This window comes from Triticum urartu, chromosome 2A (assembly GCF_056163025.1).
Source record: "Triticum urartu cultivar PI428250 chromosome 2A, HENAU_Tu73, whole genome shotgun sequence".
NCBI lineage: Eukaryota > Viridiplantae > Streptophyta > Magnoliopsida > Poales > Poaceae > Triticum > Triticum urartu.
Genome location: NC_141874.1, coordinates 658,077,698 through 658,148,662, shown reverse-complemented (window position 1 = coordinate 658,148,662; position 70,965 = coordinate 658,077,698). Strand labels below are relative to the sequence as shown.

At 47.1% G+C, this 70,965-nt stretch overlaps 7 protein-coding genes and 2 pseudogenes across 7 annotated transcripts in view; 5 read left to right on the top strand and 4 right to left on the bottom strand.

Moving 5' to 3' along the window:
* LOC125539515 (oxygen-dependent coproporphyrinogen-III oxidase, chloroplastic) overlaps window positions 1-3,516 on the top strand; it is a 4,122-nt gene extending 606 nt beyond the window's left edge. Inside the window, exons 1-8 of the mRNA XM_048702990.2 lie at window positions 1-111; window positions 816-891; window positions 1,277-1,371; window positions 1,936-2,019; window positions 2,319-2,406; window positions 2,665-2,789; window positions 2,876-2,974; window positions 3,234-3,516. The exon at window positions 1-111 is cut by the window's left edge and continues 606 nt beyond it. Of these exons, the coding sequence (XP_048558947.1) occupies window positions 1-111; window positions 816-891; window positions 1,277-1,371; window positions 1,936-2,019; window positions 2,319-2,406; window positions 2,665-2,789; window positions 2,876-2,974; window positions 3,234-3,302 (747 nt within the window). The 3' untranslated portion in view covers window positions 3,303-3,516. The remainder of the gene's footprint in view (window positions 112-815; window positions 892-1,276; window positions 1,372-1,935; window positions 2,020-2,318; window positions 2,407-2,664; window positions 2,790-2,875; window positions 2,975-3,233) is intronic.
* Window positions 3,517-9,702: 6,186 nt separating this feature from the next.
* Window positions 9,703-10,252, top strand: LOC125533919 (uncharacterized). Its single transcript, XM_048697245.2, has one exon. It carries the CDS (start codon window positions 9,795-9,797, stop codon window positions 10,002-10,004), a length of 210 nt encoding a protein of 69 aa, XP_048553202.1. The 5' UTR covers window positions 9,703-9,794; the 3' UTR covers window positions 10,005-10,252.
* A 2,773-nt stretch (window positions 10,253-13,025) lies between these two features.
* LOC125533920 (uncharacterized) lies at window positions 13,026-13,498 on the top strand. Its single transcript, XM_048697246.2, has one exon. The coding sequence runs from the start codon at window positions 13,131-13,133 to the stop codon at window positions 13,338-13,340; it is 210 nt and encodes a 69-aa protein (XP_048553203.1). The 5' UTR covers window positions 13,026-13,130; the 3' UTR covers window positions 13,341-13,498.
* Window positions 13,499-17,814: 4,316 nt separating this feature from the next.
* Window positions 17,815-19,601, top strand: LOC125533922 (UPF0481 protein At3g47200). Its single transcript, XM_048697247.2, has one exon. The coding sequence runs from the start codon at window positions 17,952-17,954 to the stop codon at window positions 19,437-19,439; it is 1,488 nt and encodes a 495-aa protein (XP_048553204.2). The 5' UTR covers window positions 17,815-17,951; the 3' UTR covers window positions 19,440-19,601.
* Window positions 19,602-23,589: 3,988 nt separating this feature from the next.
* Window positions 23,590-25,448, top strand: LOC125537715 (cytosolic sulfotransferase 8-like). Its single transcript, XM_048701038.2, has 2 exons — window positions 23,590-24,131; window positions 24,730-25,448. The coding sequence occupies exons 1-2, from the start codon at window positions 23,590-23,592 to the stop codon at window positions 25,247-25,249; spliced, it is 1,062 nt and encodes a 353-aa protein (XP_048556995.1). The 3' UTR covers window positions 25,250-25,448.
* Window positions 25,449-29,353: 3,905 nt separating this feature from the next.
* LOC125533923 (UPF0481 protein At3g47200-like) lies at window positions 29,354-31,158 on the bottom strand. Its single transcript, XM_048697248.2, has one exon. The coding sequence runs from the start codon at window positions 30,975-30,977 to the stop codon at window positions 29,484-29,486; it is 1,494 nt and encodes a 497-aa protein (XP_048553205.1). The 5' UTR covers window positions 30,978-31,158; the 3' UTR covers window positions 29,354-29,483.
* Window positions 31,159-34,716: 3,558 nt separating this feature from the next.
* LOC147986489 (UPF0481 protein At3g47200-like) lies at window positions 34,717-39,503 on the bottom strand (annotated as a pseudogene).
* Window positions 39,504-59,368: 19,865 nt separating this feature from the next.
* Window positions 59,369-61,174, bottom strand: LOC125533924 (UPF0481 protein At3g47200). The gene has a single exon (XM_048697249.2). It carries the CDS (start codon window positions 60,978-60,980, stop codon window positions 59,487-59,489), a length of 1,494 nt encoding a protein of 497 aa, XP_048553206.1. The 5' UTR covers window positions 60,981-61,174; the 3' UTR covers window positions 59,369-59,486.
* Window positions 61,175-68,010: 6,836 nt separating this feature from the next.
* On the bottom strand, window positions 68,011-69,739 carry LOC147986488 (F-box/LRR-repeat protein At3g26922-like; annotated as a pseudogene).
* Between the last annotated feature and the right edge of the window lie 1,226 nt (window positions 69,740-70,965).

Here is a 70,965-nt window from a genome sequence, read left to right as displayed (position 1 = left end):
GGGGTCATGCCCCCGGACGCCTACCGCGCGGCCAAGGGTGCCGCGAAGAACGGGGCGGCCGATGGGCACAAGGCTGGGCCTGTGCCCTTCTTTGCCGCTGGCATCAGCTCGGTAAGAGCTTGTTTCCTTGTGCATTGACATGAAAAGTTGGATCTGCTTTCAATTAGGATGCAATGTCCCAATTTTGGACATTGTGATGCCTTGCAGTTTTTAGGATGTGTAACCAGAAGTGTGTTTATGTGTGGTACATTGTAGTTGCATGTAACTTATTTGGCCTTTAGACAATAGGGTGTGTGCAAACTGTCAGCAGATCATCGAAGCCTGTTCTCTGCAGCTTGACAACAAGAGTCTAGATTCTTCACATTTCTGATGCCATGAACCTATTTTATCTTCATGGTCTCCATAGCACTCAAATATTTCATCTAATCTACAGAGTTAATCTTGTGTGCGGTGAGTGAACTGCAGTTATGGGGCTGATCTATTTGCTGCTACTGCTTTAAAAACATAATTCCAGAACAGTATTTGCTTCCCAGAGATGATTCTTGTTGATATCAAATGGATCTGATCATTTTAGAGGTTTAGTGGTAACTGTTGCATTAAGGCAGTGGTACCCTGAAACCTGAATTAGGGGTGTGTTTTCTCCATTTTATCATTTTTGTATTCCAAGCACTGGTCCGTTAATCATTTACTTTTGTTATACTGCTTATTTTTATCTCCTATCAATTTCTTTTACTAAGATTGTCTGTTAGTTCAACACTTTTTAGTGTTATACCATATTTGGGGGTGTATTAATGGTTGCTTGTTTATACTTTCAGGTTCTTCATCCCAAGAACCCATTTGCTCCAACATTGCATTTCAACTATCGTTATTTTGAAACAGATGCACCAAAAGGTATTTCTGCTAGCAAATTTCGAAATATCATTTTGTAATTTATGTAGCGTCATTTCATCCTATATTTTTAATCATTATCCAAGGTCATTATCTAATTTTCTGCCTGCAATTTTTGATATGTACACCAGTTCATGTATAAAGGCCCATAATACACAGCAATTACACTCTTTTCCTTTTCCTTTATGATAATGTACAAGATTTGACTCCCCAAATACCTCTATTGGAACTCAGCAAAATTACTAATGTCTAAATTCAAATTTTAAGCATGGCCATTGCTGTTAATATTTTTTGAATTAATTGGCAATTAGTTTAAGTCACTCAAATGTTCTTCATTGTTAGGAACTGTGATCTTTAATACTCAATAGGCTATAATTTCCAACTGTAGATGTACCTGGTGCACCAAGGTCATGGTGGTTTGGAGGTGGTACTGATTTGACTCCTTCCTATCTCATTGAAGAGGATGTGAAGCATTTTCATTCTGTATGTTAGCGCTTCCTACGTCTTTCAAATCTATGCTTCATACTCACAGGCACCCACCCACTTTCTGATAATATCAGTAGTATCATGCTATCTGGGTTCCTTCCTAGTTATTATTCTAATGCTATACTTATTTCTGAAATTTTGCTATTTTTTTCTATCTCTATTCCTGTATTACACATGCTTAATAAATCAAATGGGATGTTGTTGACTTCTATAGCATAATTTGTTTTCATCACACAAAGGGAAACACCTTACAGTCCTGTAGTTTGCACTTTGACAGTCCAACCCATTTGACATAAGACATATGACCTTCACCTTCACCTTCTTGAACCCATATTTGTGCAATTGTACATCTGGTTGCTGGGTTACAAAGAGTGACGCTTTAATGAGCAAGACTCTTTTATGATGTTGTTAACCTTGGGAAGAATTAGAACAGCAGAAACTGAAGAGCGTGTGCCTGCTAATTAATGTTGATTAATGGGTAGTCTTGACAGTCGAACACTTTAGATGGTGATCCTGTGTGTGGAATATAACTCATTTTGATGTTTTTTTGTCTGATTTCAGGTTCAAAAACAAGCTTGTGATAAGTTCGATCCAAGTTTTTACCCAAGATTCAAAAAATGGTGCGATGATTATTTCTATATTAAGGTATGATGATTTTTTCACTGTGTACTACTCAGTTGTACTATATAGAGAATTTGTTCTATGTTCCTTTTGCAATTGCATGACTTGTCAAGTTTACAAAAGTATGTGTTGATTGATGACTTGGTACGAACACCTACAGTTTTCCGACAAAATAATCTTGATAATGTTGCTGTGTAATTGTACTGGGTAGTTGGTAATCCTGGAAATGAGATATTGTTTGTTCTTGGCTAGGTAGACTCTTGGTAAACTATCAGTGGTTACATGTAAACGTTCCAGCGCTCATAGTTTGTCTTTCGATGCAGCATCGTAATGAGAGACGTGGGCTTGGCGGAATATTTTTTGATGATCTTAATGATTATGACCAAGACATGCTTCTGAACTTTGCTACAGGTAAATCTCCTAAGTCCTTGCATGATGAGCAAAAAATGGAGTGAATTGAATTCAAGTAGCTTGGTACACTGATTCCTGTATCAGTCTCTACTTGGGATATATTGAACTTGCAGGGCTCCATATATTTGGACCTTCTTCCTCCCTTTTTTTAGTTTAACCCGGTGAATCTATGAAATCCTACTAGACAAATTGCTCTGAATTGCAGAACTATAGCTATAAGCTATGATAACAAGACTTACTTGCCTTTCCTTTCTGCAGAGTGTGCCAGTTCTGTAATTCCTGCATACATACCCATCATAGAACGTCGCAAAGACACTCCATTCAATGAGGAGCAGAAGGCATGGCAGCAAGTGCGGAGAGGTCGCTATGTGGAGTTCAACCTTGTAAGCAAGCTTACTTGAACACAATCACAAGTGATATTCTTGCTTCAGTGTCTTTGTTTGGTTTTAATGTATGCTTTCCTTTGAAGGTCTACGATCGTGGCACCACATTTGGACTCAAGACCGGGGGAAGGATCGAAAGTATACTTGTCTCCTTACCACTCACTGCACGATGGGAGTATGACCATGTAAGCTAAATGTTCCCTTTTACCCTCCTTACAAGCTCAATAAGTAGCATGGGAAGTGTCATGTTTTCTTGCTTTAGAACCGTATAACTTTTGATATTGTACTGTCTGAATTGTTGAATTTTCAATGAGGGTCCCGTATAGGGTTCTTATGTATGTTAAATGGACCATTTTAGATTGAGTCCATGCAACTGATCTTGTAACATTCGTAGCATCCTCAAGGCCCTGCAAGTTGGCTAACATATGACCTTTTCGTTTGCAGAAACCTGAGGAAGGGAGCGAAGAGTGGAAGCTTCTCGACGCGTGCATAAATCCAAAGGAGTGGCTCTGATTAGCTGAGGTTGTTTGTTCTTTCAGTCTTTTTGTTAGTGTTCCTCACTCTGTGTAGCCTTGAGATCCCCAGCCATGTGTAGTTCCTTTTTTGCTCTGTAGAGTTTTTGATAAGCACATGAAGGTGTAACGGTTTAGTTCCATCAAGCTTTGTACCTGCTGTACCTGTTTCCTTCCGAGATGAATGAAGGATAAACTGTGCGGTTGGAATTGTCCTTGCCTCCTTGGTACTCTTTGTACTGAAATTTTGGCTCTCCAACATGCCTCTATTAGTGATATTACTAGAGCCATTCATCAATCTTGTGTCCAAACCGAGGAGCCATTCTTCAATTTGGGCATTCTGGTGCTACTATCCAACATTCATTTTTCCTGATGGATAATCTGGAGAGCTCGCAAGGATCAATTGTCCAACAGGAAGAGCAGCTCTCCCCTAGAGGTTTGACATGCCGCCGGAGCTGTGACGAGCAGAGCAGAGCCGAGTGAAGATGCGCCACAAACGTGAAAGTCTTACAAGGTTCATCAGCATCGCTTCTGATCTTCTTTTGTAAGGAGACTGTTGGTTGGAGGACTCCTACTCATCCAGTAGATCAGTGTCCAGTCCTTCACCCAGCCAATCGGCCGCGAAAGCGGCCAATGGCGCGCTCAAGCTGTCTGATCTCCACTGCGTCAATCGACAACGCACAGCCGTTTGGAACATGAGCCGTGTTGCGACCCTCCAAAAAATGCAATCCCAACTCTCTGAATCCAAGTTTCTCTGAAACTGAACCCAACTCTCTCTGAATATGTGCAACTCTGCAACCCTCTCTGCAATCCGGCTACCCCCTTACCCACACACACTGATCGGTCGATCGACGCCGAGCACCTCCCAATAAATATCTCCGTGCTTCCAGGGAAGGGGAGGTGCGAAGAAAAGTTTGACATGAAAAATCACACTTTTGTTTAATTAATTTTACTACTGTTAAGAAAACGAAGACTTTGTCTCTGCCGACCAACACTGCTTCTAGGGTGACCACTCAAGCGTTCGCGCGCTCGTCATGGTTGCGTGCGACTTTGTCCTCCCTCCATGCCTCACGGTGCGTCTCCCCGACAACGACGTCGTTGTTGTCAAGCTGGAGAGCCGTGCGCTCTTCCGTCACGGCTCCGGGGCATCGCCCTTCAGCTCTGAGGACGGGGACGACGGCTCCCTATCCTCCCTCTCATCAAACCCTCGCCTCTCACCCTCCACCGTTACTCAAATCAGAAACATTGCCACGGCCATGTCACCATTTGCATGCACCCCGGAGTCGCCCTTGGGTCCTCCCCCATCTCCCACTGCTGACAGGCCGCTCGACGGCACCCCAATCCTCGCAGTCATGGCTGACGGCATGCCCGTTGCCATGCTTGTTCATGCCCCATGGTCCCCTCCCGCTCGCCCCCCCTCTCCACAGAAGCTGCACGCTCGCTCGCGCCATGCACGCCCCCTGCTTGCACTGCCAGCCCCAACATCTCCTCTTCCTCTGCCACCTACGCCGCCTCCTCCACCATCCACACCTGCCCTTCAGCCGCTCCCCCTTCCTGTGGATCTCTCCGTCCAGCCATTGGACCTGCCCCCGGAGCCTACGGACGAGTGCCTTGCCAGGCGCATCAGCAGGCGCGCCAAGATGGCTGTTGACTCCGGCATCAAGGCCAGACGCAGCGCTAGGCTGGCTGAAATAGAGCCGCCTATCTACTCTTCCATGACCTCCAAGGCCATGCGCTCCAAGGCAAAGAAGCTCGACCTATCTGCTGCTTCCAAAGATCTCTCCGACGCCCTGATCCACGCTCGGCTCTGCGACGACTCTGGGCTCATCGACGGCTCTGCTCACGGTCTTGCCTCGCCTGAGGACCTGGCCGCCGTTGCTGCTGCCTGCGGCGCCACGCCGGAGATGCTGGCGGACCTCGCTTCCAGTTCTGGTGGCCTGGGATCGCCATGATGTGCTCTCTTCTCCGCGGCCACGTGTGTGGCGGCCATGTCTGGCCATGTATCCGGGGCCTCGCTCCGACCCGTAGTCGCTGTGTTAGGTTTAATCTAGTTGTAATGCTGCTCATGCCTGCTTCTGTCAGTTTGTCGTACTGTACCTTGACCCGAAATGGTTGCTTGTCGGGTCAATACCCCTATGTAAGGTGCCAACTTAAGTTTCTATTATGAAAAACGCTACCTACTCTATCGTCTCCTGGAACGTTCGCGGTCTAGGAGACAATGATAAGTGCTTCAATGTGTTCTCTGAAATCAATCTCTTACGCCCATCCATTGCCCTTCTTCAAGAAACCAAACTACAAAAACCAGACACAAACAAACTACGATCGATCTTGCCACGCTTCCTAGACTCTAATAACCACCTCGACGCAATCGGAACGGCGGGAGGCATTCTCTCGGCTTCTAACTCACGTTGCTTCTCGCTTCTCAACTGCCAACACAGGCGTTTCACATCCACATTAACGCTATCATGTCTTGCATCACCACACAACATCTTCATCACTAATGTCTACGCCCCCTCGCAACGAGAGCTAAAGCTAGTTTTCCTTGACGAACTGAAACAGATCGAACCACCACCTCAATCTCCCTGGCTCCTAATAGGTGATTTCAACCTTACTTGATTCCCCAATGAACGCAACAACGACAACTTTAGACGATCGGAGGCAGACGCCTTTAACGACACCATCGACCAACTTGCACTCTTAGAGCTACCGCTCCTTGATAGACAATTTACCTGGTCAAATAAAAGACTATCCCCCACGCTGATTCGCCTAGATAGGGTTCCAATCAATCTATCTTGGGATGCTCTTTTCCCCAACTCACACCTCACCTCCCTCACTCGATTTGTCTCTGATCATGTTCCACTCCTCGTCACCGTATCCACATCCGTCCCATCTTCCCGCCTTTTTCAATTTGAACGATTCTGGACCTCCTTCCCAGCCTGTTCTAACATTGTGCGCGGCTGCTGGCAGCCCGGCCCACACCGCCACGGTGGGCTTTCCATTGATCCTGCTGCTTCTCTCGCTCAAAAAATTAAAGGTACAAGATCAGCCCTAAAGTCTTGGGCCAAGTCGCTACGGCCCATCAATCAACGGGAAACAAATTGCAAACTCGCTCTCCAGGCCCTTGACCTAAACGAGGAATTCGCTCCTCTCTTTCCGATCGAACAAAAACTAAGGCTCACGCTCTCCAATTTGCTACAACGTACCATCAAACAAAAAATCGCCTTCTGGAAACAGAGGGGAAAGATCAGGGTCGCCATTGACGGCGATGAAAACACTCGATTCTTCCACGCCTCGGCTACGCAGCGCTCTCGATCAAACAAGATTCCCATGCTTTTACACAACACTTCTAAAGTTTTTCTGCACGAACAAAAAGCTGACATCTTAAAAGACTTCTTCCAATAGCTCATCGGGACCACAAAAATGCAACATGGAACTTCAGCTTGCAACAACTGTACCCCTCACCCCTCCCCCAGCTCAGTGATCTTGCACAACCTTTCTCTCATGACGAAATATACCAAGCCTTCCTCTCTATGAACACCAATGCTAGCCCTGGACCAGATGGCTTTGGACCCATCTTCTACAGAAAATATTGGAATGATATCAAACAACCCATCCTAACCTTCTTCTCTACCTTCCATGATCAAACCGCTTCCTTAGAACGATTCAACCGGGCCTACATGGTTCTTCTTCCAAAATCTCAGGCACCAACAACCCCGGACGCGTTTCGACCCATATCTCTTCAAAACTGCATGCCAAAAGTAGTTGCCAAAGTCCTCACCAATAGAGTTAAACCTCTCATCCCACTGCTCATACATTATGACCAGACTGGCTTCCTTCATGGGCGTAATATTGCTGAAAATTTTATATACGCTGCCAATATCCTCAGTGCATGCCACTCCCGTAAAGCCCCGACCATGATTTTCAAGCTCGATTTCAGGAAAGCCTTTGACTCCATATGCTGGTCCTCCCTCATACTAATCTTACAAGCCTGCGGTTTTCCCTCTAACTTCTGTTCTTGGGTACAAAATATCCTTCTCACTGGGAAAACAGCTATCCTTTTAAATGGCATTCCAGGATCCTGGATTCAATGTAGATGTGGCCTCCGCCAAGGTGATCCCTTCTCGCCGTACTTATTCATCATCGTTGCCGACGCCCTTCAACGTCTAATCGCAAAAGCGTTCCAAACCAATGTTCTTTGTCACCCGTTACGGCCTAACGAACCACCTGTGACACTTCAATACGCTGATGATACCCTGATAATTGCTGTGGCTAGCGACGCCGCCACCATTATCCTCAAAAACACCCTTCATGACTTCGCCCTTGCAACGGGGCTAGTCATCAACTTCCAAAAAACGGCTCTTCTAACCATAGCCACCGACTCTTCCACGCAAAACAACATTGCCACAGCGATTGGTTGTTCCTTATCCTCCTTCCCGCTAGTGTATCTAGGTCTACCACTCTCCCCCACCAAACTGCCTCTCACAGCTTTCGACCCGATCATAGACAGCTTTCGAAAATTCCTCTTTGGTTGGGTGGCCCGCCTGCTCTCTCGGGGGGCACGTCTCACCCTGCTAACTGCGGTTCTTGACTCCTTAACAGTTTATTTTATGTCCGTCTTTCGCCTACCAAAATCGATCATAGCCAAACTAGACGCCATCCGGAGGGCGTTCTTCTGGTCTAACGAGCCAACTTGCACTGGGGCGAGCTGCCTGGTCGCGTGGAAAAACGTTTGCAAACCTAAAGATACTGGTGGTCTAGGCATTAAAAATCTGGAAGTTCAAAACCGCTGCTTGCTTATGAAATTCTCCTCCAAAATTCTACAACACCCAAACATCCCCTGGACCCAATGGTACCACCACCAATACCCTCTTGGCATTGCAGCAAAAACCTCAAAACCCTCCTTTCTCTGGAAGATCATCAACAACAACTTGCCACTGCTAATTGAGCACTCATTTGTGCTCACATACAATGGTCTATCCACTTTCTTTTGGCTTGATAAATGGTTATTGCAGTCTCCCCTCCAAAAAGTCTTCCCAAACCTCTTCTCACACTCCATTGATGACAAGGTTTTAGTGGCTACTGTTTGTCAAACCAGCTTGTTGGCGAACCTACGGAACCGTCTGTCTAATGCTGCGGCTCGCGAGTTTGATTGTGTGCTGTTGTTGTTGCAGGATTTCCAGCAAGCGGACCAACCTGACGAAAGGTCCCTCACCCACGGACTACCGTTCTCTGCCAAGAACACCTACTCCTCCATTATTGCTGAAGATGATACAGACCCTCACCATGACTTTGTCCGGGCTTCCAAAGTCCCGATCGAAGTCAAGATCTTCGTATGACTCCTCCTCCGTGACCGGCTCAACACGAAGGCAAACATGTTTCACAAACACATTGCCCAATCTGCCGCATGCCCGCGCTGTCAAGACCCTCATGAAGATGCAATCCACCTCATCTCCAACTGTTCTTACGCTACACAGGTTTGGTCCTCCTTGGGCCTGCCGGCCCCGACCTCCCTCGCTGCTCTGCTCCAACACCCAACGCTTCATGGCCTCAATCCCAATATCTGGCCATCGGTGGCTCTGACTATCTCTTGGAAGCTATGGGATTCCAGAAACGCGCTCGTCTTCAGGAACGAGGATCATACCCACAGAACCACGATACGGAACATTGTTGCTGATTTCTCTCTATGGGTTTTTCGGTTCAAAAAGGAAGAAGACAATATCTCCGCTAGACAATGGCTTCACTTCCTCTCTTCAGCTGTACCCGAATGATCATGTTGTAACCAAACTACTATTGTAATTCTCGACTCCTCTTTTTGAGTGGTAATATATTCAGATGGGGAAGCTCTCCCCCCCGGTGACCGTTCAAAAAAAAACTGTTAAGAAAACTGATCTTGTAGACTAGTGGTGCGCATGCCACTCAACATGCATGTCCAAACGTGAGGCCGAGTGTGCAAAGGCGTGAGTGCAGTATGGGTTCACAGTTACGAAAATGCATTCCTTGATGCAGAGTTTACATCAAAAAGAGAAGGCATGCACACCCCAGCATGGCAACATGCATAAAGCTTGTGATTTTTCTTGTCATATTAGAGTACATCAAAGGCCATACCGGCACAGCTTTGTTGGGAAGTTAAGATGAAAAACTACTAATTAACCATCCATTGCTGCACAACAAGTAGCAACATATCCGAGTACATATTAGTCACGATCACCAACTTTGTACATGAACGACAGGTAGCTAAACTTGGAACAAATCGCACAAACATGCGTGCGCTGGCAGCACATGTGTACCAGCACAGTCACACTCACATTAGAGGAAACCATCCACACCATCACATGACACGCACCAACGTCCCCAATTGCCTTGTGTCCAAGCCATTCCCTCTCCTATATACACCCACAGTGACACCCCCTTGTGGCCTCACACTCCTACCACTGCCACTCTCCACTGCTCATACGTAGGATCCCAGAGCAAGTGTGCCGGCCGGAGAGGAGACATGGCGGACTGGGCCCCGGTGTTCATCGCGCTGGTGCTCTTCGTGCTCCTCTCGCCGGGGCTGCTCTTCCAGGTCCCCGGCAAGAACAGGTTCCTGGAGTTCGGCAACAAGCAGACCAGCGGCGTCTCCGTGCTCTTCCACGCCGTCATCTACTTCGCCCTCATCTCCATCTTCACCCTCGCCGTCCGCGTCCACGTCATCCTTGGTTGACCAGCATGGCAGACGCCGGCCGGAAACTATAGCTTCAATTTTCATGTACACTACTACTACTTGTGATGATCCGCTGTGTGCGATCTTTGATGTCTCTTAACACGAGGTTTACTAGCAACTAGAGGAACAGGCGTGGCCCGGTCATAGCTTTGTTTGGCCTTTTCTTGTTGTGCAGCGGTATGTTGTCAAATGCAAGAAGCATCCTTGCTTGTAATGGCGTAATTGATATTGCAACATTGTTTGTGTTACTTGTGCCTAACTGATATTACAGTGTTGCAATCCGGAGCACCCACTCTCTGCATCTGCCATCGGCCACCCAGTCCGGTTCGACATTTCCGATTAAAAATAAATGAATCTGGTGTGGTATTGTATGGTATGCCATGTAGTTCAAACCTTGTAGACTCGTTGTTTCAGTTATTGATGATAGATTGGTGCGGAAGGCAAACGACAAGACAACATCAGGTAGTACAATACATAATGTGTTGAAATTTGGCAATTTCATGATTAATTGTACAATATAAATCATGATTAAAACAATTATTAGCATGCATAACTCTAGCATACCATATGAGCAGAACAACATGAGCAACAATATTGCATATGCAACAATAGATCACGACACACATACTGATCGGTTGCAAATGAAGTAGCGGTGGCTATGGCAGTGGCAATGTTGTCGACGAGGAAGTTGGCAAAGACCGGTCGAAGTAGATGCTGGTGATGACGGCGCACAAGAGTGCCTGACTTTGGAGGTAGACAACACGTGCAGAAGAACACGAGTAGTCGCGTGAAGCGCTTCACGAAAACCTAATTTGCCCTCTCATGGTGTAGGTTTACAAGGGTGAGAGGTTCCCGAGACCTGCTCTCCTGCTCGCCGGTGCACACCAGTGTTCATGATGCAAACATCAAGAGAAGGCAAAAACTCTAACTTGATTTCGCTGTGTATTTGGCGGTAGGGAGAACCCACCACATAAGGTGGTCTCACATCACCTTCACTAGTGGTATGAGACTAAAGATTTGCACCATATCTTGCCATTTATTCATTGGCCTTTGGGATTTACTTTGGATTTTCCGGAAATGCACATGGGCCAAGCCATTAATTCTAACACAATGGGCTAGGTGCAAACAGTGGACATCTTTAAAACTCATTAGCTAGTAAAATTTGCTCATTCCGATCCATATTACTTGTCGTTTAAACATATGTATTTAGGACTAAAATAAGTCTAGATACATCCGTTTGAGAGACAAACAATATGGATCGAACGAACTATATAATATTTCCTCAAATAAAGAAATAAAAATATGGGTTCCCATGTAGTTAGAACTTCTATTAGAATAAAAGATTAACAGACAACAATAGGAAAGAATATTGTAGTTTAGATAACAAATCTAAATAAAGGGACAAACATATATATCATCTCAATCACCTTGTTAACAGCTCTACCAAAGAGCATGTACAACCGGGCTCCTCAAACCCGCCTCAAACACCCGGGCAGACGTCCAGGTCACTGACCGGTCACAAAAAACCGACCCAGACAGGCGCCTCAAATCGGCCTCAAACGTCCGGGCTGACCGGCACCCTTATATCCAGTCCAAATATGGGGTGGCCCGGGCGCATTTGCGGTCCTACCTACAGCCACTGAAGCTCCTTCCTCTCTCATCGGTGCACCCAAATTTTTTAGTCCCACATCACCGTGCGAGGCAGACGCTGACCGGCTTAAATAGCCGCACCGGCAGATGGTGGCAAGCTTCTCTGTTGTTGCATAGGTCCTTACCACTAGATTGCATTTCATAAACTGATGATTATTCATCGAGTGTCAAGTTCGTCTCTTTCATATACGTTGATAGCCCTCCTACAATGACAGTAGTTTTTTATTTTATTCATCGAGTTTTATCGACACATTGCGATTAAAAAAAAGCAGTACTGACATTAGTGTTTCCATTGTCAAGGACATAGACTCTGACTATGAATCTTCTATGTGATAAGCATAGAAGATTCATAGTGACAGTCTATCTTTTTAACAAAGATGCAATGATGTCAGAAGCTTATCGCTTCTGGACGACCCGATTATTTAAGCCGGTCGACTAGCTCATCACGCGGCGAAGTGGGACTAATACGGATGTGAAAATTTTAAGTACGAGCAATTTTTGGTGTGTTTTGACAGCCTCGTCGGCCCAAGATGAACATGATGATCGACGCGCATGGCGCTACATGTAATAACTATTTTGGAAATAAGATATGTGGTTGCAAATGGTAGAATTTGAGGCCCGTCCGGTCACTGTCCGCGGGCACGTCCACAAACGTTTGAAGGCCCAAATTTGCAGGTTGCGGCTGTAGATACTCTAAGTTAGCCAGACCCAAAAAAACACATGCACATTCACTCACATCAGCTCTTTCAAAAGTAGGAGCTGATACATAAGATGATCTACATGCACGTTCGAATTATTAGTAAACAACCTATTGGTTTCAAAAAATTATTACTACGTCCGTCCAGAACTAACCGTCGCTAAAATAAGTGTATCTTAGCGATGGTTAACTCCGGACGGAGATCATATTTATAGGCACAAAAAGTTGCAACATGTCGCAACATATCTGAGCATAGATTAGTCACACGACCAAACACTCATTAGGAACGGTTAATTTCGGACGGAGATCATATTTATAGGTACAACAAGTCGCAACATATCTGAGTATAGATTAGTCACACGACCAAACACTCACTTCAGCAACGGTTAATTCCGGACGGAGATCATATTTATAGGCACAACAAGTCGCAACATGTCCGAGGACAGATTAGTCACACGACCAGCTTTGTACATGAATCACATAACCAGCAGCTAAACTTGGAACAAAGTAACAAGCCGCACAAACATTCGTGCGATATCGTTGGCAGCACATTAGAGAAACCCCCCCACACCATGATCAACCATCCACACCATCACATGAGATCAGCATGTGCCTCCCACCCACCCACCTCCCCAGTTGCTTCGTGTCCACAGTCATTTCCTCACCTAAAGGCGACATATACACGGCCTCACCCCCTCGTGGCCTCACACTCCTTCCACTCTCCACTGGTCCTACTATCACAGATCAAGAGTATCGATCAGAGAGGAGGTAGGTAGCCAATGGCGGACTGGGCCCCGGTGTTCGTCGGGCTGGCGCTATTCATCCTCCTCTCGCCGGGGCTGCTGTTCCAGATCCCCGGCAAGGGCAGGATCGTGGACTTCGGCAGCTTCCAGACCAGCGGCGCCTCCATGCTCATCCACGCCGTCATCTACTTCGCCCTCATCACCATCTTGCTCCTCGCCGTCCGCGTCCAAGTCTTCCTTGGTTGACCAACAGCTGCTTCCTTATCATTTTCAAGCCTCCTGATTTAGCTTGTAGAGGGGCACAGGCGTGCAATATGATGTTCATTGGGTGATTTAGTTGATGGAGTTTCTTTGCTACTTTGTCAAGAATGTAAAGTTTGAGTTTTCAAGTACACTGCTTCTGATGGACTGTGTATGATCTTTGATGTCTCTTAGCATGAGGTTTACTAGCAATTGAGCATTCATTAGCATAGTCACTCCTGATCAGAAACTGAACTCTTTCTTTTTTGTGATCTATTGCAAACTGAAGTTTGTTTAGGAATCTCATCATAGAAAGCATATGCGGGTAGGTACACTTCCCAGCTGTAACCATTGATGAGTGCTTGTACTAAGGGCATCTCCAACGCTGACCCTTAAACCGCCCGCATCCGTTTAAAACAGGAGGCGCGCTTCGGTACAACCCCCTAAACCTTATAAAGGGCAGGATGGTCATTGCACATGGCTATAGCATACCCGCCCACCATCGTACGCCTGCCCGTGTCGGTACTTTGAAAAAAAAAAACACGCCGCCCCTAGGTGAAACCCTAATGGTGACCATCGTTCTAGCTGCCGCCTTCCTCTCCGGCAATCTCTGGCGGACGGGCAAATACTCTTGCCATCATCGTCGCCCTCACGCCCTGGTCGCCGCCAACCCCGGAATCTTCACGCCGTGGTCGCCTTTCTCTCCGGCCAACATAATGCGTCGTGGTCGCCTTCCTCCCCGACCAACATCATCACGCCTGGGCGCCTTCGTCCCCAGCCAACATTGACGGTTCTCCCCTCCCTGACGGCGTCGACGAGGTCGGCGAGGCTAGGACCTCGTGAACGCCCCGTAGGTCTTTTGTTTGTAATTTGTTTTGACTTTACATTATATTACTCATTGAAATAAGATGAAAAAAAATTACTCCTTAATTTACTAAGTAGGTAGTAGTTTAGTGCGTAAATTTGTGCGATCTACTGTTAAGCAATTTGATTGATGAACTGATTATATTTGCGATGATGTTGTGATATGAGACTTTGTTTAAATGTGTATGGACGGAGCAAGAGACCAGTTATGATGGCCATGATTGCAATAGCGAGAATGGATCCTCGTCATTGAATGTGAACCAACCTGATGAGGAGAAGCATATGAATTTGGATGAATCTTACGGTGGCAATGTAAGTGTCTTGAACGTTGACAAAACATGGAACACAAATAACATCATCGTCCGTGATTTTATTCCTCACAATCTTGATTTTACCAATTTTTTTGTTAACAAAACTAATTAGTATTTTTTTCACTGCTTTATCTCCTTCCGTACTAAGAAAACCAAAAACATCACTCCTTGTTTTTTCGAACCAAATATAGATAACACGCTGTAGTGAAATAAGGCCTCTATTTCCATATGTCTCTTGGATCATGAATTTTTTACTGTTTGAATTGTAACCATGCATCATAAAGTGAAGCAGGAGAAGCGGAAGTTTGCCCTCCTCGCCTGCCGCCCCAAGGAGGAGACCGAGGACCACTGCTTCAACTACGTCGACGATCTTGAGGATTCAGACGAGGAGGAGGACGCCGACAACGAGTAGACATCGTCAGTGTCATATTAGTAGCCATCAATGTCGAATAACATCATTTGATGTTTTAACCACTACTTACAACCCCCTCCTATGTGCCCCCCTCGCTGTTGCTATTGGCGGCGGTGGGGCGCCTCTTCCGACCCTCTTGCCTCTTTGCTACTCTCTGCCGGGTACATTGCCCCCTACCGCTGCGGTTCGTCCTGTCGTTGTGGGCGTGTATCAATCTTCGGGGTCAGCACCAAAGTTGCATCGATCCACTCTTCAGAACACCCCCGAATAGATTGCATGAAGAACCTCATGTGCAATCTCATCTCTAAAACTATACTACTCCCTTCGTTCACTTTTGTAAGTCATTTCAGACAACTCAAAATAGGATATTTTGCACATTGTTTGAAATGTCTTCAAAGTCTTATAAAAATGAACAGAGGGAGTAATATTTTTTATGAACAATGTGTGTAACCCATCCAAGCCCGGAGCTTTAAGGTCTCCTATGCAACTGTACTCTTCACATCCTCAGCAGTATACTTAGCAAGGACGGTTTCATACGCAAAGTTATGCTGTAAAATAAGTTGGAGTTATACAAACAAATTCTCTTACAGAGACTAGTTGGGCCGCTTTGGCTCAGCATGCATGTGCAAACGTGAGGCGGAGTGCGCAAATGCGTGAAATGCACTATGAGTTCACAATTACGAACGCGCAAAAGGAAGGCACACAACTCAGCATGCATAAAGATGTTGCTTTTATCTTGTCATATATCAAAGGCCATACTGCTGGCCCAGCTTTTTTTTTTGAAAGGATCCAGCTCAAGGCTGGTTTCATTGATTCATAAGCAGGGAGCAGGTGGACAAATGACAAAGGCGATGATCCGAGAATCAAGGATGTAAGAAGAAGAGAGAAAAAGGAGTGCCAAAGGTACAGCCGCTAACTAACTACTCAGGGCGGGTCCCCGAAGGGGCTCTGCAAGGATCGACCGCCACACTGTTGCCAGAGGTTTAGGTTGCGCCGGATTGCGTTTAAAATCTCCCTAACATCAGCTTCCTTGTCTCTGAAGGTGCAATTGTTTCTTTCTCGCCAGACTTCCCAGAGAGCTAGCATTAATAGCGATTTTAGACCCTTTCTGAAAGCTGGCTGTGTTGCTTCTATCATGGTTGTCATCCTCTCTAGCGAGCTGTTGCAGTTGCTCCAGGTTGCTGGGTGACATGCCTGGCAGTGCTGCCAAGATGCCAAGTCGTTCCAGACGGCCTTTGTGATGCTGCACTCCCAGAACAGATGATCTGCACTCTCCAGGTTTTTGCGGCAGAATTGGCAGAAGTAGCTGTTGCTCCATCCTCTGCGTTGAAGCCGATCGTTGCACCACAGCCAATCTTGATGAAGAAGCCAAGCGAAGATTTTGAGCTTTGCCGGTGCCCAAGTGTCCCAGATGGCGCTCTTGAGCTGACTCGTTGGTGATCCCAGAAACTGCAAAGCATATGCCGAGTGAGCGGTGTACTTGCCTGAGCCTTCAAAATTTCATCTGACCCGGTCAGGGATATCTACTTGCAGTGCCACATGCTGCTGCTGGATCTGTCGATGCAGGGAAACAACGTCGATGAGCAGATCACTGGTGTTGCCGTGCGCGAAGTCCGCGATCCATTGATCTCCAGTAATTGCTTGGGCCACCGTTTTGTTTTTTCTTCTCGAGTGCGCAAACAGACCTGGGTAACTGATCTTTAGGGGCGCCGATCCGAGCCAGATGGCGTGCCAGAACCTTGCTGTCTGACCGTTGCCGATGGTGACCGTCGTGGCAGCGTTGAAAAGGGTTTGATCCAGATCATCACAAGGCGTCTCCCCACCTACCCATGGACTGGTCGGGTGCTGCCAGGATTGCCATAACCAACGCAGGCGCAACACCCGGCCGAATTTTTGCAGGTTCAGAACTCCGAGCCCTCCCAAATCGATCGGGGAGCAGACTCGGTGCTAGTTTACCTTGCAGCTCCCCCCAGAGAGTTCTTGATCTTTTCCCCAAAGGAAACGCCGCCTGCTTTTGTCAATTTCCTTTAGCAGCTTGGATGGAAACTTCAGGGCCGTCAGGGCAAAGGTTGGCAGGGCAGAGAGCACACACCGGACCAGGACTCGGCGGCCAGCAATAGAGAGCATCTTTCCTTTCCATCCTGCGAGTCTGCTCCTAATGCGGTCCAGGATAAACTGAAGATGGACCAGACGGATCCTACCGAGGACGAGGGGGAGCCCCAAGTACCTTATCAGGAACTGCTTTGTTTGCCTGCCGAAGGATTGAAGAACCGTGGTGAGGTCGATCTCATCCCAGCTTTGTTGGAAAGTTAATAAAAAAAGTTACGAAGCATACATCCATCGCAGCTCGATCAAATGCCGATTAACTCAGCGCAAGCACCCCACCAAGGAGGAAGTGATTAACAAAGTTATAGATCACGTTGCTCCTCCTCATCGTGTGCGGAGTTCGTGGAAACGTCGGTCTGCTAGTACACGTGTTCAAATCTAATAACTAATTAATGAGCTGTGTTCTTGGCTAAACTGTGCCAGCAGAGACGGACCTGGCACCTATAACGCGTTGCCATCCGGTATAAAAGCGCTTTGAGTCGAGGCGTTGATTTCTTTGGAAGCAACTTTGCAAGTGGCATTACGAGGGCTAATAGTATATTAATAATGAGATAATCATGAAAATAATAATAATTGAAAGGTTCTTCCCGGTTGTGTTGCATGTTGAGGAAAGATGAAAAGCTCCCTAGCTCTGTTATGGCAATACGCATACATTATGGTTACTTGGTTGATGAGAGTCATGCATGTGAAGGCCGGCTGCGTGTTTTTCCTTGGCCGTCGGCGTATAGGTTGGTCTATATAAAGAGGAGCGACATCTTCTCATGCATGCATACGATAACCGATGTAATCTTGGTTCTCAACTCATGTATTCTCTTTTCAGTCTCTTCTAGGACATTTGTACATGTTTCTATTTTGAAACCAGCAGTGTAATTTTTGTTATTAGAAATAGCATCCATCTTGTAGTTACTCTTAGTTTGCTAAAACATGGAAGCACCTTACGACTATCAGCTGGCCGTGGCTGATTATTATTGGGAGGGGAGGCCGGCCGTGGATCCAAATGTATGGGTTCCCGGCGTCCCTTTGGAGATGACAGTTGCTCCAACTGCCAGCCAAAGTGGTCTGGTGGATGGCTCTCCCGGACGGCCGCAGCTGAAGCTGATTGAGGAGGAGAGTATTGATCATCACTACGCGGTTGAAGTGTTCAAGCAAGCAGCACAATCACTTCAGGAGGAACGTGACAAGATGGAGACGAAGATCCACATGTTCCCTCCAAGCATGGGGGATCTGGCGGCCAAGTACGCCTTCCCCAAGGTGGTGGCCATCGGCCCTTACCACCACGGCCGGACCCCGGCCCTCCGGCAGATGGAGAGCACCAAGCACGTGGCCGCCTGGCACTTCATCAACGACTCGGGCCGCTTGGTGGAGGAGGTGTACGGGGCGGTGTGCGCGGTGGCGGACGAGGCCCGCAGCCACTACGACGAGGACAAGGTGCGGGCTTTCGGCGACGACGACTTCAACCCTATGATGTTCTACGACGGCTGCTTCCTGCTGCAGTTCCTGCTGCATTGGGTTGACGAGGCGGCGGATCCGCTGCTGAAGGACGCTTTCAGCTCCAACTGCACCAGCATCAGCTACGACATCGCGCTGCTCGAGAACCAGCTCCCATGGGTGGTGGTCCAAGAGCTGATGCGCTTCATGCCGATGCCCCCGGACCTGGTACGGTTCACCACGGATTGGAAGGCCACTATGCAGCCCACCGTACCGCTCGTAGACAACAGCCCTCTTGCATGGGACGACAGCTACACGCCGCTGCATCTTCTTGAGCTCCTGCGATACTACATCGTAGGGAGCACCACCGAGACGCCGGCCGAGCCCGACCTTCATAAAAATGCGGAGAAGATATCGATTTCCGTCAGTGCCATGGAGCTTGCGGAGATCGGCATCGAGATCACGGCCACCAAGCCTACGGCAGATCTGAAGGAAATGGGCGTCAATGATAAGCCGCTCCTCACCGGCGAGCTTTTGCTGGCGCCACTGTCCCTGGACGATGCAAACGCGAGCTTCCTCGTCAACATGGCGGTTCTGGAGCTATGCACGACCCCAGACTTTTCTGTAGAGGTCGAGGAGAAGTCCGCTGTGTGCTCCTACCTCTGCCTCCTGGGCATGGTGACGGACAGCGAGGAGGACGTGCAGCAGCTGCGGAAGAAGGGTATCTTGCTGGGAGGTGCAGGGCTGAGCAACAAGGACGCGCTGGAACTGCTCAACAGGGTGGAGAACCGGCTGCGGCCCGGAACCCACTATATGAGGACCATGGTGCTCATCGAGAACTACAGGAAGAAGAGGCCGAGACGGATCAAGTTTCACAAGTTCCATTACAACTATCGTAAAGCCATCATCTTGACGTTGTCCGGCATTGCTGGACTTGCCAGCTTCCTCGGGGCGCTCAAGTCTCTCAACTCAAGTAAGAGCTAGCTGGCTGCGCCTCTAGTCCTGCGTTGTACTGTGGTACTATGTAGTAGCTAGAAGCAGGCGCTTTGCCACGCCAATTTGCTCTGCATCATCTCCCTAGTACTAGTAGGTTATTTTCCGGGTGTTTTTCTTCCTTTCCATTGTACTTATTTGTTGGTTGATCTCTACCTTGTTTATTAAATTTTGCACATTTTGCATTTTTGGTTTTTTTAACACAATACAGATGCATACGTTCATACATACATACATGCACTCATCCCTATAAACGCACGAACACACACTCTATCTCTATAAACACCTATGAAAGACTGTCCGTCACATCATCTTGAGAATGAGGAAGTCGCTACAGACGCCTTCGTAGTCGATGGGAATGTCTCCTCTGGAATAAATCTAAAAAATATATACGAACACAAATGTCAAGTCTGAGACTTGAACTTGATGGGCAGGGAAGATCACTGTTCTCTTAATCATCCAACCGCAGATTGATTCACTGCCTTTTTCGGTTTGTCATACTAGTTTTTGCGCTGGTAAGGTTCGAGCCCTTCACGTAGGTGAACTTGTACGTGTGGTGTGTTCCAAAGTAAAAAGAATCCATCAAACAGGAGAACCAGCAGGTTTTTATTTTCTTTTTTCCTTTTCTTTTGGAATGGGAGAACCGGCAGGACAAAGGCAGAGTGGAGCGTGACCAAATTGCCGTCAAGCGCACATGCGCACCTATGACCCCGGAAGTCCAAAATGCTACACCTATGTAATAGTTCTACGAAGCTCATGTAAAAGGTATGTCTAAAACTCAGTCGACTAATACTCAACGAAGTCTTAGTCGAGTGACGTTAGCGTGGTTTTTTTTTTTGCTACAAGCGGCACGGCTGGATGCTACAAACGACAACGAAAAATGATGTGACGGTATTAAAAGGAAAAACAATAAATGCTACAACCATTCTAACAGAAATGCTACAACCGCCAATGAAGGATGTTGCAACCGATGATATGACGTACTACAACCAATGGGGGCGGCATGTTACAACCGGCAAGACGAATGTTGCAACCGGTAGGAAAAATGTTGCAACCGAAGGCATAAAATGCTGCATGGTCGACTGAGACTTAGGGCCTGTTCAGATCTCCTCCCAACTCCACAAACTCCACGATTCTAGCTTCCCATCCCAGCTTCTCACTTCACGCAGCGAGACAACTCCGTTCGGCAGCGGTCGCTGGCTTCTCCTGTCGCCACTATGGGCTGGCAGCAAGGGTGGCCTGCCTTACCGCCATAATGGGCCTGTTGGAGGCAGCCCAGCTTGGTTTTCAGCGAGAGAAGGAGCACATGGTACCGATTCGATCGAGCGATATGTTCCAGCGAGCGTACCGGTTCGATCTGCCCTCACTTGGCGGTGGCAGCTGTGTGTAATTTGGATGAACTTCTCCTTTTCCAATCGGTGGAGCTGGGCTTTTGGTGCTTCACGTTTTTACACTAGCGGCTGGTTGAGCTTCTCGCTTCTAGCTTCTTGGCCCAAACTCGTTTGGCTCAGCTCCCCTCCAGAAATTTGTGAAGCATGGAGTTGGAGAGCCTCCGAACACACCCTTAATCTCAGTCGAGTGATTTTTAGCAGACACGCTACGCAAATCCATTCCATTCTAATTACATAGGTGGGTTGTAAGGTTGGTTGTAACTTGTAAGGTTGATGGCGACAAGCCTAAATGTATGTGAAGTAAATAAAGACACAGAGGGTATGTGGCGGACACATTGGTTATAAGAGCATTTACAGCCGTCTGCCTCATACACCTAGGCAGGCCATCCGGTCACTGTCCGGTCAGGATTTTTTGATCTAGACGGGCTTCTTAAACGGGCCTCAAACGCCCGGGCTGAACGACACCCACCATATCCAGCCCAAATATGGGGACGCCCGGGCATGCCCGGACACGCCCACCACGCAGGACCCGCCAGCCCGATCCCAACCCAAATTGCATCAAATCCACCAAACCCTTCCTCCTCCTTCCGCCGCCCTCCAACATTTCCCGTGCTCGGACCCTAGCCGTCCTCCATCCTTACTCCCAATCCTCACCACCGGTCCCGATCCATCGCCGGAGATGTCGTCCAGCCCGACCCACACCGCCGCGACGGAGACGCGGTTTGCCTCGTCCGTCAGCGGGGTCACTTCGTCGGCTGTGACTTGCAAGGCGGAGAACGTCGCTCGGAAGTTGTGGCGGCACTGGCAGCAAGAGAGGGAGGCGGCGGCGACGTCGCAGGGAGGTTCGGACATGGTGGACTAGCTGTCTCCTCCGGCGTGCCCGGATCCCTACACCCCTTCCATCCAAGCGCCCACGTGAATTACGCCGTCCGACCCCATAGGGACAAAGGAGGATTCGACGGCCGGCTGGTCCATTCCGGAGTGTTCTCTGCTCATGCAGATGCTGACGGTCGATGTGTGTGACTCGCCGCAGCTTGTTCAGGCGCGGATGAGCACAGGTACCGGCAGTGCCCGGGCTACCCTTGACCTGTTCAACAGAATGACCGAAGAAGAGTTGGTGCATCTTCTTTGCTCCTGTCTGATCAGATTTTTGCATAGACCATTAGTTCATTTCGTACATGACGAATGCTTGCAAACCATAATTATGCAGGAGGCGTTCTTGTCGAGCATGATCAATGACAAAAAAGATCCGACTGAAATGGAGTACGAATTCGAGGCCACCACCGCTTTTGAATTTGGTACAACATCCGATGCCCCTCCAAGCAAGAAGAAGAAGACAACACCTCTCCAACATCTTTGGGGGATCATTCAAGGGGAAGTGAGCAAGTACATCGGGTACTACTCACAAGTGACCAAACGCCCCCAAAGTGGGATGGGTCGCAACTTACATAAGCTCAATTGCTTTATCTTGTCATCATTTGCATATGCTTCTTGTGTTTGTATTTTCATGCTCATACATATGTTGTTTTCTAGACGGTGGTGGTGGCCACTTTGTATCATGAGGTGGAGAAGAAGCCATTTGCTTTTACCCATTGTTGGGTCATATTGAATGGCAAGCCCAAGTGGAACGAACTTGTGGCCGACCTCAAGTATGGCAAAAAGAGGAATGATGGCTCAAGCTCCAACCAATTAATTGGGTCGGACAATGAATAGGACGATGTTGTCATGACGAATGGAAAAGCCACCGTGCCAAAGGATAACCACCAAGTCATGAGAAACAAGTGGGAGAAGGCACATGCCGCCCGTGATGCCGTGGCTACCAAAATGTCGTCCACATGGACGGGCATTTTTTCGGTGAGGGAGAATAAGAAGGAGGGGAGGTACAAGCTCATGTTGGATTTGCAAAAGGAAAGGATGGAGTGGGACCCGAAAAGGGCAGAGAAGAAGCTCGAAATTGATAGGAAGACGATCGAGTTGGAGAAGCAACAAGTGGCGATCAAATGGGAACTCTAGAAGGCCAAGATATTTGGCGACATAGAGCTTGTGAAGGAGAGGTTGCAACTCGCACGGGACGCGGAAGTTGTTAGGATCATGTTGGCGGACGAAACCCTCTTGGATGAGCATGCGAAGAAGTGGCTTGCGGGCAAGAAGAAGATCAACGATCGTAGGGAGTACGAGGCGGCGAGGGCGGCAGCGGCCCGGATGTAGGCGGAGGAGGCAGCATGGATGTAGGCGGAGGAGGTAGCCCGGATGCAGACATAGCAGGACGCAATCCGCCTGGAGCAGGACACATTCCGCTCGGAGCAGGCACCAGAACAATGATCCGAGGCCATCCGGCACGCTCAGACATTGATTTCATTTTGACATGTCCAGTTTATTGAACTATGATTTGCTTTGGTGCCCGGCCGCGTCCGCAGATGTTTGGGTGGCGGCTAGATGCTCTAAGGTTGGGTATCAAGTTTCAACATGAACAATCTTCTACTCAAGAGCAGATAACTATAGACGATGAGTATTCATACTTATGAATTCATCCATTATCTCTTATGAAACATACTCCCTTCGTTCCATAATATAAGAGCACTATATTATGAGACGGAGGGAGTAAAAGATAGACAAAACAGTCCACGATGGGTCGACCACATGTTTTCGCGGTCGGAAACGCCGATCCGGCCGTTAAGTGGAGCCTTTTTTTTAAGGAATAAAGAAAGCCATCGTCGTCAGCTCATCAGAGAAACCGACGCATCGCCCACATGGCCATGGCCACTCCTACTCCTCCAAGCGCATCTTGCTGCCTCGTAGGTCCCGTCCCATTCAAAGATATCGTAGGCGGCGAAGAGGACGACCGGATCACCCCGCCCGAAGAGTGCGGGCACATCATCTCCACCTTGCCGACCATCGCTCTCTATGGCCGCTTCGTGCACCACCAATACCAGGGCGCTTGGGTGATCCACGAGAGGATGCCCGGTGTCCTCTCTTTCCAGCGGCGCTTCACCCTGCGCCCCGGCGACGTGCTCCTCGCGAGCCCGCCCAAGTGCGGCACCACGTGGCTCAAGGCCATGTCCTTCGCCATCATGGCTCGGGCGGCGTACCCGCCCTCCGCCGCCGACCACCCGCTCCTGCGCCTCAACCCACACGAATGCGTCCCCTTCATTGACGATCTGTTCAGCGCAGGGCACGACACCAAGCTGGAGGCGCTGCCGTCGCCTAGACTCATGAACACGCACATCCAACACTCCCTGCTGCCCGCCTCCGTTGCCGACAACCCCAACGCCAAGATCGTCTACATCTGCAGGTATCTCAGGAACAGCTACCATTTCCTTCAGTTCCTAAGTACTCCCTCCGTCCCAAAATAGTCATCTACTCCCTTCTTTCCGAATTACTTGTCACAGGTATGTATGTATCTAGATGTATTTTAGTTCTACATACATTCATTTCTACGATGAGTAATTTGAAATGGAGGGAGTAGATATTTTAATGCTAAGTAGTTAATTTAGCCTTCAACAAACATATTTTGACCCTTATTTAATTTCTTACATGAACATGCTAGTAGATCCGAAATTTTTGCTGTCACATTGTGATTTTAGTTTGTTTGTAATTTCTATAAATTTGATCACCAATTTCTAAAAAATATTTAATCTCTTTTAATTAAGCAAAGTCATATACGTTTATGAAATTACCCTATATGATAGATCCATTAATATGTACAGTAGTCTTCGTAGATGACACCCTTTAGTGATGGTGAAATCTAAACTTCTAGCCCAGCATATATTCTAGAATGACACAATATTGAAAACCAGGGAGGTTGAGACATTGACTCTGCCAAAATTGTAAACGACCTTAGTTGGTTGGTAGAGCAGATGGAAATGATTTGATTAAACGGCCACGTGCAGGGAGCCCAAGGATATGCTGGTGTCCATGTGGCACTTTGGCAATACCATTCACCCATGCGAGTTCTCTGCTCTGTTTGAGAGTGTATGCGAGGGCAAGACCACAGATGGCCCCATGTGGGACCACGTTCTCGGTTACTGGAGGGCAAGCAAAGCCACACCGGAGAGGGTCTTCTTCCTGAGGTACGAGGAGATTCTGCTCAATCCGGTTGACAATGTCATCAAGCTGGCGCGGTTCCTCGGGGTGCCGTTCTCAGCTGCCGACGAGGCGGCCGGGCTTCCGGCAGACATCGTCATGCTGTGTAGCATTGAGACGATGAAAGGTCTAGAAGCGAACAAGACAGGCGCCTCCGGACTGTTTTACAAGTACCCGCATGAAGCCAACTTCAGGAAAGGGGTGATCGGAGACTGGGTGAACCATATGACGCGAGAGATGGCGCGGCGCTTGGACGACATTGTTGAGGACAAGCTCCGTGGATCGGGGCTGTCTTTTGGCTCTTCAAACGGTCGGGGTGGAATATGACACATCTAGATTTGGCATTTACTCCACTTAGTTTCTCCCCCTGATTATTGTTTTGTTGTTCTACCCGCATGAAATGTCTCGCGCCGACTAATTCAGCTGTGGGCATGTGCAGTTTGAATTTATGTTTATTTTGTGTTTTATTTTATCATTTATTACGACACTAATTAATTACATTTTTTTCTAAATATTTCATGATACGTTTGCGGGCTGAACTTTGTGATTCATTAATCGCACATGGTTGCTAAGGTACTACTAGGGAGAATATCTGGCACTACTTGTGCCGAGGTGTTACCGTGATACAGGCTCCTGGGCCGTTAGATTCTCAGATCGGATGACATTTGGAAGCTGTTAGATCTACTAGACCTATGCAAAATTTTCAAACTCCTAAGGGACTCTTTTGCGAAATATTGCAGAGCTCTAGGAGTCGTCCAATCTGAAAATCTAAATATTGTCCTGATACTACTACTACTACAAGTGAGGGAGAGAGCAGGACTGGGGCCATGGCTCCCGCATGCTGATCTTCTTTTCTGGAAACACCCCTACACAATATGTAGATTGATCTATGAATTTGTATGGATGACCCCCTTCCAACGTTTTACATGCTCCATTGGCCCCTTCGAATAAATTTTCTGCCTCTGTCCATGTGTACTACCTTGTGCGATGTGCTAGGCCGAATTTTTGGAGTGGACTGTTTGCGATATGTCTTTTTCTATAATACATGATGATGCCATTTCCTCTATGCCTGCAATGTTTGCACATGCGAGATGCAAAGCACGAGAAGCCAAAACTACATATAATATTTTAAAAGAAAAGTATGTTTAACGTCCCTTAAGTTTATCAAAAGTATACAACTGATCATTCAAAAATATTTGTGTGACATTTGGTCCCTCAAGTCTTAAAACCACGTAGGTTTCGTCCAAAGCCTGGTTGGTGGAAAACCTGCCATGTGGCAGCGGTTATCTCTCTCCTCTATTCTTTTCTTCCCCACTGTCAAGAGGCATTTCATCAAACAGCGCACATGCAAACGTGCAGACGCTGCATCACATGTTGAGTCCATGTCGCACCTTCCCTCGCTGCCGTGGAGTTTGCCACCAACAGCCTAGACACGAGCTGCAAGATGGCATTCTAGTGCACATTGACCGACTGACGACGATGTTCCCCTACCTTGTCAAAGAGTGGCTGACAACGATGACTTGAGGCTGTGCAGCCGTCCTTGCCAACAACGAACATAGGCATGGCAACGCGGGAGGAGGGATGCGCTGTACTTGGGGCATGCAAGGAAGCTTATGGAGGATCTGTTCGTCGAAGATGATATGCCACAACAAAGCTATGGTTGCCAAGAGCTCGTCTATGATGGAGTGACGAGGGGGTGGGGAGGGGTTGGGTTGCGTCTCTGGCAAATTTAGAAGAGGGGCAGAGTTTGTGGGGTGTCCTTGGTGCTCCTGGTGAGGGGAAAAGGTGAGTGGCAGCTCGGTTACTCAGGGGGCCTCGATGTGGCTATACGATGGCGTCGTTCGTTCGAGAATGCACACCATTGGTTTGGAACTGCTGGATGCGAGGAAGGGGAAAGCTAGGCGGCTACCTAGGGAGCATGTAGCTGGTAGGAATTGAAGAACGGGCAAGGGCTACTTGGCATGGTCATGGCCGTGGTGGTGGCTGAAAGCACATCCACTCTCTTGGTGGTTTTGGTAATTCATGTCAACGTACATATTGTTGGATTAATATTTTCCTTGATTATATTTCAGCATAAATTCAACCTAGGCACAACTTTGGGATGTGAAATGGGACCTTTCAAGATGCTAACGAAAAGTGTTGGTTAATGCCTCAAGACTTCATTTCATGTTTAAGTGATCCAAAATCACATTAAGCCCGTAGGTATGCCAATATTATTAAAAGGGGATGAGATTGTTATCATGGACTCACTACTCAAGTGCTTAGAGATTAGACCTAGCGGTGCATCGGACTAGCTTGCCCATTTTGGGGGAGCTGGATAGTGTTGAAGCGGTACGTATGCTCACAACACATGTGGCGGATCGATCGCAGCATCGTACTCTCGTGGAGGAGATACGGAGCCTAGCCACGTCGGCGGAGAGGGAGATCTTATTTAGTCATTGTAGACGATCACAAAATAAAGTTAGCCATGAGCTGGCCGTGTATGGCCGAAGCACCCCACGCACCACAGTGTGGTTGTACTCTGGGATGGACTTTATTATAAACCTTTGTGCGGCTGAGAAGCCTCCTTGAGTAATGAAAAATTTCCTTTCCCCCGCAAAAAAAAAGCTCCAAAAGCCTCATTCAAACTCTAACATTCCACTATCCAAAACCTTAAGTGAAACTCAGGCTCATCGAACCACTCCCATCCGGTCTCACCATGTTACGTATGACATAGCTGTTGCCTAGACCCTAAATTTTCGGACTATGAATAAGCATTTCATCTTAATGCCACTATGACTTTTTTTCAAGGATACGTCAATGATTGACGTATCAAGATCATAGAAGAGTACTGTGAAGGCACATTGTTGATTACAATTTTCCACGGCTATGAAAAGCTAACACACCCACACAACATGCGAACTACTCGCCACTAGCCTCCCAATCTACTCTAACAGGAAGCGACCCTGTTCCTCTCAGTAGCCCGGCTGCTCTCCAGCTTTGTTCCTCGAGGTCGATCTTCTTGAGCACTTCCTCGGCGGATGGTGAAGTTCTATTAAACACAATATCATTCATGTGCTTCCACAACATCCAGGCCACCAGCGAGATGACCGTCCATGTCTCCCTCTTGAGCTGACATTGGGGATTTATCTTAGACCACCATGTGTCACAGAAAAGAGAATGCATACAGCCCAACGTGCATAACGCCTGTGCCTTTTTCTTGCCATACTGCTGGCTCAGCTTTGCTGGAAAGCTAAGGAAAAAAAAACACGAAGCACATATCCATTTCAGCTCGATCGAATGCTGATTAACTCAGACACAAGCACCCCACCAACGAGGAAGTGTTTAACAACGTTATAGATCACGTTGCTTGTCGTGTGCGTAGTGCGGACCATCGGTTACACTTGTTCAAATGCAATGAGCTGTCTTCTTGCATGGCTCGGCTGTGCCAGCAGAGACTAACCTTAACACCTAGCGTTGCTCAATTAGTTTACGACCTCATGTACGCTTCGCCCTGATGGTCTAATGTAAAAATATATAGCCTATTGCGTACGTGGTAGCCACATGCATGGTTGGTGGCAGTGCTACTAGCTCTCACCAGTCACCACTAATTAGTGGTAAGGCTAAGGTATATGCATGCAGTTACCACTAACCATATACTACCATATCCTCTCAATTAGTTGTTGTTGTTGTTGTTTTGAATTTGATACAAAAATCATACTCCCTCCATCTCAAAACAAGTGTCTCAACTTTGTATAGTACAAAGTTGAGACACTTATTTTGGGACGGAGGAGTAATTGTTAAAAGAATTAACTGGAAAGGGAAGTGAGCTACCAACTCTCTCCACCAATCTTGGAACATTACGAGCCCTTAGATATAATGGAGACCTCCGTATATATGAATGAAACAATCACACTTGTTGTTGTTGTTGTTGTTTTTTGCTACTCAAGCGATATGCAATAACTACTACCATAAATTTGGCTCACAAGGGAGTTATATCAGAGCCCTTCGCATTGACGAATACAAATTGGGGCCATCTATAGGTCATGTATCCGGAAAAACATCTGCAGAGTCATTTTCTCTATGGACCATCCGATCAGCATCCAATGGCTAGGAGCGCGCCGCCAACTCTTTATCTTTTTCTCCTGCATCTCCCCCCCCCCCCCCCCCCTCCTTCCCCCAAGACGGTTCCTCCTCCTTCCCTGTGGCCTACCCAGCCCTAACCGCCTTGCCACCCCGTCCTCCCCTCGACCTCTTCCCACCGCCATACTAGCCGCCACCCTGGCCATCCCTCTATAAGCCCCGCCCCAATGAACAACTCCGACGACTCCTCCGCACCCCCCCCCCCCCCCTACCTCCTGGCCTCGCCATGGCCGGCGCTTGTCGCAGGTGCTCCTCACGCCATCCCCATCTCCGGCCTCACATTGCGCTTTGCAAAAAGTGACTGGCGCCACCAAGAAATTCAGGCACCTCATGTTTAGCAAAACCGATACAAATATTGTTTACAAGATGGGCGCAAAATACATAAAGGAAATATTTAGCACCATAGCTAAATATTCAGCAGTTGGAACTAGAGCAAGAATTACTTGAGATTGAGAGACTTGAGCGTCCCGAGGAAACTGGCAAATCCAGCAATGCCGGAAAACGTCAAGAAGATGGCTTTGCGGTGGTTGTAATGAAACTTGTGAAACTGGATCCGCTTCCACCTATCAGTCTTGTAGTTCTGGATGAGGATCATGGTGCTCAGATAGTGGGTTCCGGGCCGCAGCCGGTTCTCGAGCTTGTTAAGCAAGTCGAGCGCGTCCTTGTTGCTCAGCCCTGCTCCTCCCTGCAAGATGCCCTTCTTCCGCAGCTGCTGCACGTCTTCCTCGCTGTCCGTCACCATGCCCAGGAGGCAGAGGTAGGAGCACACGGCGGACTTCTCCTCGTCCTCCCCAAAAAAGTCTGGGGTCGTGCATTGCTCCAGAGCCGCCATGTTGACCAGGAAGGTCGCGTTCGCGTCGTTGAGGGACAGTGGCGCCAAGAAGAGCTCGCCGGTGAGGTACGCCGATCTACGGACGCCCATATTCCTTAGCTCCGCGCCCTCTCGGGTAGCTTTGGTGGCTGTGATCTCGATGCCGATCTCTGCAAGCTCCATGGCGCTCACGGAAACGGACAATTCCTTGGCTCTTTCAGACAGTTCCGGCTCGGACTTCTTGGTGTCGTTGCTTCCTACGATGTGGTGGCGTAGGAGGCCAAGGAGATGCGGCGGTGTGTAGTCCAACGTGGGAGCATCGAAATAACGAACCTGGCGGGTCTGCAGAGTCTGCTTCACGCGCCCGATGAGCGTCTCCATGTCCAGGCCAGGCTGGGGCAAGAAGCTCAAGAGCGCGTCAATCACCACCCATGGCAGCTGGTTCTCGAGCAGCACCACGTCACTCAGGATGGGGCGGTCGATGGAGCTGAAAGCGTTGTAAAGCGACGGATCCATGTCCGGGTCCTCGTCGCCGCCGCTCTCTCGGCACCAAAACTGCATGTACTGCAGCAGGAAGCAGCCGTCGAGGAACATCATCGGCTTGAAGTCGTCGTCGCCGAGGCCCCGCAGCTTGCCGGCGTCGTAGTGGGCGCGGGCCTCCTCTGCGACGGTGCAGACCGCCCAGTACACCTCCTGGATGGGGCGGCCCGTGGCCTTGACGAAGTGGCAGGCCGCCGCGTGCTTGACGCTCTCCATCTCCTGGAGCGCCGGGGTCCGGCCGTGGTGGTAGGGGCCGATGGACACCACCTTGGGGGCGGCGTACTCGTCGGCGAGGTCTCCCATGCTTGGCGGGAACAGGTGCATCTTCGTGTCCATCTCCTCCACTCTCGACTTGAGTGATTCTGCTGCTCGCTCGAACACTTGAACCGCATAGTGGTCGTATTCATCAACCTGCTTCAGCTGCTGCCGTCCGCTGGAGGTGACGACGAGATCACTGTTGCTTGCCGGAGCAGCAACTGTCATCTGCAAAGAGAGGCCAGGAACCCAGACGGTTGGTTCCATGGCCGGCTTCCCGTCCCAGTAATCAGCCACGGCCAGCTGATAGTCGCAAGGTGCCTCCATGTTAGCAAGCTAAGAGATCTGGATGCTTGCTATTGCTACTGCTAAGTGCTAACTACAAAAACTACGTACACTGCTGGTACTGGTATCGTGGGAGAATCTGAGAGACATGTAGCACAAAACAAATGTCCTAGCTAGCAGAGACTGGAAAGAGAAGAAAGGAGTTGATAAGCAAAACTACATCAATGATATGCCGCTTATCTTTATAGACCAGCTGCTGGCCTCGAGTAGCTTTCTCTCTGTCCTAATTATTTCCTACTCTCGTTCAAAATTAACTCAACCGTACATAAATGAAAAAAAAAACACAGAATTGACGATCCGCCGGACGGCGGATGCCATTGCTAATTGCTAGACACATGTTCGATCAGGACAAAACACGCAGCCTGCCGTCACATGCTTGCCTCATCAAGGCAAACATAATATATATTACTAACATATATGCATGTTGCATAACAGAGGAACCTTTTCAACTTCTTCAACATGCGACAGACTGGAGGAACCTTTCAACTTTTCGATGATTAAGGTATTAGGAGTACAATACTATAGGAAAGTGGCCAGAGCGAGAGCAACATGCAAACCGCCGTGAATAGGCTCTTTGGAGGCCGACGTGGTTATAACAGTGTACGCCTAACCAATCAGCATGCACACACAAAGATATAAGCATGTAGAAACGAAAAAGATATTTTTTACGAAAAAGTACGCCTAACAAATCATGCATGCACACACAAATTAAGATATAAGCATGTAGACACGCACTGGCTGTTTTACGGAAAGGTAAAATTTTAAACTCAAAGACAGTCCTTCTAAGATTGTACTTATTTCAGCTTCTAGGACATCCTTGCAATCGAATAGATATCTATATGCTGAGAAAATAATTGATCCGTTGGGTTTCCTTAGTATCATGTCAGCACTGGCCTCCCCTATTTCATCCACAAATGTGACGGCTATCGAGAGGGCAGTCCATGCCTTGAGGCGGCTTGGACCAAGGCTTGGCCTGCACCTATAACGGTTCATGAGCAGCTGGGATCTCTATCATATGAGACTTCTGTCAAAAAAAGTATTACATATGTAGACCTTCAAAATACCATGGAAGTATGGAACACAAATCTAGTACAAAAGTCTATGCAACAAAAGATGTGTCACATGTTGAAGCAATTTGCATGAAGGTGATGAAGCCTTGCCCTTGTCTGGTTGTAACAACACTAGGAAGATTCTAGAAAAGAGCTTCTTTTTAGTGTTTAAACATCAACTAGTATTACATAGATTTCTCATGGATTGTGTAAACTAAGTAAGTCACTACATGACTTACAACAGCCAAAACAAATTTGATACAATCAACTTATTGAGTTCTTATACAAATGGATTACTCCAATGATGATGATTGCGCATACGTGTTCATAAAAAAAAAAACCATTGCGACACCACATTTCATTAGTGTATGTTGATGATTATAACATTATTGGCAACACACAAGACATTGATGAAGGACGTAATCATCTACGAAATTTGAGATGAAGGATGTAAGTAAAAGCAAAATTTTCTTTATCTAAAATTCGAGCGCCTTTACTCATGTATTATGGTACATCGTGTTGTCTATATGCATAATATATTGAAGGAATTCGTTATGGGAAAGGGTTATCAATCTATAACTTTCATGATTGTTCAATCTCTAGACATAGAGAAAGATCTATTTATACCACGAGAAAATGAAATTAAGATATTGTGACCCAAGGTTCCATATTCTAGTACCATTAGATCCACCAAAAATAATTGATTAGGAATCAAGAATATCTTTTGATATCTTCAAGGCATCAAACATATTGTCCTAGTTTTTCAGTTTTAGAGAAATGTAGACACCAACACCTTCAGATACATCGATCAGATCTCCATTATGTCAGATCATAGACATGCTTTGTGTTCTGTTTGGTGTGATATCCATCTGAGGAAAGTCTTCAAAACATACCTTTGTGGCTACATCCACCAATTATTGTAAAGTACGAGACATCACTTGTATTCTTGTAGCTTTCACGGAATGATGAACCACACACAACGATCATGTGGAATTGGTTCCATTGAACACCAACCATTATCTCAAAGATAATGTTGCTTGTGTTGATCGGATGCAAATATGTTACTTAATATGTAATACGGTGGTTCATCATGCGACAACCTCGCCGATTTGTTCATGAAGTCTCTATCAACTTCAACATTCCAGAAACATGTGCATGTAATTGGTATGTGATGGCTTTGACATTTGGAAGAATTGGGAGGGGGGGGGGGGTCTCTTCCTGAATTAGAAAATTAGAAGCTATTCGAACATTATATTACACTCCTTATCCCTTTATGACTTTACTCGCAAGGTTCTCATCAAGATTTGCAATGAGGTAATATCAATACAAGAATATATGTCATACATCTTATTTTACCCACTGGGGTATTTTAGCGGATGTATACAAGTCATACTAATTGTCCTCTACACTTACCAATGAGTTTTTATCCTTTCAAGGTTTTTTCATTATTAGTTATCAAAAAGACAATTACCATCACATGTCATATCATTTTCTCTTGATATTTGTTCAACTGGGTTTTACATGAGTTTTCAATAGCATATCAGATCACATTCTTTTCCTCTATGAGTTTTCTCGGAGTTTCTCATAAATGGTTTAATTAGGCGATATATGCGATACCTCTAATTTTCCCCACAAGGATTTTTAAGGAAAGTATATTCAAATCATATTTATTGTTCTCTAAATTCACCAATGAGTTATCTCCTTCTTCAAAGGTTTTTCTTATATGAGTTATCAAGCAAAAAATAATCATTATATGTTGCATCATTGTCTACTTATTATTTTCCCACTGAATTTAAAAGGGTTTTAGCAACATATCTGCACTATTCTTCTCATATTTTTCCATGGAGTTATTGGGAAAGACTCGAGATTATACAAAGGATTTCTCAAGATGAAAATGAATGTACAAGAATTCTTCAATGATGAATCATTCAAGAAGCGTGTTGTACAAGGAGTGTTAGAAATTAATTAGCACATTCTAATTAACAAACCATCATTAGCAAAGGGGTGCGTGCAAGCCCCTCCTCTCTGTGACCAAAAGGGACCTTCTATGGAGGGATGCCTCCGAATAGGCACCACTTCTTTCAATCTCTTTCAGATGTACATATACTTGAGAATTAAAATAGAAATCGGGACATTTCAGTATCGTTTTATTCTGCAATGACATCATCTATGCTTTGGCGCCACTGATGTATTGCATGTTGCCACATGGTAGGTGGTAGTGCCAGCTACGTGCCTCTCACCCATCACGGGGCAGTTACGACTAACCATATACAGTACTATATACTCCATCCGTTCCCAAATATAAGTCTTTTTAGAGATTCCAACAAGTGACTATATATGAAGCAAAATGAGTGAATCTACACTCTAGAATATGTCTACATACATCCTTATGTTGTAGTCTATTTGAAATGTCTAAAAGGACTTATATTTAGGAACGGAGGGAGTATATCCTACCACCAAGTTGCTGCGGTTCAACTAAGATTGGTATAGGGGACGTCAAGAAAAGAAAAAGCTTGGTAGAGGGCTCTAGTGAAATGCAATAACCAAGAATTCTAAGTACCAAATGGGACCAGCTCAATCATATACAGGGAAGTGATTAATAGTTGTAGTGAAAGGGGACACCAAGATACAAGATACGGAGTAGTACAACACAAGCAACGCTGGTAATGGCAAAATAGGAGGTCCAGCTAGCTTACTGGAAAGACTTGAGCGTCCCGAGGAAACCTGCAAGTCCAGCAATGCCGGACACCGTCGCGATGATGGCTGTGCGGTGCCTGTAACAGAACCTGTAAACCTTGATCCACAACCGCCTATGGGACCTGTAGTTTTCAATCTCTACAATGATGTTGTCATAGCAGTTCCCTGGGCGCAGGTACTTCTCGAGCCCGGTGAACAGCTTGAGTGCGTCTTCGTTTGTGAGGCCTCCTCCTCCTTGCAGTATAAGCTTATTTCGCAGCTCCTGCACATCAGTATCATTGTCGGTGACCATCCCCAGAAGGCTGAGGTAGGAGCAGACAGTAGACCGTGTATCATCAACATCAACTGCACCGAAATCTGGGGTGATATGCACAGCTCCAAAGCTGCCATGTTGACGAGGAACCGTGCGTTGGCATCGTCGAGGGACACCGGAGGCAAGAAGAGCTTGCCGGTGAACCACCCTTTGGTGATGCGCATCTTCTTTAGCTCTGCTGTGGCATCGTCGGCTCTGAGCTTGATGCCCATCTCTGCAAGCTCGATGACGCTGACAGACATTGATAGTTTCTTGACCTTTTCAGATAGGGTGACCTCAGGCACTGGGGTACGACTAGTATTACTAGCGTCGTCCGTGCTTCCTACAATGTAGAATCGTAGGTAGCCAAGGAGATGCGGCGGTACGTAGCTATGGTCCAATTCAGGAGCATCGAATGTAAGATGCCGCCGCGCTTGCAGAGTCTGCTTCACGCGTCCAAGGACCGTTTCCATGTCCAGGCCAGGCGGGGGCATGAACTCCTTGAGCTTCTCAACCACCACCCAGGGGAGCTGGTTCTCAAGCAGCACAATGTCACTGAAGATGCGGCGGTCGATGGAGCTGAAAGCATCCTTCAACCACGGATCCACCTCGGCCGTCGGCTTCTCTTCATCGCTGTTTTCTCTGCACAAAAATAGCAAGTACTGCAGCAGGAAGCAGCCATCATAGAACATCATAGGCTTGAACTCGTTGTCGCCGACGCCGCGCTCCCTCAGCTTGCCCGCGTCGTAGTAGCTGCGGGCTTCATCTGCCACCGCGAAGACCGCCCCATACACCTCCTCGACGGAGCGGCGCGATTCCTTGATGAAGTGGCAGTCGGCCGCGTACTTGGTGCTCTCCATCTGGCAGATGACCGCGGTCGTCCCGTGGTGGTACGGACCGATGGACACCACCTTGGGTTTGGAGTGCTTGGAGAGGTCTTCCATGCTTGAAGGGAACAGGTGCATCTTCGTTTCCATCTGCTGAAGATTATGCTCGAAAGCTCGTGCTGCTTTCTCGAACTCTTCAATAGGATTGCTCCACTCATACTGACACCCAGTACTCTCCTCCTCGACCAGCTTCAGCTGCTGCTGTCCACTGGAGCTAACGACAAGATCAGTGTTGCTAGCAGGAGCAGCAACTGTCATCTGCAAAGGGAGGGCAGGAACCCACACATTTGGTTCCATGCTCGCCCTCCCCTCCTCCCAGGGCAAAATTTCGTGTTTTGACCCTTTTCTGAAACCAATTCAAGATTTGACCCTAGTGTAACATCCCAAATTTGCAATTTGGTATGTTATACACTAGATCATCATGCATATCATATTTTCATGCATTTTGGTTGATCCTAGAAATTTCACGCAACTCAAGGACCTTCGGAGAGAGTTGGAGATTTCGTTATTTTCATATTTGAGAGTTTTCTCAAATTTGAAAAGAGGATCATTTGATTTATTTATTTCATCTTCAATTATTTTTCCAATATCAAAAAAATGAGAGAGGGAATAATATGACTTTCCCAAAGTTAGGAAAAATGAAGATTTAATGAATAAGTCAAATTTTGGATTTTCCGGTGTTTATTCGCATTTTATTTGGATAGGGAAAATGCGTGTTTTCAAAAAATTGCATTCTAGGTCCGGAGTAAAGTTCTTTTTGTTCGACTCATTTTTAGGAGTCGGGGAAAATTTACTTTAGAGATTTTGGAGTTCGTTTAGATTTTCTTTCTTTTGTTTTTCTGCGCGCGAATCTAGTTAAAAAAAAGAGAAGGACCAAGGCCAGCCGGGCCAAAGGCCCAGCCAGCCGGCCGCCTCCCCAGCCAGCGCGCGCGCCAGGCGCAGCGCCAGGCCACCGCCTCCCTCGCTCTAGACCGAGTCCCAGAGGGACTCTAGGCCAGTTAGCCCCCCATTTCCTTGTTTTGTTTTCCCTCTTTTGCTTGCCCCCTACCCAAAGTAACCCTCCCTCCTAGTATAAATACCTAGCCACCCCCCCCTCTCCTCCTCACACCAGCCCGCCACCCCAAGCAGCAGCAGCAGCCGCCGCCGCCCTAGCGCCGCCGCCGCCTAGCCGCCGCCGCCCTTGCCCGCCGCCGCCGGAGTTCCGCCTCGTCGAGGTAGCCGCGCCTCTCTCTTTCTCCTCGCCTCGGTTCGGTTTTTTTAGAAAATCGTTCCGATTCTTTTCCGATTCTTTGTTTCGGTTTTCTTTTTCCGAAACCCTAGATCGATTTTCTTTTCGTTTTCTTCGGTTTAGTTGTTTAGCGAGCGTTCGCCGGACCGTTCGTCTTAACGAACGTGATCACCGGTTATTCTCGGTTAACGAACGTCCGTTCGTTTAACCGTTCTTCGTTTTCTTTTCGTCGGATTTATTCCGCGATCGCGATCTCAGATCCGATCTTCGTTCTAGTCTTTCTTCCCGCTCGTTTATCGGAATCAGGTGAGTCAAGCGCCTGGAGTTTCGTTTCGAAACCGCCGTTCCGTCTAATCAACTTGAACAAGTTTTGCCACGGTAAAAAAATTGACCTAGTTTCAACTTGCTAGAACCGAGTTGTTTTCTTTCGCCGTTTGTTTTCCGTTTCTTTGATCGATTCGCTCTTTCTTTGCAACCGGAGTTCTTAAGTTGAACTTTCTGGTTTGTTCTCTTGTTCGAGTTTTACCTGTGCATTAGATGAGTACTTATTGCGTGCTTGTTGTTTGTCTGCGATAGATCACCCGGATTGCGCCGCTTGTTACTTTGATACCCTAGGTCTCGCGGATCATCAGCAAGGCAAGTAACACTTTGATCATACCTTTTCTACAACCCATGTTTTATTGCATTAGATCAATCCTCTCACATTGCATGATTAGGATCTAATTAAATTGTGGGATGGGAAGTAGATGAGGTAGTACCTATTACCTGTTTATTATGAAACCTTTGGGAGTTACTTCTACGTTTGCTTATTATGCCATGCTATGCTAGTAGACGTGGATTGGGTGAGTGATATCCATGACAGATGTGAGTATTGTTAATTAATGGTTTATCTAAGGTGGCAATTTAAACACACATCTGGGTGGATTGAGGCACCTGATGTCTATCAGGACTTGCCTTTTTTTTTCGGACCGCCACCCAGGCTCAAAGGGATCATAAGATCTTTCATGCTAGAAACTTCCGTGTGCAGCCACAAGCCATTATGGGCTCTGGCATAGTTGACTAAGTCGTGCGAACTCTTACGGGTAGACTAGCAGATGTAGGGGTTGTAGGTGGTACGGTCTACCCACATGTAAGGTGCTAGCGCTTCTGAAAGACTGTGTCTCGGTCATCCGTCTTCTCAAACACCCTGTAGTGCGAGAAACCAAACGGAGGCGATCGAGTCTTGTGGGGAAAAGTGCGCAAACCTCTGCAGAGTGTACAAACTAATCATGATTAGCCGTGTCCCCGGTTATGGACAACTTGAGTATCTAGTACTTGAATATCATGTGAATCTCATCATGTTACTTCTAATTAATGTTGTTGGGTTTAATTGTTCACTTAATTGGGATCGGAATGCTGTCAACCATTCTCGATGTTTAACAACTACCATGATAGTTAAATAAATTTATTCCTTTGCAGTAGGGTAAAACTGGCTTTACGCAAAACTGTAACCATAGAGCTTTCCACCAGCCATATATGCATATAGTATAGCTGTTTCATTTCATTACTCTCTATGTGTTACATTGCCAGCATATTCCATGTGCTGACCCGTATTCGGGCTGCAACTTTCATGTTGCAGACTTTTCAGACGACGAGTAAGGTGCTTTTAGGTCGTGGTTCTATACTCAGTGATGCCGTTGGAGTTGATGGACCCATTTATCTTCCGAGTCTTCCGCTGTTATCGACATTAGATGGCCTTAAGCCATATTTATTGTAATAAGTTCTTTTTGAGACAACGATGTAATAAGTGTGTGATTGCCACTCTGCTATAAATCCTTCACTGTACTGTGTGGTGTCAGCATTACTGATCCAGGGATGACACCGGAGCACAGTAGGCTTGATCCATTCGGGTCGGGTCGCCACACCTAGTTTAAAAAATATTCGAGATCTGATCCTTTTGCTACCGCCAGGGGCCTTGGTGATAGGGTATAACAGCCTACCGCCAAGGCGGTAAGGTATAACAGACTACCGCCAAGGTCCCTAGCGGTAGGGTTGCATGCCCTACCGCCAAAAACCTTCTAAGTATTAACCATAGTGTGTGCTCATGCCTACCGTCAAGCACCTTGGCGGTAGGGTTATGCAGGCTACCGCCAACCCGGTTGGCGGTAGCGATGTTTCCTACTGCCAAAGTCCTTGGCAGTAGGCTGTTAGACCCTACCTCCATGAACTCTGGAGGTAGCAAAAATGTCAGATCTTAAAAAAATTCAAACTAGAGTCAAATCTTGAATAGGTTTTAAAAAAGGGTCAAAACATAAAAATTTGCCTCTCCCAGTAGTCAGCCACGGCCAGCTGGTACTCGTAAGGTACCTGCTGCATGTTAACTAAGAGAACTACTAGATGGATGATATTGCTAAGTTGCTAACAACAAAAATTACACTGCTGGTTTCAAAGGAGAAACATGTACAAATGTCCTATCAGAGACTGAAAAGAGAAAAACAGGAGTTGAGAATCGACGCTACATCGGTTATCGTCTGCGAAGACGTCGCTCCCCTTTATAGGCCAGCCGGCCACGCGTAGTTTTATCTATTCTTATTTGCTCAAGATTAGCGCAACTGTATTTATTTATTTTTTTGGAACAAAGACGCCAAGACCATCCGACTTTAAATTAATAAAGCCAACTGGTGAGAGTCTTTCAAGTTCATACAAGGCAGGTCAACACACAGCCACACAGCCAAAAGAGAGAAACGCGATAAGTTTAAAGTTCAAAGGCCATCAGCACGCAGGCTGGCAAATCCTCAGCATGCATGCTGGCATAACGAAGATATAAGAGCTACTAGGGATAACAAAAGGTGCCGCGGATGGTGGCGATGCATCACTCATGCTCGTCCGCTTGTCTTGCTTCCATCTGGATGCGGCGGATCTTTGCCATCGTCTCGGTCATACGCTCATCATCACGCGACTTCCCCAACGGAGCCCAAGTCTGCAAGAAAAGATGGCATTTGAATAGTATATCAGCATGGTGAGAAGGAAACTTCTTCTCAATCGTCATCTTATTGCGATAGTCCATCTGGACCAGAGTAGCGCCCCAACGCCTCTCCAAACAATCCGAGCCCTAGTACCGTTTTGCGAACGCAAGATTTGTATAAGGTCTGCACCCGAAGCCAGGTTCCAATTCTGTTGGAAGGCCTCGCAGACTGCGCTCCACGCAAATTTGGCAAGGTGGCAGTGGAAAAATATGTGGTTAGCATCCTCAGTGCTGTTACACAACACACAAGATCCATCTGATGGTCCGTTATGGATCGCCACATTATCCGCCATTAGAAGACGGTTTTGAAACATTTGCCAGAGGAAAATTTTAATCTTCAGCGGGATGCCGACCTTCCATAGCCCCCTAGCTATATCCAGCACATCCCCCTCGGTAAGCTTGGTGTACAAAGACTTGACCGAGAACGCTCCAGAGGACGAGAGTTGCCAGGAGACCTCATCCGCTCCCTGGCCAGTGGTGTCCTGGCCTATCATATCCAGAATCTGGTTCCACTCTACTTCCTCGTGAGGAAGAAGCGCTCGGAGGAAGTTTACTGAAGGGGGTGAGGTCCGGAGTGCCTCACCCACCATCAGCTCCGTGTTTGCAGCAACCTGGAAGGCAGCAGGATGGCTCTGCCACAGTGGAGAGGTGCCAATCCAGGCGTCTAACCAAAACTGAGTGGACTGGCCGTCCCAGACCTGAAACTTTGCCCCTAAGGTGAACGCTGGTCGCACCGCTTGGATCCCATTCCAGAATGGGGATCTCGAGCATTTAGCAGAGAAAACATTACTATTCAGAAAATATTTAGCTTTTAGGAGATCAGCCCAGAGCCCCGACTCGTTTTGGGCTAGTCTCCACCACCAACGAGATAGTAGGGCTACATTCATGAGTTTTAAATTTAGGATCCCAAGACCACCAAATTTCTTTGGGTGGCATACCGCTGCCCATTTTACAAGGTGGTACTTCCTCTTAATTCCGGTTCCTTCCCAAAAGAAACGGGAGCGGGGCGTGTCCAGTTTAGCGTGAACCCCATCCGCTAACAAGAACATTCCCATGGTGGACATTGGCAAAGAAGAAAGGCTAGAGTTAGTGAGGATAGGTCTTGCCGCAGAAGACATAAACCTCCCTCGCCACGGGCTCACTCTACCCGCGACCTTTCCATATAGGGGTTCCCACTCCTTAATGGAAATCCGGCTATGGGAAACCGGCAGGCCAAGGTATTTGATTGGCAGGCTCCCTAGCTTGCAATTAAGCAGATTTGCCACTCATACTCTCTTGATCATCCATCCCCATGGTTATGACCTCGCTCTTAAGGAAATTTATTTTGAGCCGAGATAAGAGTTTGAAAGCAAGAAACAGCAGCTTGATCGAGGCAATACTAACGTCGTCAGGCTCGAAAAGAAGCATCGTGTCGTCAGCGTACTGTAGGTGCGTAACCCCTCCGGAATCAGATGGGACACCAACCCTTTGATGTGCCCTGCCGAGCGAGCCTTAAGCACCATAGCAGATAGAGCATCGGCAACAAAATTAAAAACGAGCGGAGACAGGGGATCCCCCTGTCTCATGCCTTTTTCGTTGCGGAAGAATCTGCCCACCTCCCCATTAATCGAGACGGTCGTTTGTCCACTATTAATCAGGTTCATGATACGGTGTACGAAACCCGCATCAAAACCCTTTTTCAGGAGGACTTCCCGAGCAAACTCCCAGTTTACACGGTCATAGGCTTTCTCAAAATCGAGCTTGAGCAGCATCCCTTGCTGCTTTTTCAATTTAAGCTCATGGACTATCTCATGGAGGGCGATAGGGCCCTCCAGAATGTTCCGTCCTTTGAGAAAAGACGTCTGACTTCTAAGAATAACTCGCTGAGCAATAGGTGCCAGGCGGGTCGCGTAGGCTTTGGCGCAAATCTTGAAGGGCACGTTGATCAGCGTGATGGGTCTGAAAAGTTTGATGCAGTCAGCCCCTTTGACCTTTGGAATAAGGCTAATGACCCTGTAGTTGAGGCGAGAGACATTTACCATTCCTAACGCAAACCCATTCACGATATCAAGGAAGATGGGTCGAAGCATTGGCCAGAACCTACAGAAGAATTCGACAGGCCATCCATCAGGACCTGGGGCCGTGCCTTTCTTCATACCCATTAGGGCGGCGTCAACTTCTTCCGGGAGAAACGAGAGCGCCAGGCACTCATTCTCCTGCGGGGACACCTTATCCTGGGGATCCCACAAATCCTCACGGATACTAAGCTTTTTCTCGTCCGTCATACCCAACAGACCGACAAAATAGTCATAGATGTGACGGGCAATGTCACCCTGAGAGAGAAGGAGGCCCTGATCTGACTGTAGACGGAGGATCGAGCTCTTACACTTCCTATCATTAGCATAAGCATGGAAATAAGTTGTGTTAGAGTCACCCTTCGTCACCCACTTTATCCCGCCCCTACGGCGCCAGTATTCTTCCTCCACACGCAAGATCGCAAGAACCTTGTGCTCCAAGTCATATCTATGGGCCCACTCAGCTTCCGAGAACTGTCGCTCGTCGGCTTGAGCGTCCAGGGCCGCTAACTCCTCAGTCAGCCTGCCGCGCTCACATTTTGAGAAGCTACCATGATTGGCACCCACCCACACAAAAAGGCGCGCAAAGCCGCCGCGGCCGCCGACCAGCATTCGATGGAGCCCCTTTGGGGTCCCAGGTGAGATAGAATCTGGGCCCAACGATCGTGAACCATCTGGATGAAGCCCTCTGCTTCAAACCAGGCAGACTCGAAGAAGAAACGCTTGCTACGCTGGACTCTCTCCTCCCCTGAAAAAAAGATAAGAGGGACGTGGTCCGAGCCAATACGAGTTTCGGCCACTAGCGTACATAATGGAAACATGACCATCCATTCCGGGGTGAAAAACACCCGGTCCAGCACGCTTCGGACCGGTGCCAGCTACTTATTGGTCCAAGTGAACCTGGCTCCCATCTGGGCCGCTTCGCGAAGAGCGGCAGACGCAATGGTGTTGTTGAACATGGACACCCTTGTCCAGTCCACCCGGTCGTTATTTTTATCTGCACCCGAACGGATCAGGTTAAAGTCGCCGCCCACCACCAGTGGTAGATTAATCGAGCGCTTGGTCCCAGCCAAGGCCGTAACTTCGGCCAAAAAATCCGCAGAACGAGCGTGATCCACATGGCCATACACACACACCACTACCCAAATAAGTCTAGAAACCGTGTGTCTAATCGTGGCAACGACGTAAAACATGCCTTGTTCCCAAGTCAGCACCTCACAAATGTCCCTGTTACATCCCATCAGGATCCTGTTGGAAATATGCCCTAGAGGCAATAATAAAAGCATTATTATTATATTTCCTTGTTCATGATAATTGTATTTTATTCATGCTATAATTGTGTTATCCGGAAATCGTAATACATGTGTGAATAATAGACACCAACATGTCCCTAGTAAGCCTCTAGTTGACTAGCTCGTTGATCAACAGATATTCATGGTTTCCTGACTATGGACATTAGATGTCATTGATAACGAGATCACATCATTAGGAGAATGATGTGATGGACAAGACCCAATCCTAAACATAGCACAAGATCGTATAGTTCGTTTGCTAGAGTTTTCCAATGTCAAGTATCTTTTCCTTAGACCATGAGATCGTGTAACTCCCGGATACCGTAGGAGTACTTTGGGTATACCAAACGTTATAACTTAATTGGGTGACTATAAAGGTATACTACGGGTATCTCCGAAAGTGTCTGTTGGGTTGACACGGATCAAGACTGGGATTTGTCACTCCGTATGATGGAGAGGTATCACCGGGCCCACTCGGTGATGCATCATCATTATGAGCTCAAAGTGACCAAGTGTCTGGTCACGGGATCATGCATTATGGTACGAGTAAAGTGACTTGCCGGTAATGAGATTGAACGAGGTATTGGGATACCGACGATCGAATCTCGGGCAAGTAACATACCGATTGACAAAGGGAATTGTATACGGGGTTGCTTGAATCCTCGACATCGTGGTTCATCCGATGAGATCATCGAGGAGCATGTGGGAGCCAACATGGGTATCTAGATCCCGCTGTTGGTTATTGACCGGAGAGCAATCTCGGTCATGTCTACATGTCTCCCGAACCCGTAGGGTCTACACACTTAATGTTCGGTGACGCTAGGGTTGTAGGGATATGTATATGCAGTAAACCGAATGTTGTTCGGAGTCCCGGATGAGATCCCGGATGTCACGAGGAGTTTTGGAATGGTCCGGAGGTAAAGAATTATATATAGGAAGTGCTATTTCGGCCATCGGGACAAGTTTCGGGGTCACCGGTATTGTACCGGGACCACCGGAAGGGTCCCGGGGGTCCACCGGGTGGGGCCACCTATCCTGGAGGGGCCCATGGGCTGAAGTGGGAATGGATCCAGCCCAAAGTGGGCTGGGGCGCCACTTCCCCCTAGGGCCCATGCGCCTAGGGTGGGGAAACCCTAAAGGGGGGCGCCTCCTTGCATGGGGGGCAAGCCCCCCCCCCCACCCCTTGGCCGCCGCCCCCCTAGGAGATTGCATATCCTAGGGCCGGCGCCCCCCCTAGGCCCCCTATATATAGTGGGGGGGAGGAAGGGCCATCACACCCATGCCCTGGCGCCTCCCTCTCCCTCTCCAACACCTCCTCCTCCTCCATAGAGCTTGGCGAAGCCCTGCCGGAGTACTGCAGCTCCATCACCACCACGCCGTCGTGCTGCTGCTGGAGCCATCTTCCTCAACCTCTCCTTCCCCCTTGCTGGATCAAGAAGGAGGAGACGTTACGCTGACCGTACGTGTGTTGAACGCGGAGGTGCCGTCCGTTCGGCGCTAGGATCTCCGGTGATTCGGATCACGTCGAGTACGACTCCCTCATCCCCGTTCTTTGAATGCTTCCGCTCGCGATCTACAAGGTACGTAGATGCATCCAATCACTCGTTGCTAGATGAACTCATAGATGGATCTTGGTGAAACCGTAGGAAAATTTTTGTTTTCTGCAACGTTCACCAACAGTGGCATCATGAGCTAGGTCTATGCGTAGTTCTCTTTGCACGAGTAGAACACAATTTGTTGTGGGCGTAGATGTTGTCAACTTTCTTGCCGCTACTAGTCTTATTTTGCTTCAGCGTTATTGTGGGATGAAGCGGCCCGGACCAACCTTACACGTACGCTTACGTGAGACCGGTTCCACCGACTAACATGCACTAGTTGCATAAGGTGGCTGGCAGGTGTCTGTCTCTCCCACTTTAGTTGGAGCGCATTCGATGAAAAGGGTCCTTATGAAGGGTAAATAGAAGTTGACAAATCACGTTGTGGCTTTCACGTAGGTAAGAAAACGTTCTTGCTAGAACCCTATTGCAGCCACGTAAAACATGCAACAACAATTAGAGGACGTCTAACTTATTTTTGCAGCAAGTGTTTTGTGATGTGATATGGCCAAAGTTGTGATGAATGATGAATGATATATATGTGATGTATGAGATGTTCATGCTATTGTAATAGGAATCACGACTTGCATGTCGATGAGTATGACTACCGGCAGGAGCCATAGGAGTTGTCTTTATTTTTTGTATGACCTGTGTGTCATTGAGAAACGCCATGTAAATTACTTTACTTTATTGCTAAACGCGTTAGCCATAGTAGTAGAAGTAATAGTTGGCGAGCAACTTCATGGAGACACGATGATGGAGATCATAATGATGGAGATCATGGTGTCATGCCGGTGACAAGATGATCATGAAGCCCCAAGATGGAGATCAAAGGAGCTATGTGATATTGGCCATATCATGTCACTATTATTATTTGATTGCATGTGATGTTTATCATGTTTTTGCATCTTGTTTACTTAGAACGACGGTAGTAAATAAGATGATCCCTCATAATAATTTCAAGAAAGTGTTCCCCCTAACTGTGCACCGTTGCGACAGTTCGTTGTTTCGAAGCATCACGTGATGATCGGGTGTGATAGATTCTAACGTTCACATACAACGGGTGTAAGACAGATTTACACATGCAAACACTTAGGTTGACTTGACGAGCCTAGCATGTAGAGACATGACCTCGGAACATAGAAGACCGAAAGGTCGAGCATGAGTCGTATAGAAGATACGATCAACATGAAGATGTTCACCGATGTTGACTAGTCCGTCTCACATGATGATCGGACACGGCCTAGTTAACTCGGATCATGTTATACTTAGATGACTGGAGGGATGTCTATCTAAGTGGGAGTTCATTGAATAATTTGATTAGATGAACTTAATTATCATGAACTTAGTCTAAAATATTTACAATATTTCTTGTAGATCAAATGGCCAACGTAGTCCTCAACTTCAACGCGTTCCTAGAGAAAACCAAGCTGAAAGACGATGGCAGCAACTACACGGACTGGGTCCGGAACCTGACGATCATCATCATAGCTGCCAAGAAAGATTATGTCCTACAAGCACCGCTAGGTGACGCACCTGTTCTCCCTGCAGAACAAGACGTTATGAACGCTTGGCAGGCACGTACCGATGACTACTCCCACGTTCAGTGCGGCATGCTTTACAGCTTAGAGCCGGGGCTCCAAAAACGTTTTGAGAGACACGGAGCATATGAGATGTTCGAAGAGCTGAAAATGGTTTTCCATGCTCATGCCCGGGTCGAGAGATATGAAGTCTCCGACAAGTTCTTCAGCTGTAAGATGGAGGAAAACAGTTCTGTCAGTGAGCACATACTCACTATGTCTGGGTTGCATAACCGCTTGACTCAGCTGGGAGTTAATCTCCCGGATGACGCGGTCATTGATAGAATCCTTCAGTCGCTTCCACCTAGCTACAAGAGCTTTTTGATGAATTTCAATATGCAAGGGATGGAAAAGACCATTCCTGAAGTATTTGCAATGCTGAAATCAGCAGAGGTAGAAGTCAAAAAGGAACATCAAGTGTTGATGGTGAATAAAACCACTAAGTTCAAGAAAGGCAAGGGTAAGAAAACCTTCAAGAAGGACGGCAAGGGAGTTGCCGCGCCCGGCAAGCAAGCTGCCGGGAAGAAGCCAAAGAATGGACCCAAGCCCGAGACTGAGTGTTTTTATTGCAAGGGAAGTGGTCACTGGAAGCGGAACTGCCCCAAATACTTAGCGGACAAGAAGGCCGGCATCACGAAAGGTATATGTGATATACATGTAATTGTTGTGTACCTTACCAGTACTCGTAGTAGCTCTTGGGTATTTGATACCGGTGCAGTTGCTCATATTTGTAACTCAAAGCAGGAGCTGCGAAATAAGCGGAGACTGGCGAAGGACGAGGTGACGATGCGCGTCGGGAATGGTTCCAAGGTCGATGTGATCGCCGTCGGCACGCTACCTCTACATTTACCTACGGGATTAGTTTTGAACCTCAATAATTGTTATTTAGTGCCAAGTTTGAGCATGAACATTGTATCAGGATCTCGTTTAATACGAGATGGCTACTCATTTAAATCCGAGAATAATGGTTGTTCTATTTATATGAGAGATATGTTTTATGGTCATGCTCCGATGGTGAATGGTTTATTCTTAATGAATCTCGAGCGTAATGTTACACATATTTATAGTGTGAATACCAAAAGATGTAAGATTGATAATGATAGTCCCACATACTTGTGGCACTGCCGCCTTGGTCACATAGGTGTCAAACGCATGAAGAAGCTCCATGCAGATGGACTTTTAGAGTCTCTTGATTACGAATCATTTGACACGTGCGAACCATGCCTCATGGGTAAAATGACCAAGACTCCATTCTCAGGAACAATGGAGCGAGCAACCAACTTATTAGAAATCATACATACTGATGTGTGCGGTCCAATGAGTGTTGAGGCTCGCGGTGGCTATCGTTATGTTCTCACCCTCACTGATGACTTGAGTAGATATGGGTATATCTATTTAATGAAACACAAGTCTGAGACCTTTGAGAAGTTCAAGGAATTTCAGAGTGAGGTTGAAAATCAACGTGACAGGAAAATCAAGTTCCTGCGATCAGATCGTGGAGGAGAATACTTGAGTCACGAATTTGGCACACACTTAAGAAAATGTGGAATAGTTTCACAACTCACGCCGCCTGGAACACCTCAGCGTAATGGTGTGTCCGAACGTCGTAATCGCACTCTATTAGATATGGTGCGATCTATGATGTCTCTTACCGATTTACCGCTATCTTTTTGGGGCTATGCTTTAGAGACTGCCGCATTCACTTTAAATAGGGCTCCGTCGAAATCCGTTGAGACGACACAGTATGAATTATGGTTTGGGAAGAAACCTAAGCTGTCGTTTCTAAAAGTTTGGGGATGCGATGCTTATGTCAAGAAACTTCAACCTGAAAAGCTCGAACCCAAGTCGGAAAAATGCGTCTTCATAGGATACCCTAAAGAAACTATTGGGTATACCTTCTACCTCAGATCCGAAGGCAAGATCTTTGTTGCCAAGAATGGATCCTTTCTAGAGAAAGAGTTTCTCTTGAAAGAAGTAAGTGGGAGGAAAGTAGAACTTGATGAAGTATTACCTCTTGAACCGGAAAATGGCGCAACTCAAGAAAATGATCCTGAGGTGCCTGCACCGACTAGAGAGGAAATTAATGATAATGATCATGAAACTTCAGATCAAGTTGCTACTGAACTTCGTAGGTCCACAAGGACACGTTCCGCACCAGAGTGGTACGGCAACCCTGTCTTGGAAATCATGTTGTTAGACAACGGTGAACCTTAGAACTATGAAGAAGCTATGGCGGGCCCGGATTCCGACAAATGGCTAGAAGCCATGAAATCCGAGATAGGATCCATGTATGAAAACAAAGTATGGACTTTGACTGACTTGCCCATTGAGCGGCGAGCCATAGAAAATAAATGGATCTTTAAGAAGAAGACAGACGCAGATGGTAATGTGACCATCTATAAAGCTCGGCTTGTCGCTAAGGGTTATCGACAAATTCAAGGGGTTGACTACGATGAGACTTTCTCACCGGTAGCGAAGCTAAAGTCCGTCCGAATCATGTTAGCAATTGCCGCATTCTATGATTATGAGATATGGCAAATGGACGTCAAAACGGCATTCCTTAATGGTTTCCTTAAGGAAGAATTGTATATGATGCAGCCGGAAGGTTTTGTCGATCCTAAGAATGCTAACAAGGTATGCAAGCTCCAACGCTCGATTTATGGGCTGGTGCAAGCATCTCGGAGTTGGAACATTCGCTTTGATGAGATGATCAAAGCGTTTGGGTTTACGCAGACTTATGGAGAAGCCTGCGTTTACAAGAAAGTGAGTGGGAGCTCTGTAGCATTTCTCATATTATATGTAGATGACATACCTTTGATGGGAAATGATATAGAACTCTTGGACAGCATTAAGGCCTACTTGAATAAGAGTTTTTCAATGAAGGACCTTGGAGAAGCTGCTTATATATTAGGCATCAAGATCTATAGAGATCGATCAAGACGCCTCATAGGTCTTTCACAAAGCACATACCTTGATAAGATATTGAAGAAGTTCAATATGGATCAGTCTAAGAAGGGGTTCTTGCCTGTGTTACAAGGTGTGAAATTGAGCTCAGCTCAATGTCCGACCACGGCAGAAGATATAGAAGAGATGAGTATCATCCCCTATGCCTCAGCCATAGGTTCTATTATGTATGCCATGCTGTGTACCAGACCTGATGTAAACCTTGCCATAAGTTTGGTAGGTAGGTACCAAAGTAATCCCGGCAAGGAACACTGGACAGCGGTCAAGAATATCCTGAAGTACCTGAAAAGTACTAAGGAAATGTTTCTCGTCTATGGAGGTGACGAAGAGCTCGTCGTAAAGGGTTACGTCGACGCTAGCTTCGACACAGATCTGTATGACTCAAAGTCACAAACCGGATACGTGTATATTTTGAATGGTGGGGTAGTAAGCTGGTGCAGTTGCAAGCAGAGCGTCGTGGCAGGATCTACATGTGAAGCAGAGTACATGGCAGCCTCGGAGGCAGCACATGAAGCAATTTGGGTGAAGGAGTTCATCACCGACCTAGGAGTCATACCCAATGCGTCGGGGCCAATCAAACTCTTCTGTGACAACACTGGAGCTATTGCACTTGCCAAGGAGCCCAGGTTTCACAAGAAGACCGGGCACATCAAGCGTCGCTTCAACTCCATTCGTGAAAATGTTCAAGATGAAGACATAGATATTTGTAAAATACATACGGACCTGAATGTAGCAGATCCGTTGACTAAACCTCTCCCTAGAGCAAAACATGATCAACACTAGAATTCCATGGGTGTTTGATTCATCACAATGTAACTAGATTATTGACTCTAGTGCAAGTGGGAGACTGTTGGAAATATGCCCTAGAGGCAATAATAAAAGCATTATTATTATATTTCCTTGTTCATGATAATTGTCTTTTATTCATGCTATAATTGTGTTATCCGGAAATCGTAATACATGTGTGAATAATAGACACCAACATGTCCCTAGTAAGCCTCTAGTTGACTAGCTCGTTGATCAACAGATAGTCATGGTTTCCTGACTATGGACATTAGATGTCATTGATAACGAGATCACATCATTAGGAGAATGATGTGATGGACAAGACCCAATCCTAAACATAGCACAAGATCGTATAGTTCGTTTGCTAGAGTTTTCCAATGTCAAGTATCTTTTCCTTAGACCATGAGATCGTGTAACTCCCAGATACCCTATGAGTACTTTGGGTATACCAAACGTCACAACGTAACTGGGTGACTATAAAGGTATACTACGGGTATCTCCGAAAGTGTCTGTTGGGTTGACACGGATCAAGACTGGGATTTGTCACTCCGTATGACGGAGAGGTATCACCGGGCCCACTCGGTGATGCATCATCATTATGAGCTCAAAGTGACCAAGTGTCTGGTCACAGGATCATGCATTACGGTACGAGTAAAGTGACTTGCCGGTAACGAGATTGAACGAGGTATTGGGATACCGACGATCGAATCTCGGGCAAGTAACATACCGATTGACAAAGGGAATTGTATACGGGGTTGCTTGAATCCTCGACATCGTGGTTCATCCGATGAGACCATCGAGGAGCATGTGGGAGCCAACATGGGTATCCAGATCCCGCTGTTGGTTATTGACCGGAGAGCAATCTCGGTCATGTCTACATGTCTCCCGAACCCGTAGGGTCTACACACTTAAGGTTCGGTGACGCTAGGGTTGTAGGGATATGTATATGCAGTAAACCGAATATTGTTCGGAGTCCCGGATGAGATCCCGGACGTCACGAGGAGTTTCAGAATGGTCCGGAGGTAAAGAATTATATATAGGAAGTGCTATTTCGGCCATCGGGACAAGTTTCGGGGTCACCGGTATTGTACCGGGACCACCGAAAGGGTCCCGGGGGTCCACCGGGTGGGGCCACCTATCCTGGAGGGCCCCATGGGCTGAAGTGGGAAGGGATCCAGCCCAAAGTGGGCTGGGGCGCCACTTCCCCCTAGGGCCCATGCGCCTAGGGTGGGGAAACCCTAAAGGGGGGCGCCTCCTTGCTTGGGGGGCAAGCCCCCCACCCCTTGGCCACCGCCCCCCTCTCCTAGGGCCGGCGCCCCCCCTAGGCCCCCTATATATAGTGGGGGGAGGAAGGGCCATCACACCCATGCCCTGGCGCCTCCCTCTCCCTCTCCAACACCTCCTCCTCCTCCATAGAGCTTGGCGAAGCCCTGCCGGAGTACTGCAGCTCCATCACCACCACACCGTCGTGCTGCTGCTGGAGCCATCTTCCTCAACCTCTCCTTCCCCCTTGCTGGATCAAGAAGGAGGAGACGTTACGCTGACCGTACGTGTGTTGAACGCGGAGGTGTCGTCCGTTCGGCGCTAGGATCTCCGGTGATTCGGATCACGTCGAGTACGACTCCCTCATCCCCGTTCTTTGAACGCTTCCGCTCGCGATCTACAAGGTACGTAGATGCATCCAATCACTCATTGCTAGATGAACTCATAGATGGATCTTGGTGAAACCGTAGGAAAATTTTTGTTTTCTGCAACGTTCACCAACAGATCCCACCCGAGAGACCAGATGAGGGAAGCCAATGCCAATCAAAACGACTAAGGGGATCAAAGGCAAGCAGATCACGGGAGGAAAAATCAGCTTTGATAGTCTCCTGGAGCGCAACCACGTCTATTCGCTCTTTGGCCATATATTCCCTAAGCTGCGTTCGACAGCCCTCGTGACCACAGCCTCTAATGTTCCAGAAAAGATAATGCATAGAATCAAATAATACGATTACGTAGTCGGACCCCATGAGAGGTCACCGCTTTGGCCACCCGTTTCCGAGCCGTAGCATGGCTGGAAGAAGGAAGCATAGAAGCATCCCTAGCTTCTGCTTCCTCATCGGGGCAGGAGGCGGTTCCATCCCCTGCTGGAACCAGCCCTGATGAGGGTGCAAGCACACAATGAACCGCAACAGCAGCAAGTGCCGCTTGCGCCTCCTCTCACGCACGGACTAGAGATGGAATCTCACCATGGGGGAGAGAAGAAACAACTCCACTATCATCCAAAATTTTCGACAAATGCGCGTCCGAAAAGGCATTCAAAATTTTGTATGAGGGGAGAGGATTACCTGAAACCTCTAGGTTCTTGTCGGCAATGCGAAGCTGCGCACTCTCCAGCGAAGAGAGGTCTCCCAGCTTGGCCTTGGACCGTGCGCTCGGGGCACGCTGCGGCACTGGGGTCGCCTTGGATCGCTTCGCCTTCGCTCCTGCTCCCACCGACACCAGTGCCGCGCCCAAATCACCACCGAGCTCTGACGAAACCGCAGCCGCACATGCCTTTGCCGCCGGCTTTCGGCCCGCCGTCTTCTTTTGAGATCTGCTCGATCCACCCGAGCCTTGGTGGCCCGAGGGAGGGGTCGGGGTCGAGTCGACGTTGAGCATGCATCCCGCTTCCATGCCGCCTGTAGCCGCCGGAGAGGCCTGGGACGCGCCTGCCAAGTCCCCAGAGAGCACCGACTCCACCATGGTAGCCAAGGATGGCGAGCCCAGGTGGGAGTCGTACTCGTCGAAGGAAACATCAAGCGTCCTGGCCAGCGGAGGGATACTGACAGCAGTGTCTTGAGTCGCCACGGCGGGCACGTCCCCACCCATCAGTTCGAGCTTTTCCCAAGTTTCAGTGTCACATGAGGTATCGTGCATACTTTCGTCCAGATCATCTTCCTGACCACCCATCACCGTATCCTTGGTCGCCGCCGATCCGCGAGCACCGCCCGCCTGCTGCTTGGATGGTGCATTACCACCATCAGCTGCTTTGTTGCCAGTACCCGCACCCCGCGGCCGTCCAGACTGCTCCGAGGGTGGGGGAGGGGGGTTCTTGTCAGACGGGCCAGCTCCCCTCGAGCCGCCTTCTCCGGTCCTTTTCGGAAGCCTTTCCACCTCGGCCTTGATTTGGTATCCCTCCCCATTGAACCACACCTCCACGAAGCCATTAAGCTTATCAGGCGACTTGCATGCAAACTTCATCCTCACTGGCCCCAGCCTTATGAGGGAAAGTTCATCCACAACAATGGGACGGCCTAGCATCTTGAGACCTTCCGTCAGCTGTTCCGCACGCCGATGCTTCCTTGGAATGCCATGAAGCCGAACCCACGTCTCTGGCATGGTCATAGGCGTCACCTCCTCATGCAGAGACTCCCGCACCCGAGCGGTTATGTCATTGATAGATAAGAAGAGTTTACCACTGGATTTAGCCATATGGAGCAGGTGAGCCGAAGGGAAGATGACCAAGAAATCGTTATCCCCAACCTGGGCCACCTGCCAATCCCAATCCCCTGCAACCATATGCTTAAGCTCTTGCTTGAGGACACAGAGCGAGAGCTGGCCCGGATCTGCAGAGATGATAGCTGCGTTGTCTGGCTTCAGATCCGCGGCTCCTTCCAACTCGTCTTCCTCCTCAAACTGTAGAAAAAAGAAGCCCTCCCCCGAGATGGCACTTCCCAAGATCTGGAGGTTTAGGGCCTTCCCCCGCGTCGGGCACGCAGCCGAGACGTGGCCCTCCTCCTTGCACATCACGCACAATGGCTCAAACTTGCACTTGGACTGGTAATGCCCCAAGCGCCCACACTTGAAGCATTCCACATCGGGGATCTCTTCCACCGGAATGGGCGCATCGGCCGAACCTTTGGGTCCAGGAAGGGCCACTGCGAGCGGCGCTGCGCCGGCCCTCAGCTTCTTGGCCATCGGATCTCCATGACCCGCACCGAAGTTGGGAAGTGGCACTGATTTCCGCTCCAACTCGCGGCATTTGTGCCCTTCCTTCTTCAGACGCTTCCTTTCTTGTTGCTCGATCCACCAAGGGGGGGACCCCAATCCCCCTCGCGCCCTCCTTGCGCAGCCGCAGACTCTCGCGCTTCGTGGCCATCGCGACCACCCTGCCGGCCGCTCATGGCACTCTTGGCTTTCTCGCGGAGCGCTTTCTCCCGCCGCAGCTCCGCGTCTTGATCTCCGGCCACCATCGGACGCTTGTCAGGACGACGGTCCCCCATCACTGCCGCCGCAAAGGAAATGGAGAGAGGATGGGGAGGAAGCAGAATGCGAATGGAAGACAGGCGCCACACCTCGCGAACAGATGCGGGAAACCCTAAAGACGGGTCACCGCACCCCTTGGCGCAACCGTATATAAATGGAAACAAGGGGAATGGGCCCGGCCAGACTCCCATTGCTAGAGACATGTTCGATAGGGACAAAACACGCAGCGTGCCGTCACATGCATGTCTCGTCAACCAGGTAACCATAAATCCATAGTAATATATATGCGTGCAATGCCTGCATAACAGAGGAACCTTCCGACTTCTTCAACGTGCAACACAGCCTGGAGCCGAATAAGGCGAATCCTAACTAGTTGCACGCGCAGCAGCGCATATCTCAGCCGCTGCTTCAACATAGGATCCGAGCTCTTTGCATGTGCATGGCCTCTTTCTCTCTTTTTATATCACACAGTCTGACACATGCATGCCTATAGTATCTTTGCTTTCTCCTCAAACTTCATTACTTTTAGTTTCCTTTTCACAGTTTAGATGGTTCATATTTTTATAATCAAACTTTAATTTTTAAAACTTTTTATATATTTGAACTCCTCGCATCAAGATCTTTAGAACAAGATCAGTCTTGGATAATTTTTGAACACATGTTTCGTTAACTAAAACTGAAATATGATTGTTTAGCAGCTTATCAGTGTTTTTAGTAAGGAACTTTGCTGAAAACAATGAAGAACTTCTCTTTTTAATTGTAAAGTGCTAAATAAACAGGATCAGAAGTTGAAGAACTTTTTGAATAGTGGGTTTTGCAGTTTGTTAGAAATATTAAAGAACTTTGCTAGAAAATGTATTTGAAACCAAAGAACTTTATAAACAGCTTGCCTGAACTTTGATGAAAAGTTTATGGAACTTGTTTGAGCCATGCACAATTTAAGTTTATGGAACATTGATGAAAATTTTCAAACTAGTTCAAATATATTCAACATTGGTCTTGTTCTAAAGGTCTTTGCGTCAGAAGTTCGAATATAAAAAAAAGTTATAATTGAATATTGGTTTAGAAGATATAAATGATTTTAGTTTACAAAGGGGTAATAAAATGATGGGTTTGTTTCGAAGAGAGCAGAGAGGTGTGCAGGCAGCATGTTAATTTGACGTGCATGTAAATAGATGATTTGATGTGCATGCAGGATGGGTGGACCGGATACACGTTGTGCATGCAATCAGTTAGACGAGAGTCATGTCCTCGAGGCCCAGGCTTACTCACTAACGCATGCTTATCTATGATCCCTATGTACGCTATGGCCCTTTTTATTCTTCGTGAAGGGGTTCAAAGTGTTTTTTGGTAAAGTTCGTGTAGGGTTTTTTTAGGAAGTGGATGCCATTAGACGTAAATACTACATGATCCGATGAGAGAATCTGTGTAACCCGAAGTTGCAAGGTGGTTTGGGTATAACTAACTCCAGAATCATGAATCTGGCTTTGCTCACCAAGAGGATTTGGAAAAATCTCTCAGATTGACGACAACCTTTGCGCTCAAATTCTTAAGGCCAAATACTTTTTATTAACTCCTCTTTCTTCAGCTGCTCTCCGTGTTCTGAACGGGCTTAAAATCCAAAGAAATTTTAAACTTAGCAGCCAAGTTCTTGGTAGGCAATGGGGCTGACACCGGGTTTTTGTTGGGGAGTGTTGCATGAAAATCAAACAAATTCCTACGAACACCCAAGGTCTATCTAGAAGAAGCATAACACCGAGAGGGAGAGTGTGTCTACGTACCCTCGTAGACTGTTAAGCAGAAGCGTATATCACGCGATTGATGTAGTCGTACTCATCACGATTCAATCATGATCCAAACCGATGAAGTACAGAACAGACGGCACATCCGCGTTCGGCACATGTACGGCTCGATGACGTCTCCTCCTCTTTGATCCAACAAGCGAGGGAGGATAAGTAGATGGGATTGCCGGCAACACGACGGCGTGACGGTGATATTGATGGAGTGATTCCGGCAGTCGAAACAAATTTGGTACAATCGACTTAGTGAGTTCCTCATACAAAAGAATTACTCCAACGATGATGATTGTGCATACGTGTTCATCAAGAAATCCTCATTATGACACCACATTACATCAGTGTATGCTGATGATTATAAAATTATTGGCAACACACAAGATATTGATGAAGGGGGTAATCATCTATAGACGGAATTTGATATGAAGGATGTAAGTAAAAAAACAAATTTTGCTTTAGCTACAATTCGAGCGCCTTCACTCATCTATTATGATACACTGTGTTGTCTATCTCATATTCCAGGAATTCATTATGGACAAGTCTTATCTATCTATAACTTTCATGGTTGTTCAATCTTTAGACGTAGAGAAAGATCCGTTTAGACCATGAGAAAATGAAATTAACATATTGTGACCCAAGGTTCCATATTCTAGTACCACTAGATCCACAAAAATAGTTGGTTGGGAATCAATAATATCTTTTGATATCTCTAATGCATCAAACATATTGTCCTAGTTTATCAGTTTTAGAGAAATCTAGACACCAATACCTTCAGACACATCAATCAGATCTTCACTATGTCAGATCATACATGAGGGAGTTATGGACTAAGGGATCCTCAGGGCGTCGGTCCGTTGGATGTGGGCCGTACTGGTGAAGCCGCATAGCGACAGAAGATCTATGAAGCCGTGGTGTGCCCTCCAAATCAAGGATAGGCGGGATCTCTTTACCTCTTATTGTAATCTGTCTCCGGTAACCCTAACCCTGCCAGTGTCTATATAAACCGAGGGTTGTAGTCTTTAGGGAGAGAGCTACATCAATCGCCTCATCACCTCAGGGTTTAGCTCATGCTGATCTCGAGGTAGATCTACTCTGTAACCGTACTATACATCCAATATAATCAAGCAGGACGTAGGGTCTTACCTCTTTGAGAGGGCCCGAACCTGGGTAAACACCGTGTTCATCGTCCGTTGTTCCCCATCGATCTCAGATCCACAGTTCGGGACCCCTACCCCGAGATCTGCCCGTTTTGACACCAACAATACACATGCTCTGTGTTATGTTTGGTATGATATCCATCTCATGTAAGTCTTTAAAACAGACCTTTGTGGCTACATCCACCAATCATTCTTAAGTACGAGACATCACTTGTAGTATTCGTGTAGCTTCAAGGAATGATGAATCATATAAAACAATCATGTGGAATTGGTTTCATTGAACTACCAACCATTATTTCAAAGATAATGTTGCTTGTGTTGCTCGGATGCAAATATGTTACTTAATATGCAATATCACCATATTGCCCATCCTGCAAAGTCAAATCATATGACAATCTCACTGATCTGCTCACGAAGTCTCTATCAACTTCAACATTCCGAGAAACATGTACATGGAATTGGTATGCGACGGCTTCGACATTTGCAAGAATTAAGGTGGGGGGGGGGGGTCTCTTCCTGAACTATAATCTATTCAAACATTACATTATACTTCTTTCCCCTTTATAAGTTTACTCTCAAGGTTCTCATCAAGATTTGTAATGAGGTAATATCAAAAGAAGAATACATGGAAGACATCTTATTTTACCCACTGGTTTTTTTAGCGGATGTATACAAGTCATATGTATTGCCCTCTAAACTTACCAATGAGTTTTATCCTTTCGAGGTTTCCTCGTGTAAGTTATCAAAAAAGGCAATTACCATCACATGTCATATCTTTTTCTCGTTATATTTTTTCACTATATTTTACAGGAGTTTTCAATGGCATACCAGATCACACTCTTTTCCTTTATGAGTTTTCTCATAAAAAAATTTAATGAGGCGATATATGCGATACTTTTAGTTTTTCTTGCTGGGATTTCTAAGGAATGTATATTCAAAGCATATTTGTTGTTCTCTAATTTCACCAATGAGTTTTCTCCTTCTTCAATTTTTTTTTCTCATATGAGTTATCAAGCAAATAATAATCATTATATGTTGCATCATTTTCTACTTGTTGTTTTCCCACTGAGTTTCAAAGAGTTTTAGCAACATATCTGCACTATTTTTCTCATATTTTTCCACAAGGTTTTTTGGGGGAGACTCAAGATTGTACAAATGATTTCTCTAGATGGAAGATGAATATGCAAGAAGCCTTCAATGATGAATCATTTAAGAAGCAGTGTTGTACGAGGAGTTTTAGGAATTAATTAGCACATTCTTATTAACAAACCATCATTAGCAAAGGGGTGTGTGTGCAAGCCCCTTCTCTCTATGACCAAAAGGGGCCTGCTATGGAGGGATGCCTCCAAATAGGCACCACTTCTCCCAATCTCTTTCAGATATATATAAATATACACTTGAGAATCAATAGAAATCAGGACTGATCATCCATTTACTTCATTTCAATATCGTTTTACTCTAACGATGACCTCCACTATGCTTTGGCGCCCATGGTGTATTGCACGTTGGCACATGGCTGGTGGTAGTGCCAGCTACGTACCTCTCACCCATCACGGGGCAGTTACGACTAATCATATACACTATACATTACTATATCCTACTGCCAAAATTGGTTGCTGCGCGGTTCAATTAAGATTGGTATAGGGGACGTCAAGAAAAGAAAAAGGGTGGTGGAGGGCTTCAACAGAGAACACTAGATCAGCACAAACTCACTGAACTTAGCCAGTGAAATGCTATAACTGAGAATTTTAAGTAGCAAATGGTACTAGCTCGATCACATACAGGGAACTGATTAGTTGTAGCAAGGAAAGGGAACAGCAAGATACAAGATACTACAACACACGCTCGCCATGGCAGGAGAGAAGGTGTAGCTAGCTTGATTACCGGAAAGACTTGAGCGTCGCAAGGAAACCCGCGGCTCCAACAATGGTGGTGATCACCGTGATGATGGTTGTGCGGTTCCGGTAACCGAACCTGTAGAACATGATCCACGGCCGCCTAGCGTACCTGTAGTTTGCAATGTCTACAATGGTCTTGTAATAGCGTCTCCCGATCCGCAGGTGCTTCTCGACCCCGGTGAACAACTTGAGCACGTCCTCGTTGGTGAGCCCTGCTCCTCCTTCCAAGATATGCTTGTTTCGTAGCTCCTGCACATCACTCACGCTGTCCGTAACCATGCCCAGGAGCCAGAGGTACGAGCAGACAGTAGACATTTCATCATCATCTTGATCAAAATCAGGGGTCGTGCACATCTCGAAAACCGCCATGTTGACGAGGAAGGTTGCGGTTGCGTTGCCTAGGGACACCGACGCCAACCTGAGCTCGCCGGTGAAGCACCCTCTGTCGATGTACATCTTCTTTAGGTCTTCTTTAATATCGTTGGGTGTGACCTCAATGCCAATCTCTGCAAGTTCAATGACGCCGACAGACCATGATACTTCCTTGACCTTGTCAGATAAGGGGCTGGGCTCGGGCACTTTAGTATTTCCTACAATGTGGTATCGTAGGAGGCCAAGGAGATGCGGCGGTGTGTAGTTAGGTAGTGGAGCAAGAACAAATTCAAGCTCTTGGCGGGTATGCATTTTGTCTATTTTAACGCGTCGAACGAACAACTCCATGGTCGGGGGCGTGCGCATGAACCTTTTGAGCGTGTCAACCACCACCCAGGGGAGTTGGTTCTCAAGCAGCACGACGTCACAGAAGATGCGGCTGTCGTTGGAGCTGAAAACACTATGCAACGACGGGTCCACATCCACGGTGGTCTCGTCATCATCGTCTTCGTTTACTCTTCTGCACCAAAACAACATATACTGCAGCAGGAAACAGCCATCAAAGAACAGCATGTGCTTGAAGTCGTCGTCGCTGGCAGTTCGCATCTTGTCCTCCTCGTAGTGCCCGCGGGCCACCTCCGCGACCGCGCAGACCGCCCCATACACCTCCTGGATGGAGCAGCCCGTGTTGTCGATGAAGTGGACGGCGGCCGCATGCTTGATGCTCTCCATCTGCTTGAGGGCTTCGCTCTCGCCGTGGTGATAAGGGCCGATGGACACCACCTTGGGGGCCTTGTACGAGGCCAGATCTTCCATGTTTGGCGGGAACAGGTGCATCTTCATTGCCATATTGTCCACCGTCTGCTTGAGTGACTGTGTTACTTCATTGAACACTAGTTCAACTTCAACCGCGTGCTGATGATGAGTACTCTCCTGAACCAGCTGCTGCTGTCCAGTAGAGCTGACCACCAGATCACTGTTGCTAGCAGGAGCAGCAACTGTCATCTGCAAAGGGAGGCCAGGAACCCATACATTTGGTTCCGTGGTCGGCCTCCCCTCCCAGTAATCAGCCAATGCCAGCTGATACTCGTAAGGTACCTCCATGTTAACAAACTAAGAGACTGGGGGTTTAACCCTCTTTTCGAAAGGAAAAACAAAACCTGAATGGATGCTATTGCCAACAACAAAAACTACACTGCTGGTTTCAAAGGAGAAACATGTACAAATGCCTTATAGCAGAGACTGAAAAGAGAAGACAGGAGTTGAGACTTGAGAGTTATCGTCTATGAAGACGTCGCTCCTCTTTATAGGGCAGCCGCCCACGCGTAGTTTTCTCTCTTCTTATTCGTTCAAGATTAACGCAACCGTATATAAATGGAAAGAAGGGGAATAATGGCCCGGCCAGAACGCCATTGCTACAGACATGTTCGATCGGGACAAAACACGCAGCCGGCATTCACATGCATGTCTCATCAACCAGGTAACCATAATATATATCCGTGCTTGCATAACAGAGGAACCTTTTCACCTTCTTCAACGTGCAGCACAGCCTGGAGGAACCTTTCAACTTGTTCATGATGATTAAGGCTCCCTTGCTCTGAGTGACAAAGCGCTTCTCGCGTTGGATTGGGATCCGACGGTCCATAAGGTCGGAAAAAAGGTTCGACCCCTGGCAAGGAAGAGTCATGTCCTTGAGTCCGAGGCTTACTCACTAGCGCGTGCTTATCTGTGATCCCTATGTACGCTATGGCCCCTTTTTATTCTTCGTGAAGGGGTTCACCTGAAATTTGGTGAAGTTCGTGCAAGGTCTTTCTAGGAAACAGATACCGCTAAATGTAAATACCACATGATCCGATGGGAGGACCTGTGTAGACCGAAGTCGCAAGGTGGTTTGGGTATAACTAATTCCAGAATCATGAATCTGGCTTTGAGCACCAAATGGATTTGGAAAATTCTCTCAGAACGACGACAACCTTTGCGCTTAAATTCTTAAGGCCAGATACTTTACTAACTTGTCCTTCTTCAGCTGCTCTCCGAGTTCTGAACGGGCTTAAAATCCAAAGAAATTTTAAACTTGGCAGCCAAGTTCTTGGTAAGCAATGGGGCTGACACCAAGTTTTGGCCTCCAACTGGATCAACAACTCGCCACTTGATCTCTCATTCCTAGATCTTTTTGTTATTGCTTCGGATCCAAATAATGATGTTAAGGACGCTCTGTCCAATCAACAGACTGCATAGCTTTCTTGCGTATAATCTATCTAATGAAGAACAAGCTTGCTGGAACGCGTTGCAATTCCTCAACCAGATGGAGCTCTTGGCCAAGAAAGATGAGATCTCTTGGTTTCTGACCTCCTCTGGTTTCTTTTTGGTCAAATCGATTTATTATAATCTCATACACGGCCCACACATCCACTACGGCAAGGCCCTTTGGGCTTCTTGGATTCCTCTCAAGATCTGTATCTTCATCTGGCAAGCTGCAAGGACCGGGTTCCCACAATGATCAACCTCTCCTTAAACGCAATGGGTAGGGGATGCGACTGTTATGAAATGCACCTTAGTATTATTTGGGAGGCCAAAGCCACCATATACACATACATGAGAATACTAAAAGGCTACAAGAGGATGCCAAGAGACTAGAATGCAAAAGGCCAAAAGGCATCATTAATATAACTCTAACACACACCCCCCCCCCCCCCCTCAAACTCATGGTGGATTCACAACAATGAGTTTGGAGAGGTGAAATCCATGTTTCGCTCTAGTCTGGACCTTCGTAAAAAAGTCTGCAAGCTGTAACTTAGAAGGCACATACTGAAGAGCAATAGCATGATCCTATACAGCAGCGCGCACATAAGAAGCATCAACACCAATATGCTTTGTGAGCTCATGCTTCACGGGATCTCGCGCAATACTGATAGCACATGTACTGTCTGACAAGAGGGTGGTAGGTGTAGTAACGGAAACACCAAAATCCTTCAGTAACCATCGTAACCAAGTCACCTCTGCCGTCAGAAGAGCCATAGCTCGTAACTCAGCCTCTACACTCGAACGGGAAACTGCAGTCTGTTTCTTGGTCTTCCAGGCAATGAAAGAACCACCAAGAAAAACATAGTAAGCAGAAAGTGAATGGCGATCCGTAGGATCACTAGCCCACGTAGCATATGAATAGGCATGGAGTTGTAACGAGCTAGAACGGGGGAAAAGAGACGACAAGAGATCATGCCACGAAGATATCATAGAACACGAAGATGACTTTAGTGAACTGAAGTGGGAGCAAAAACAAACTAACTTAGAATATGGACAGGATAGGAGATATCTGGACGAGTGACAGCAAGATAAACAAGACTCCCAACAAGATGACGATAACGCGTCGGATCAGATAAGGGCTCACCATCAGAAGCGCAAAGTTGAAGATTAACCTCCATAGGAGTCTCAACAATGCGCTCATCACTAAGAGCCGCACGAGTAAGAAGGTCCTGGCTATACTTTTCTTGGGAAATAAAAAAGCCATCGGAGGTGGAAGAAACCTCAATCCCAAGAAAGTAATGAAGAGGACCAAGATCAGACATAAGAAACTGCTCACTGAGACGGGCTTTGACAAAGGCAATGTACTCAGAATCGTCGCCAGTGGTGATCATGTCATCAACATAGAGAAGAAAAAGAGTGCGGCCACGAGCAGGAAGATGGAGAAACAATGCTGGATCATGAGCGCTCGCTGAAAAGCCAGAAGCACTCACCACAGAGGCAAAACGCTCGAACCAGGCGTGAGGGGCTTTCTAATTAAGGCCATAGAGAGAGCGGCGAAGACGGCAGACCATGCCATCAGAAACAGAATACCCAGGTGGTGGCCGCATGTAAACCTCCTCACGTAGCTCACCATTAAGAAAGGTGTTCTTAACATCAAGCTGAGATACAGACCAGTGGCAAACAAAGGCCACGGCAAGAAGTGTGCGAACAGTGGTCATATGGGCCACATGAGCAAAAGTCTCATCGTAATCACCCCCATGCTCCTGCTGAAAGCCACGAGCCACAAGACGAGCTTTATAACGCTCAAGAGAACCATCAGAGCGAGTCTTAACCTTGTAGACCCACTTACAAGTGATGGGAGGAACACCGGGAAGAAGAGAAACAAGATCCCACGTGCCGGTGCGCTCAAGAGCAGCAAGCTCCTCGGCCATCGCAAACTGCCATTCGGGATGAACAATAACATAGCGATAAGAGGTAGGCTCAAGCATAGCCAAAAGACCATATTGGGAAGGAGAATAGCGGTCATGAGGAGGACAAGACGAGGTCGAAGACCATAAATCGGCTGAGATGAGGAAGAAGGCACACCAGAAATAGATGGCGCATCAGTGGACCCATCCACGACACATGGACGGCAAGTGTAATGGAAAGGAAAAGAGAAATGGGTAGGAATCACCAGAGGTGGAGATGGGGAAGACATCGGTGCCGATGGGGAAGGCATCATTGATGAAGATGGAGATGAAGAAGGTATCGGGGATGAAGGTGGATAGTCATGCAACAAGAGAGGAGAAGAAACTGTGGGAGAGGATGGCACCGTATCTACAACAATGGGGGAAGGACGAGTGGAAATATGGGGCACAGAGGGAGGTGTATCGGGAATGTGAGAAAAGAGATGTCCTCCACAAAAAGGTCGAGGAGGATGGACGTGGGTAGAAAGGACGAGACTCATCAAAAGTCACATCCCGGAAAATACGCATCCGACGACCGACAGGATCCCAACACCGATAACCCTTATGCTCATCGATGTATCCTACAAAGACATACTCAACAGATTGAGCGGTTAGCTTGGTGCGTTCATGTGGGGGAATAAGACCATGGCAAACACAATGAAACAAACGAAGCGTCGAATAATCAGGAGAACGATCAAAAAGACGTTCGAAAGGAATACTACCCTGCAAAGCAGCAGATGGCTGAATATTGATGAGATAAGTGGAAGTGGAAATAGCCTCAGCCAAAAAAATGAGGCGGAAGAGAGGCCGCGATCATTATCGCACGCGCCGTCTCAGGAAGGTGATGATGCTTGCGCTCAGCCACACCATTTTGAGCATGAGCACCAGGACAAGAGAACCGGGGAAGAGTACCCTATTCAGCAAGAAATCCTTGCAACGCACGAGAGATATACTCACGAGCAGAATCTACATGAAAAACACAAATAGGAGTGGAGAATTGGGTATGAACCATGGCAGCAAATTTTTTGTATATAGATAAGACCTCACTACGAGAAGACATGAAATAGATCCAGGTGTAGCGAGTAAAATCGTCTATAAAGAGAATATAGTAGCGATGACCCCCTTTTGAAGCGAAGGGAGCAGGACCCCAAATATCTGAGTGAACGAAATCAATAGGACGCTTAGACACCGACTCATTGTGAGGATAGGGTAGTTGAATCTGCTTACCAAGCCTACAACCTAGACAATCCAACGAAGTGTTGCCGGAGACAGACCCCAGAACACCACGATGAACTAAAGACGAGAGATGAGAACCACATAAATGGCCAAGACGATGATGCCACTGCTGAAAAAGCTAGCAGATGCGGCAACAGGGGCCACGAGATTGGCGGCGGTGGCATCGGAGGGAAGACGAAGCCAGTCAAGCTCCCAAAGACCATGGCGTCGAGGGCCAGCACCAAGCAGAGCGCTTATGCGACGATCTTGAACAGAACATGAATCGAAGTCGAGATTGACCCTACAATTAGAGTCAACAATCTGACTACCTGAAAAGAGTTGCATGCTAAGTCGAGGAACATGAGCAACGGAGGGAACAAGAAAAGAAGATGTGCTAAGAGTGCCTCGACTAGTGACAGGGAGGGGAGTACCATCAGCAGTATGAACACAAACAGGAGACTCGATGGGTCGAACGGATGTCAAAGTGGAGGAATCATAAGTCATATGGAAAGATGCTCCAGTATCAAAAATCCATGAGGATTTACCTGAACGAGTAGAAGGTGGTCTCTCATTGCTCGAAAACTCAGGCGTAGAACCAGCAGAACCTATCGATGAAGAATTCGAAGTATAAGAAGGCATCAGAGTTGCGCAATCTCATGTGCAGACAGAGACACAGTGGTAGACGTCGAGGTAGAACCATATGCTAACAAAGAGCGGACGCCACCACCCGTGAAAGTCGTGTGTAGAGTCGACTGAGAGTTGCGAGTCGATGTAGAACGGTCACCGACGCGCGCGAAAGCGGCAAGGGGAGTCTGTGTAGGCCAGGCACCACCATCACGGGCAGAAGCCACGAGAAGAGTCGACGAATAACGACCATCACAGCCTGCTGAACACGCCATAGAGGGCAACATCAGAGGCGGACAAGCACCAAGCACCGACGGGCAGCTCATATGCGAGACATGATCAATATAGGGAACACCATCGGTAGTATGTGAGCAGGGACGGAAATGCAGGCCCAACCGAAACGACATGTCTCTCTCTCTTCTTCTTTTTTTACTTTCTCTTGTTTTTCTCTTTTTTTCTTTTTTTACACACTAAAGGTTAACAAACGAAATCAGCCCAAAAGGGCCAACGTGAACCCAGCATGCCGAACGAAGCAGCAGCAGCCGCGCTCGTGCGGGAGGCAGGCGGCCAACGAACGAACCAGAAGCAGCAGCGGCTGCCAGGGCGCACGCACGGGCAGTGCCAGGATCGAGGGCGGCCAAATCAGGAGCGCTTCCCGATCTGGGCATCCAGCGACGGCTCCGACCAGGGAGCAGAAGCAACAGAGGTGGCCCGACCTCGAAGAGCCGAAGGCTGGCGGCGACGGCTGGACCTCGAGCCGCAGCCAGAGGCGCGGCGGCGGCGGCCCGGCCTTGAAATTTGCGTCCGGCGGCAGGAATCGGCGACTGAGGTGATCGCAAGCTTGATGGAGGCAGAGATCGAGCGCCGGCGAGAGGGAGATTGGCCTCCTGCGGAGGGAGATGAAGGAGATGAAGGGCCTAGGGGGTGGCGCGCCTGATCCGCGCCGGCAGCCGTGCGAGGCACCTAGAGGCGGAGCTCCTCGGATCGTGGGCGGCCGGGCGTGACGGTTGGTGGTGGGGCGGCTCGAGGGCTGGAGGAGGGCCGCGACCTTGAGTAGCAGCGGAAGAACAGACGGCCTGAAGCAGCCAGAAGAACAGACGCTGGCCGGAAGCGACGGCGGCGGTCGAGCACGAGCTGCACGTGCGAGAGAGAAAAATCTACCTAGGCTCTTAAACCATGTTATGAAATGCAACTTAGTATTATTGGGAGGGCAAAGCAAGCATATATACACATACATAAGAATACCAAAAGGCTATAAGAGGATGTCAAGAGACTAGAATGCAAAAGGTCAAAAGACATCACTAATATAACTCTAACAGCGACGTGCCCTCTTTGAGAGAACCCGGAAAAAGTTGATCACATTCTTTTCCGTCATGCACCTGCTAAATTTCTTTGAAGCTCTGCAAGAGAATTCTTTGGCCCCATGTAGGATCCCAGCTCTTTTCAGGACATTCTAACGCTCCTAGAGAAGTTGAGGGGCCAACAATGTAGGCTTGCTTGGCGCACCTTCATGGCCATGGCGTAGAAAATTGTTGTCCACTCCAACCTCATGTAAAGACTCATACTTTTTTTGTGCACGATAAAACGACCATACAATTCTGTAGTATTCAATATGACATGTCATTCTATTCCAATGTTTTTACTATTCTTTCATTGAGCAATCATGTGAATCAAAGAAGCCATAAGGACGCCAAAAGGACCAGAAGCTCTATTAGTTCTCTGGTATTAATTTTCTCGGGCAAAATATCATCGGTATTCAAGTCGGTGATTGTAAAAGAAAATGCTTTTCCTCTTTTAGAAAGAAAAAATAAAGAAGAAATTTAGTTCTCGAAAGAGATTGAAGTAGTACTCTACTTCCAGCTGACTTTGTGGTTAGCATTATAATATGCTAAATATTGAAACAAGACAAATAATTATGGCAAATGAACATGTCAGTGTCCATAACTGAATTGTTAACCACTTGTATGATATGTCATATTTGAGGACTTCGCTAAACTTAATATATTGGCACGTTGAGCAAAGTCCGGGGATCAATCTTGGAATAATGGTATTATACACACACATTGGCAAAATTTAGAAACGGAGAAAGCAGAAATGTCAGCAACTTAGCTCGCATTAAGATCCAGAAGCTTGATGGATATTACTAACTTTCTCGAGCGGTATGCCATGGGTACTCAAGATATTTAAAACCTTGTGAGCCCTCTCATCAACTTCGTCACATTTGATCTCAACTATCTTCAGATGGCTGCATTCAAGGGGTTGATCTGGTGGAGTGTAACTTCTCTGTGTTTCCACTGGAACTTTAGATACCTGAAGCAAACAAATATTTACCCCATATCATTGATTCATGTGTGGTAAGTAACTGCAATAACAAACAATTGTTCATGTGCAAAATATAATACCTCGGAAAGATGGAGAGTGAGCTTCTCCAGAATTGGTGAATGTTTAAGGAAGCAACTTAATATATTGAGGTCACTAGCAATGCCGGGACACCATTTGCTGAGCAGCAAAGTCTTTAACTTGCTAAATGTAGGGCTCAATTTGAAATCCCTGTTGACAATAAACTGTGCAAGGGAACAAGATTGTGTAAGTAATTTGCTTAAATTTTCTAGTAGAAGATGCGAGTATGCCACGTGGTGGATTGGGGAATAGAAATTTTGCTCGAGATGCCATACTAGAATAAACCTGCAAGAGTTTTAAAACCCATATATATTCATAGATGTATCTAACTATTAAACTGCTCACTATTTATTACTCCTCCATCCTAAAAACCATGTCGCCTAAATGGATGTATCTAGCGTGGTAACTTCTATAGTATATGAATGGATCACACATGTATGAGCAACATAATAATAACTACAACATATTAACTGAAGCGCATACCACTTTAGGATCAACTGACAACTCCAACTGTGTGACTTCTGATAATCCTTCCAAAAGTACGGACTCGCCTCGTCTGTCATCAGCACCACCTTGAGATGAATGACAACCATGACACCGAGGATCATCGCAATCCCCACAGTCATTCTTAGGACAAGAATCACGACAATCTGAACTAAGTATAACACTTGCTGAAACTAACAGTGGCATGTTTTCAACCAGTACTGGAGCCCTACGCATAACATCGATTAGCTCCAGGGAAACAAGGTTAGGCGTACGGATCCGGGTGCGAAAGGGACCCGTCTGAAAATAACTGAGGCTGATGCTGAGATGTTGCAAGGACGGAGAAGTGATGTTCCCACTAATGTCGCTGTCGTCAATCTTGAGATGAACCAGCGCCGGACAACGTGAGAAATCGAGTGTACTGTTGTATACATCCACCATCTGGAGTTCCAATCTGGTAAGGTCCTGAGATATGAGAGGGACATTAGAAAGCATCATCGGCTCGTAATCGTCCTCGTACATATAGATGCCACCGGTGGTGCGCAGCGCCAGCAGCACCCTGGGTCCGCACATCACGGCGTGCCGGAACCACCGGTCCACGTGCTCCTCGTTGGCGGGCAGGAACTCCTTGAAATCGAAGTCGCGCTCGTCGAGGTCGATCTCGAAGGAGTCTAGCTGGGTGCGGGGGTCGCGGAGGAGGAGCACGTTGTGGACGAAGTTGACGAACCACTCCGGGTTGGTGCACCCCTTGACGCCGGTGATGCGCAGTGCAGGCGTGGATCTCCAGAGGTGGCGCCAGCGCCGCGCGAGCAAGCACGTCGGCACCACTTCGTGCGCCGGGAGGAAGGAGAGCACGTGGTAGAGGAGGTCGTCTGGGAGGGAGCTGAGGCGGTCGGCCTGCCCGTCGGTCGCCATGATCGCTTTCTTGGTCTCGCGCCGCTCGAGAGACATTAGGTCGAGCAGGTCGTGGAAGCTCTCGGAACAGACGAACGTGCCTGGGCTGTGGGGTTGGGGAAAGTATCCTGTGGTGCTACCGAACTTATATTACATTTTTATAATACTCAAAAAAAGTTATATTACATTTTTATAATACTAAAAAAATTGAAAAAAAATTAAATACACTCATACAACATCAATGTAGGTTGTCACAAAATTTCAAGTCAAAATTCAAAACACAATTTGAAAAACAAAAATGACAAATTGAACAGTGAATAGTATATAACATAACTTGGGCTCTAGATTTGGCCCATTATCACACTGATGTCAAATTTGTCATTTTTGTATCTCAGAAAATATTTTAAATTTTTATACAAAATTTTGTGACACCATACATTGATGTTGTGTTAACATGTTAGAATTTTTTCAGATTTTTAAAATATTCTATGGCATCCTGTGCACCGGTAGCACCACAAGTGCGAATGCACTGAATATATTCCCGTGGGGTTCGCCGCGAGAGAGAAAGTAATACTCATGATCCGTAATTGATATCGGGTGGCCCAGATTCTATTTGTTGCGTAGGCCGGCAGATAACTTACAAACACATACCCCCTAATGCGCGGTACTGGGCAGGCTCACTCGGCTGTTTATGTATTTTTTTCACACCAATTTCGGGAAGGTTCTAGAACCTTTCCTAAATCATTTTTTATTCCACCTGTGTTTCTTATGAACTATTCCCTCCATCCCATAATACAAGAGCGTTTCTCTGATTTTTCTCATCATTTTGCTTTGCTTTGCCAATGCGCCCCATATTATCTAAATTCAGAAATAATTTTGAATTCATTAACATTCGTTGAATTCGTGACACTTCTTGAATTCAGTAAAACATTTTCAATTTGCTACTACTTTAGGAGTTCATGAATATCTTCTGAATTCGTTAATACAATTTCAATTTGCAAACATTTTTCAATCACGAATTTTATAAAAAATAATCATGCACATTGTACGAAATCACAAACATTTTTTCATATTCATGAACATTTCTTGAATTTGATAAAAAAATCAAATCTCTATATTTTAAAAATAATGCAGACATAATTTCATTTGCAAACATGTTTTCAGTTCACGGACATTTTTGGAATTTGCAAACAATTATTGAATTCATGAACATATATTGAATCCGTGCACTTTTTTTAAATCATGAGCGTTAAGTTCAATTCAACAATATTTTCCTAAATAGT

Excerpts from the sequence above, each read along its gene's own strand:
- LOC125533919 (XM_048697245.2), top strand. The coding sequence starts at position 9,795 with ATGGCGGACTGGGCCCCGGTGTTCATCGCGCTGGTGCTCTTCGTGCTC.
- LOC125533920 (XM_048697246.2), top strand. The coding sequence starts at position 13,131 with ATGGCGGACTGGGCCCCGGTGTTCGTCGGGCTGGCGCTATTCATCCTC.
- LOC125533922 (XM_048697247.2), top strand. The coding sequence starts at position 17,952 with ATGGAAGCACCTTACGACTATCAGCTGGCCGTGGCTGATTATTATTGG.
- LOC125537715 (XM_048701038.2), top strand. The coding sequence starts at position 23,590 with ATGGCCATGGCCACTCCTACTCCTCCAAGCGCATCTTGCTGCCTCGTA. Across the intron at positions 24,132-24,729 it reads AAGATCGTCTACATCTGCAG|GGAGCCCAAGGATATGCTGG; the intron begins GTATCTCAGGAA and ends GGCCACGTGCAG.
- LOC125533923 (XM_048697248.2), bottom strand. The coding sequence starts at position 30,977 with ATGGAGGCACCTTGCGACTATCAGCTGGCCGTGGCTGATTACTGGGAC.
- LOC125533924 (XM_048697249.2), bottom strand. The coding sequence starts at position 60,980 with ATGGAGGTACCTTACGAGTATCAGCTGGCATTGGCTGATTACTGGGAG.